Source organism: Perna viridis, chromosome 2 (assembly GCF_037379345.1).
Source record: "Perna viridis isolate PV_CMFRI_1.1 ecotype Kerala chromosome 2, ASM3737934v1, whole genome shotgun sequence".
NCBI lineage: Eukaryota > Metazoa > Mollusca > Bivalvia > Mytilida > Mytilidae > Perna > Perna viridis.
This window is the reverse complement of record NC_142446.1, coordinates 2,411,974-2,472,921: the sequence shown is the minus strand read 5'-3', so window position 1 is coordinate 2,472,921 and position 60,948 is coordinate 2,411,974. Positions and strand designations below refer to the sequence as shown.

General features: G+C 33.1%; 1 protein-coding gene and 2 pseudogenes across 2 annotated transcripts; 1 reads left to right on the top strand and 2 right to left on the bottom strand.

The window, feature by feature from the left end:
* Window positions 1-300: 300 nt before the first annotated feature.
* Window positions 301-52,365, top strand: LOC148623288 (dynein regulatory complex subunit 7-like). 2 transcript variants are annotated; one of them, XM_088565037.1, is made up of 19 exons: window positions 301-530; window positions 4,873-5,044; window positions 5,196-5,321; window positions 5,881-6,075; window positions 9,394-9,552; window positions 10,758-10,976; window positions 11,204-11,317; window positions 13,395-13,454; window positions 17,664-17,757; window positions 19,106-19,234; window positions 21,798-21,926; window positions 23,984-24,216; window positions 25,604-25,819; window positions 29,807-29,917; window positions 31,051-31,161; window positions 36,003-36,197; window positions 47,781-47,920; window positions 50,684-50,767; window positions 52,106-52,365. In XM_088565037.1, exons 1-18 carry the CDS (start codon window positions 343-345, stop codon window positions 50,763-50,765), a joined length of 2,673 nt encoding a protein of 890 aa, XP_088421163.1. In that variant the 5' UTR covers window positions 301-342; the 3' UTR covers window positions 50,766-50,767; window positions 52,106-52,365. The 2 variants fall into 2 exon arrangements, with proteins under 2 accessions (XP_088421163.1, XP_088421165.1); XM_088565039.1 differs by lacking the exon at window positions 13,395-13,454 and having other exon boundaries at window positions 302-530.
* On the bottom strand, window positions 39,430-40,718 carry LOC148623290 (uncharacterized; annotated as a pseudogene).
* On the bottom strand, window positions 41,098-43,290 carry LOC148623289 (uncharacterized; annotated as a pseudogene).
* Window positions 52,366-60,948: the final 8,583 nt, after the last annotated feature.

The window sequence follows — 60,948 nt, the reverse complement described above, 5'->3', positions numbered from 1 at the left end:
TCACTCTCGAGGAGTGATCGTAGGGAACGTAATATAACGACTGGATTATTCGGCTTATAAATAATATTGTTTGTATCGGTAATGACCGCAAAGTTCCGATTTATAACGGAAGTTTACAAGTTCCTACGCTGTCTTATTACATTTTAAAATTCTTAATGTATATTGATTTGTAGTTTCAATCCATTATAAATGTTTTTACCTTTTTCTGCATGTTTTACGGAAAAAAAGATATTACTATTGCTCTAATCACAGCTTTATGTCGGGATTATGTGTTTCCATGCACAGTTGCTATGTGCGCGAACTATGTTTGGATAAGTTGTGATTAGGTCATAATTGAAAATCATGGCTTCAGAAACACCAACTGACATTCCTGTCAACGCGGATGAAATAAACGAGAATGATCCTGATAAGGACGTTGACGAACAAGGGGAAGATGAAGAAGGAAAAACTGTCGAAGATTTAACAGAAGACGCAGAAGCATTAAAGAAAGAGTTGGATAAAATAATAGTGCACCCTCCAACTATTCAGGAGTATGTTTACTTCACATGACTTTACATGAACCAACAAATTCGGAGTCTCTCTTTTATAGTTTGAGACAGGTTAAACCTGAAATACTTCCAAAGAAACACGAGTAGTCTTAGTGCTTGGTGTGATGTACTCCTAAATTGACCAGTAATACATATAAGACTAAGACTAAGAGGTTGGAATTCTGTTCTTCCATAGTCCAACCTCTTACATCCAAGTGCCGTAATGCTAACCGCATGTTCCAAGGTACTTGAAGTCAACATGATTAAACTAACAAAATTACCATTTAGAATTAATATGATGAAGGGAAAACCTTGAACACTTCCGAAGGAACATGAATTCAAACACTTAAGGCCTGTCATAATTTTAGTGTGCCCTCTTATTAATATGGAGTAGGCATTGCCTAAATCAGCAAGCACCAAGAGCTTTACCATTCCTATACTGTTGGTGCAAGATTCGTCAAACTAAAAAAACATTACAAAAAGGATGGGGGGTCAAAAGACAATTTTTGTTTCGCAAGTGCAATATTTCTATTTAAATTTCAACATCAAGCAAAATCAATATTTTTATTTGAAAATCTGTCTTGTTAAATAATGGGGAAATTTTTTTTCAATGAACGAGCAAGGAGCTAAGTGCTTGGAATGAATGACCGTGAAATAAATGTTTTTTTTCTCCAAAATTCCAACCCCATACCCCTTTTCTGTTCGCCTTTTAAATGGTCAATAGCTATGTAGCACTTCGCCATACTTTACAATTTTTATTTAAGGCATCTCTAGTAAAATCCTTTTCAGTTTTAGCTGGTCAGATCAACTTGTACAGTTCTCCACGGAAAGTGGGAATATTTTACACATATTATGTGACGTAAACAAAATTCATACACATGTCAGCTGCAAACAAGAAAATGATTGCCTTTCCTATCTTAAAAAAGCTCTGCATCGATTTGGATAATACAATCTGATTTATATTTTTTTTCCATGGGGGGTTATGTTCTTGACAACAGCAACAGTGGTACAGCGGAGATACATGTATGTACATCCATGTGTTTCTCGAAGTTTTTAAAAACGTCACATTCACTGCTTTAAATAAGTAAAAAAAAGAAAAAGACTTGAAAACTATCAGAAAAGATTAATTCATTTTTACTGAAACGTTATCTTGACCTATATTTTTTTATTTATTTGATTGAAGGAAATGATTAATTTCTTCTGCAAGGACATTCACTTTTTGTTACTTCCGGGATATGACTTTTTTTTGTTAGTATATTGGGGAACCTGAAGGGAAATTTAGAAAGTACATGTAATAACCGTGGTGCTCGCTATTAATTTTCAAAATGGTAAAACTTGTTATGATCTATGGTTTTATTGCCTTTAAGCATTCTGCTATTTTCATGTTCTGAAATATGTATTGGCTGAAATGTCCAGCTTTGGTATGGAATTTGTTGTCATGGTCTGAAATATTTTTGGGTCAAATTGTCTGGTATTGATAAGCTTTTTACATCATTTTTGTAATCATTTGGGTGCCATGTTTTGACCATTCCTATGTTGGAAGAGGCTGATTCTATTTTAATTTAATCATCAAGCTAGCTAATGTTTCCTTGACTCAGGTGTGGTTCTCAGTTGCATTTACTAAGTATACAAGAGTGAAGCTGCCATGATGCAATTTTTAAGCTCCCCATTTTACATGCACAAACCAGATATTGACGGTTTTCTGGCCATAAGTATACTGAACCCAGTTGATCATCTTGATGATACAACCATTAACCTCCCTTCGGTTCCAGAGCGCTTTATACAGTTTCATACATTTTCTTTTCATTCACACGTGAGAAGATGGTCAAGTTAAGGAAAAAAATGTATAGACATACATATTCATACTTTTGGATGCTATTGATGAAAAGAATATATTTTCCCTTTGTTTTGGTACTGATCGAAGTCTCTTTCAATTGAATGATCAATGACGTCTCAAGGTAAAATGACATCAAAAGATAATTAGGAGACAAATCTGGAGTCATTTGGAATTGTGACATATAATAGAAATTACTGGTACATGTATATGTCCCTGTTTGGAACAAAATGAAAAATGGGAATTCTTTTATACCCTACCTGATGAGAAAGCCCAGCATTCCTGGGAATTCTTTGGAAAATCAGTTTAAATGAACTTTATATTTGGTTCTTAGCATTTTTAATTGGTACATCTCATTCTGGTAAATTTTAAGTTGTGAAAGGAAACTTTTAAATTAACCATTACAGTTACAATTTAGTTTCATTAAAAATGTTTTGCATTCTGTAAAATTAGTGATCTGATAATTCAAAATAGTTTGTAGTTTTGAAAACTGTCTCATTCTAAAATATTTTTATTGGATTTAACCCAAAAAAAAAAGGATTTTTATTGCTTGACTACTAGTAGGTTAAACTACCTATATATGCAAATGAAAGATCAAAAATATTAGAGAGCATTAGTTCAGCATTTAATAGCATATACATGTATATAAATAAGTTTTCAGTGACTTCTAACATTTCAGATGCTAGAGGTGAGGATGGCACAGAGTCAGAAAATAATTCTGTAGACATTATCTTGCATTGCTGGAGTATGTGTGATTGAATCTTGCTCTGACATTTTTACATTTTACTGACTATACAGTAGATCATTGACATGCTGGAAACTCCTTTTCCTTTTTTTCAGGCTCACAGTACTTGTATATCAGATCCTTAATTTTCATTTGGCCATTTTTGGACTTGACTTCTCTATCATTTACATGTAGCTCCATCTGAGAGCATTTAATAGCATATCAAGTTACATGTAATTTGTAAGGCACCAGTCACAAGACATTCACATACCGTTTTCTTGATAATGATTAAACCAGGGAGCGTATTTTTGTAATAATCTCCCTGAATTTTCTAATGTAATGTAAAATAAGTATGCATAAATTGTATTTTGTAACAAGTTATTCCTGTAACCCTTTTTTCACACAGTAATTTAAATGATATTAGTTATGTTATACATTTTTGTTCACTCTCTGTAAATAATATATAGTTTAAGAAAAATGAATTAAGGCTTCTAGAGGCAGTCATGGCACCAAACGAATATCATATATAGAGTCATACACACATTAGCAGTGACCAATTATAATGGTGCATGTATTAAATGCTAGGAAAAAGCTGTAATGTCATTTGTTAGTAACATTCCCTGCTATAATGTTGTTAGTAACGTTCCCTGCTATAATGTTATTAGTTACATTCCCTGCTATAATGATGTTAGTAACGTTCCCTGCTATAATGTTATTAGTAACATTCCCTGCTATAATGTTGTTCGTAACATTCCCTGCTATCATCTTGCATTACATCTACAGTACTATACTTTGAAGATTCCAACATTTGTTTAGGAGCTAAGCAAAAATGTGTTTAAAACCATATCCAGTATTGCTTAGTAGTGTCATTGTCAAACCTGGGCCAGGTTTTTTCACCTACATGTAGACTTTGCCAATCTTAGCTATCTTTGTCACTCCATTAAATTAGTCATTTTTCCATCTACATTACACAATAACTATTAACTTTATACAGCTTTCATAATATGTTTTGATGGAAAGAACCTCCCTTACCCAGTTCAGTTTTGTGCTTCTTTTTTTTTGTTTTTAAGTTATGAGATTTAGATCTCCAGAACTAAGGGTGAAACAGTGGTGTCATTTGCCTCAGCCCAGCTACATGTACCAATATATTTTTGATGTTAATTACCAATATAGTTTTCATTGTTTTGACTTGAAACTTTCTGGGAAAGTTCAGCATGATAATTACGTATAACTTTTTTTAATTCTTACAATAGAAATCAACCAGTAAAACTTTTGAAATGAATCTTTCACTTGCCACAGGTGACCGAAATGGGAGGTCTAATGCAATATTTTGGGATGGAAATAAAGAAAGTTTGTCTCTAGTTAAGTCAAATAGAAAAATAGAAAAAAAACCAGTCATTTAAATATTGCAAATTTTGGTATGTTGTACACATGTTTAAGTAGTAACTTCTCACTAACAACATTAGAACTAAATACTTAAGAAGTTCAAGAACCAAAAAATATCAGTTGACAAAACGAAGATTTAACATGCGCAAACATAATTTTTATAATCTTAACTGTCATTTTACCAGTTATTGAAATCATTTGCATTAGAATGAATAAAACTGCATTGTGTACATGGTATATAAAGATTTGGCTTTTCGGTTGCTTATGTCATTTTTTGGTTCGGCTGACATGTTACCAGTAATCAATAAATTCCATGATTTTTTAACACAATACAGTTTTCTCCTAATTCTAGAGGCTTACTTGTAAATTCACCTGTGAAATATTATTTTGTTTATTTTTAGATTAACTGCACAAGAGTTTGATCCTGCTGAATTCCCTGCTTCCTATAAAGACAATCTTCCTAAGGAGAACTTAGTGCTACAGTATGCAGAAAACTTCCGACTTCAGTATGTCCACCTGTACAGGGATAGAAAACCCCTCCTTCTTAATCCTATCAATGAATGTGGAACTGAGGTGTGTATCGTTTGAATCACATTTGTATAGTGTAAATCATGAAAAACTTGAAATTTAAATTGTCTGTTTGGTTGAATAGGAATGGAACTGAAAAATAGTGTTTCTATCCATGAAATTAACCTTGTTGTTTTGTTTTGGTTTTTTTTTTCAGAAATTTGTGTGCACTACAATCAGACCAACACAACTTGAATTTAAGGAGTTTTACAGTTGGGAAGGATGTTCAGAGTTTGTAGCTGATTATTTGAACTTTGAGACTCTTGAACCACCTTATGAATTGGTATAAGCCTTAAGTTTTCCTATTGTTTTATAATAAACTCCAGTTTTTTTTCTTTATAATATGAACATAAAATTTCGCCTTTACTGTTAAAACATTTCTACATGCTCTTTTTCAAGAACACTTTGAAAATGATATAAAAAATTGTGTAACATTTTCTTCTACTGCCTGTTTTTTTTAATTGCGTTGTTAATGTAAGAAATCACTGGCAATAGATTGCAATCCATGTTCTTTGTTATTAATTTCGAAATTGAGGGTACCATTTGTTTTGAGAACCAACAGGATCTATTTTTTATTCAGCCCTGATTGTTTTCAAAGTAGATTGAGCTGCAGATTTACATGTATTGATGTATTTGAATACAGTGTGAAAATAAAGACTTGAGCCACATGTTTTAATTTTTCCAACAATAAAAGAATTGAAGGTCTGTTTATTATATGTACTACAAAAAATATTAAAATTACCAGCTATTGTTTCCTTACATCCTTGATGTTACTCTCTTTTTTTTTCTTTCACTGAACTATTATTACTACAATGTTCCAAAATATAATTTATGTATTTCAGCCAAAGAGGTTGATATCCCCACCATCTGTATTGAAACGTCAGAAAGGAAACTGCTTTGAGTACAGTACATTGTTATGTTCCTTATTGGTTGGTGCAGGATTTGATGCCTATGTTGTCAGTGGATATGCAACACATGAAACATGTTTGGCCGATGAATCAAGAGAAATCTGTCCATTGATGAAGAAAAAAGAAGAAGTGAGTATTGACTTAATTGGAGTGACACCTTAAATATTACAAAATGTACAAAAAATATCTGAATCCAGTCAAAACATTTGACCATTTTATACTACACTCTTTTACAACCAAAACTACAAATTCCCCCCAAAAGTTGTGTATTATCCACACCAAGGGTATGGAAATTTTGACAGCCCATGCTGATCATTTTATCAAACCTCAGCAGATGTTTGTGTCAGTATTTTACATGCTCAGATCAAAATAAACTTAGAAAAAACCTTTCTATATAGTTATTTTAAGATAAATATTGGATTTTGTGTTATTTCATCACATACTATGTCTTTACAAAATATCAGAACGAGTGAACGAGTTCAGTTTTGACCACATGTGGACATTCTAACATGTAAACAAAACATATCTCTCTGACTTTTTCATCACATCAGCTAACAGCAGAAAACTTCCAAGTGATGAAAAAATGTTGATTATTTATAAAAGAAAATAATCGCAAATACATTTTGTATATTGATTTATGTGGCCTGCTGACTTCTGTGTTAAAAAGATTCAATCTATAAATTAATAATTACAAACTATGACTGATTCGCAGTTTCAGTACCATGTGCTTTCATTACCTCAGAAAGATCGCCGGGAAAATGATGGACTTTTTCTTAGTAAATCAATAAATGTATGAAAATTCTCCGTGTCACTTTAATTAATTAGTAAAATTGACACACAACTGTCAATTAATTTCCAATAAACAATCAGGAGATAGGAAGACTTGATGTTTATACACTAATAAAACCATGCAGACTGTAATTTATAAGGGTTGAAAATTTTTTATGTCAGATATTGGAAAATGGTCGTCGGTTATTTGCAAAATTTGTTGGTCAATGACTGGCATTTTTTACCTTTTATGGACCCTTGATCTATACCTTTTAGCCAAAGGTCAGTTAGATAGGGAGGGACGGATTACACACCAAGAATACCAACTCTTTCAAAGAAGAATTAAAACTTTTTATGACATGTTAAATCAGTGTCATGTCTGATAGGATCAAAAATTCAGATCAAGTTACATGATTTTAATTTTCTAGTTCAGTGGTCTGTATGTATATTTTATTTAAATGTAAAAGATTTGTTATTAAAAGAAATTCTTGCATATTTTCTTTGGTATTAGGAACTTGCACTTTTAGCTCACCTGGCCTCATATGAGCTATTGTCATCACTTGACGTCAACATCATTCATCATTGTTAGTAATTTTTCAAAACTCCTCTTTTCTGACACTAATAGACCAATTATTACCAAACTTGGTATGAATGTACCTTAGGGTATTCTGATCAGTCAAAAAAAACATGGCCATTGTTGCTAAAAATAGAACAAAATGGTCAGAAGTTTTTCTCATATATCTCCATAACCGTTAGGTTTAGTCCAATTCTTTCATTGCTAAAATGATCTTTATTATAAGGCCTACAAAAGTCTGCATTTGGATTAAAGTTGTCGGATTACTCTTTGTTAGTATTAATGCCCTTTAAAAGGTGAAAATTGATGGGTTTTTTTCAGCTTTCAACCAATGTCTTGAAAACTATGATAGATAGAAAGAAACATTCAGTTGCTGAAATGACCCTCATGATAAGGCCTACAAAAGTCTGCAAGGGATCTAAGTTGTTTGACAACTTCTTGTTGGAGTTATTGCCTTCAAAAGGTGAAAAATGATGTCAGTAGCAGTTTTCAGCCATTATGTTGAAAACTATAATAGATAGAAAGAAACTTAGATGAAATGATCCTTATGATAAGTCCTACCAAAATCTTATTTGAGTCTTATTTGAGTCAAAATTGTCAGACAACTCCTTTTTACAGTTATTGCCCTTGAAAGGCAAAAATTTAACCAGGTGAGTGATTCAGGCACCTGGGGCCTCTTGTTCTAAATCCACAAAAAAAATTGCTGTAGTATAATGGCATACTTCTGTTGTCATTGTCCATATCATTGTCGTCTGTAGACACTTTGTTTTTGGTGGATAACTATTATATTGGGTGACCTTTATAATGTTTTATAACATGGCTATAAACCACAAATAGAAGTTTGGTAATGATTTGGGGGCTATGGCCCCAACTGTTTTACAAATAGTGGCCAAGCATTTCAAGAATTAACTATTTAACTCCAGTTAAAGCATATGGATATTTATGATATTGTTCTACAACATTCTCTGCCACAATTGTCAAACTAGGATTGATCTATAAGATGGAATATTTTAGGAGAAAGTAACTTCATTGTTCAATCAGCCAAAGGAGTTAGCAAACTTTGGTTTCCATGTGAGCAATTCAGGCTCCTGGGAGCCTCTAGTTCCTTCATCACAGGTGTCACAATGAGGATTGCAGGTTACTGTAAAGGTACTCATCAGAAATAATCACAAATATAGAACATCTAACTGCAAAATGGATTTTTAATTATTTGAATTGCTAAACATCTTGATGTCCACAAATAAATGTACATGTATGTTCACTAGCCAGAATCTAGGCAAATTAAGACATTGACAGAATACTGAAATATGGACTACAGACATTTTTTCACTGAAGCCACATGCATTCTATTTAATGTGTTGTTCAGTATAAACAGTTTTAGGGCTCTATTTTTTTTTTAAATCGGTGCAATTAAAGAGTCAAAATTTGATATGTAGAACATATCCATGAATTGATATTTTGTATATTAAATTATTTTACGGAACAGGTGAAATCTGAGCTGTTCCTGAAGATATAAAAATTTGTAACTCAATTCTAAAGTCTGGGGCTGCTTTGTCTTATGAATTTCATGTTTTGTATTCATGTAATGAAATGTCATGTTAAGGAGAAAATTCATGCACCTGAAATCCCTTTTCCTTGTAGAAATGTTTTTGAGGCTATAGTTTGTCCAACCCATATTTTTTTGATTTGACCATTTTTGCATTTCTCTACTGTTTTGGTGCTTATTAGGTGAATATCCAGTTTTATTTGTTGACAATATTTTGCACTTTCACTCTGTCAGAAACCTATGCTGTGTTATTTAAACATTTAATCACTATGTATCAAAATTTAATAATGTGTCCCATAAACTTGTCCCAAATCATCACAGATCTAAGGGCTATGGTAGTATCAAGCTGTGCTTTTTGGAGCGTTTTAATTTATTTTATTTTCAACAACTAAAACTTGACACCTCTGAGGATTGATTTAAAATTATTATTCAGCTTGAGCATAATGAGTTATTTTTTGTATCTAATCTCATTCACTCATCAACTTACTGTCTACCAGAATGATTACTTAAACTTGTTCATGTTATATGATTTGATATTGTAAATATCTTACACTTAAAGAAAAAAGAAGAAGAAAAGAAAAAAGAAATAAAGAAATACACAGTGAAGCCACCTCGTGACTTGAGGAGTAAATTTGAACTAAAACAAGCAGCTAAGGAAAGGGCAGAGAAAGAAGCTGAAGAAGAAAAAAGAAGAAAAGAAGAAGAAGATAGAATTGCTGTAAATATTTGTAGATTACATTTCAGTTATGTGTTCAATAGTTTGATAAATTGGCAAAATAGGAACAACTCAAACTTGCATGAATATCAAGATCGATAGTCCCAAAAATCAGCTAAATCTGTCAATATAAATGAAAAAAAAATTGGGTTATGATATTATGTTAAATGAATTATTATACCCTTTTTGCAATAATAATATCAACAAACCCCATTCAGTTTTGCTTGTTCTATGACAAGCTATGCCATGATGTAGTGCTCGTTCTAAACTTTTTATGACAAGCTACATTTGTATGCCATGATGTAGTGCTTGTTCTAAACTGTTTATGACAGGCTATGCCATGATGTAGTACTTGTTCTAAACTGTTTATTACAGGCTATACCATGATGTAGTACTTGTTCTAATCTCATAATGACAAGCTATGGTATTATGTAGGTTTGTGCTTGTTCTAGACTGTTTATGACAAGCTACATTTGTATGCCATGATGTAGTGCTTGTTCTAGACTGTTTATGACAAGCTATTTCATGATTTAGTCTAATCTCATAATGACATGCTGCTGTGGCATCATGTAGGTTTGTGCTTGTTCTAAATTGTTTATGACTTGTCCAACGATGACAGCAGTGAAAGAAATCAGCAGTAGACCTATAGACAGAGTGTACGTAAAAATCAAGCAGGTCTACGATGATATTGGCTCAATTTTCTTTAAAATGTACAGTAAAATGAACATAAAAATTATGTTGGGTCTATGTTGACCAAAAATTAAGTTTCTAACAATGAATTGACATGATCTGGAAGTTAACATTCCTGTGATGTTCAGGTTGGAGTGTTTTTGTACATTGTATTACTAGTATGTTTAATTTCTGTTAAAACAATATTTGCTGTCTATTTATTTGAATAAAGTAACCTTTCTGTATGGTAGTATCAGTAACTGAAAATACAGATTCAGTTTAAAAAAAATGTTTACTAATTTTACTCATCTGCCATGTGATTTGTTTTTATGAATAAAAAAGAAAACTCCTTTCATTCCAATGTTTTCATTTTTATTCTAACTACTACTTTTTGCAGATTTGTGTTATCAACTTACCTAAGTTAGGCATATTACTGGGCTGTATTTTATCAAAATAGTTTTTAAATTTGATTTCTCTAGTATAAATGTTTTTTTTTTACATTATGTCTTGTGTTTTTACTATTTATACATATTTTTTAGGAATTGGAAAAGCCACCACCAGATCCATTGTTTGGACTTAGGATTCATTCTTGGGTACTAGTGTTGTCAGGGAAAAGAGAAATACCAGAGAGTTTCTTTGTAGAGCCCTTCACTGGTCTCTCACATCCTGTTGACAGTCCTAATTACCTTGGTATAGAGTCAGTGTGGAATCACGTCAACTACTGGGTCAATATGCAAGACTGTTCTGAAGGTGTAAAGGTAAGTAAATGATGTGACTGCTACGAAAACTTAGTGGTCAGTCACCATATTCTTAAATCATTGAGGTGAGTCTGTTAATGTGTAAAAACATATATTGAAAGAAGGTATCAATCAGATAGTTAGTGATGTCAAGCATTCATGACCAGTTAATTAAAGCAATATAAGCTATTATCTCAATCATGTGCTTATAGAATTTAAAATAAATTCTATATTTGTTCTATTTTTAGGGGTTATCATATGATCTTGGAGATTGTACAAAGTGGGAGTATATGTTTCCGTCAATAGATAAACCTCTGAAAATTCCTGGAGAAGATGGGTTTGAAGAATTTGAAGATGAAGAGGTAAGGAAAAAGCCTGTTATCAACCATTGCTGTCTAACAGCATTTAATCTGTCTTTCTGTCTGTCTGTTCATAAAAGAAACTGGTGTGTTTAGTTTCATAGGGACTGTATTATTTCACTTTTTTTTTTTATAATTAAATGAAGTAAACCATCTAGCCTTCATCATGGAGTATACCTTACACTTCATATTTATTGGTTTATATAAAATGTTTAAAAAGCTGTACAAAGCCAACTAATTTTTGACAAAAGGAAAAACTAGAACATAAAATAACCAGGAATAAAACAGCCTCTGATCACCTGACAGAGGAATAAAACAGCCTCTGACCACTTGACAGAGGAATAAAACAGCCTCTGACCACCTGACTGAGGAATAAAACAGCCTCTGACCACATGACAGAGGATCTTGTATGTTGTCTTCTATATTTGATTTTGTTTGATCTTTGATTTTATACTAAAACTATGCTGTTCTTTATAGTAGTGAAATGCTGTTGTTTCATTATTTTTGAGGTACCAATATTTGTAGTTTTTGTGGATATTCAGGAAATTAAGAATCATAAGAACAATTATCTGCGTGGATGAACATAAGGTGATTTGTATGTTCAATATCAGTATAGGGTGGAATAAACCTTATCAAGTAAATGGCATCTTCTCTTGCCTTTATTGTTTAATTAATTGCAAAAAGTTATATACCTGAATTGTACCAGAAGTAGATTGCTAAAACATGATGGCAAACAGTTATATACCTGAGTTGTACCAGAAGTCAATTGCTAAAGTGATGTTTGCCACTCTCAGGTTTCAACACTCTGCTATGAAGTAGATATTGGACCTAAGTTTTTCATTTACAATTTTTTTTATTAATAGGATAATTTTTTTGTATACAACAGATTTTGTTAAGGAACAGACAAACTCTGATGCTATTTTTTTTGTAAGACTTCTATTGTATGCTCATAAATACAAACTCAGTCACTCACAAATACACATTTACACACTGGTTTCTGAAAGTATACAATACACATATACATGACAGATTCTGAAGTAACAATAAACAATATCCATATACTTGACAGATTCTGAAATAACAAACAATACACATATACTTGACAGATTCTGAAATAACAAACAATACACATATACTTGACAGATTCTTAAGTTATAATACACATATACATGATATAATTTCTGAAATAGCAATAAACAATACAGATATACAAGAACAGTACACTTATACATGATATAATTTCTGAAATAGCAATAAACAATACAGATATACAAGAACAGTACACTTATACATGATATAATTTCTGAAATAACAAAAAATAAAAAACAATACACATATACTTGATAGATTCTGAAATAACAATACACATATACATGGTAGATTCTGAAAAAAACAATAAACAATATACAATGTACCTATACTTGATAGATTCTGAAATAACAATATACAATTCAAATATATACCATATACTTTCTGAAAAAAAAATAACAATACACATATTTGCAATAGTTCCTGCTTTTACAATAAGAAATACACTTATACATGATATAATTACTGAAATAACAATAAACAATACACATATACACTATAGTTTCTGAAATAACAATATACCTATACGTGATAGATTGTGAAATAAGAAATATCAATACACATATATACAATAAAGTTTCTGAAGTAACAAACACAGACACACACACATATATATAACGTCTCAGAATGTAATGACTTCTAACATCGTTGGGAATTTTTCAGACCCTTTTATGCTTACTTAATCTTCCCTGTATCAATTTGATCTGATGGAGCAGTGTAGCAAATAGAATCGTCACATTCTGAGATGTTGTATAGTATTGATTTGTTGTGACATGTATCGTTAATTTGATCGTCTATTCTACATAATTACACCTAGATGAACTGTCCTGTTCTACCATACATCGTGTACTAAGTTATAACCCTAGATTAATCCTACGAGGAGGAATGACCCAGCCAGTGAAAGCTATATTTTTACATAGCCTAGCTGGCCAAGTGGTCTAAGGCACTTTAGACATTGTTGCATTAATTTTTTTGTGACTTGTAATTTCAGAGGGCTAGAACTGCAATGAGTTCAATTACTAGGCAAAGCACTCAGTTGACCTTACACAAGGTTATAGTTTGGCTATATTTGGATCCTCTGCTTCATATATCCATCACGATATATCCTGATAACTTGTTAAAAAGCAGCTTGGCTCATATGACTTGTTCATTGTGATAAATTACTGCAGTTATTATACCATGATTCTGGAATATTTATCTTTCTGTTACAGATTTCCAGATATTCATTACCCATTAAATCATTACTATGAATATCAAACTCATATTCTGTTCCACTTACTTGGTCTTGTTAACTCATATATGGTCTTGTTAACTCATATATGTTCCCATGTTTTCTGTATTTTTCATTGAGGTTGGACAAACTAAGGATAATCATAGAAATCATGCGTTTACATCGTGAACTCCTGTAAGTTGTGTTCGCCGTGGCCGTTTACATTGTGAACTCCTGTCATCTATTCAGCTTGTTTTGGTTAACAGATTTAAGGTTCTAGTGTTTTTAAGCCATTGAATTTATTTACATGCCTTTTAAAGATGGTTGGAACCAATAAAATGCATCAAAGAAGGCCTTTTTTGTAGATAGCTTAACTTACCTTTAGGGTAAAGGAAAAAAGTCCTGGCAATGCATATCCATAAAATCTAGTAACGAAAATCTTTTCATATCTTTTGAATATGATATAGTGTGATTGATGGCCATGTCATTACAATATTGTAGGAGGTATATTACTATTTTCTTTCTTTCAATACTTCCCATTTTATGTGCTGATCTTTTGATTGATTGATTATTGGGGTTCAATCTTTTGAGGGATGAATTAGGTTTAAGACAGTCCATCTGTCCATACTTCATATGGTAACTCCAAAATACTTGAAGGTATTTGGTTCAATGTTTGTCAAAATGGAAGGAAGCTTTCCTTTTTCTCGTCCAAAGGAGTGGGGTATACTCCCGTTACACTCTTTTTCTTCACAGTTTTCTCTGCAACTATTTGTCACAGCTACTTGAAATCTTGACATAAAATTTATATAGGTGTTTCATAAATTGGGATTTTATTTCCAGCTTGAATGACAACATCTTCCTGTTCTGTTTATATTTTGGCCTTATAGTAAAAGTCAATCAGTTGAAGGTATCACTAGTGGGCATTGGCTCACATTATTTCTGTTCATTCTAGAGTTAATAGACTTTAAACATTAAAAAGGGGAATCTCTTCCCAAGTGATTTTGTGCAGCTGTTTATTAATTCCAGTTATTTAATAAAGAGCATAGTCCAGCTTCACTGTAATAAATAACTTTTTTATAAGATAGGAGATTAAATAACAATTATAAAAATTTGAAATAAATATAAAATTAAATACTGTAAATCAGTCTTTTGTAACCTCTGAAGTAAGTTTTTGGAAGAGATTTACCTTTAAAATTAATATGAGCCAGGTTACTTCCAAGTTTCTTCTGTGAATACAGATGCTTGTTTAACTCATGTATTAGTACTAAAATTGTTGTAATCAACAGCAAACAGATTTCAGGAAAGTAAAAAGTCACATATTAACAGTCCAGTAGATTATCAAAATGAGACAAAAGATTTTCAGACTTTTACCAACGGATATGTGGCAAACAGTTACAGCAGATTTTAAAATTCCTCTCACCGGTGGAAGCAACCAGTATATAAAGCAGATTAAATTCCTTTTTGAAAAGGAGGCAACCAATATATAGAAGATGTAATTCCCTTCAATAAAGGAGGCAGTCAGTATACAGCAGTTTTAATTTCTCTCACCAAAGGAGGCAACTAGTATATAGCAGATTTTAATTCCTTTTCGAAAAGGAGGCAACCAATATATAGCAGATTAAATTCCCTTCCTCAATGGAGGCAACCAGTATATAGTAGATGTAATTCCTTTTTGAAAAGGATGCAACCAGTATATACCAGATTTAATTTCCTTCTCAAAAGGATGCAACCAGTATATACCAGATTTAGTGTTCCTTTTGGGAAAGGAGGCAACCAGTATATATTACCGGTACAATCAATTCCTTTCACTGAGAGATGCAATCAGTATACAAATAAATTTACTGAAGCAACAAGATTACAACAGATTTAATTCTGTTTATGAAATAAGGCAAGAGTATATTCTTATTATCAAAGGAGTCAACTAGCACTCGTGTATAAGGTTGTTTTGGGGCCAACTGCAGCCTGCCATGTGGTGTGAGGGTTTCCTCTTCATTCATTGAAGACCTGTAGGTGGCCTTAAGCTGACATTTTTCATTCAGGTGGGGTTGATGTCTCTTTGAAATATTCACCATATCCATTAATATCCATTAGTATACAATAAGTTGAGTCTTCCCTTTTACTAAAGGAGTCAACTAGTATATAGCAGATTTATTGAGGCAACCAGTATGCAACTGATTGAGTTCTTGTTAACAGAGAAAGCAACCAGCATACAGCTGATTTAGTTAAGGCAGACAGTATTCAACAGATTTGATTAAGGCAACCAGTATACAACAGATTTAGTTAAGGCAATCAGACTATACAATAAATTAAGTACTTAGTATCTCTTATGCTAAAGGAGACAACATGTTAAAAAATATTTGGTGGTATATTACGAAGATGATTAGAATTATGAGATACTTTTTTTCACAAAAATGTTTCCATTAAGCATTAAGTCAACTCTGATGTAAGTCCAAATTTAAGTCAATAAAAAAGATCATTTAACATTTCATTGACTAAAAGGACACTTTTATGGTGAAGGGAAAGAGAAGATAATCATTAACAACTGTTGATATTCCAACCACTTAGTTTAACTTGTCATTATAAGTTTATTTTCATTTTTATTTTGAATTCACAATGGAAGTTTCTTGAAGGTAAATACTTTATCAAGAAAAAAAGTCTAAATCTTTATTCAGCCTGATTATACACTCACACTTAATATATGAGAAAAATGCTGTCATCCTGGTTTGCATACATTTAATTACTCTACTAATTAAATAGTTAAATATTCAAAAAAGACAATAGGGTCACATACCTTGATGATCTGTAGTTTGTTTTAAATATGTATAATAAAATGCATAAAATTAATTTTTCTCATCTGCAAAAATACTACAAATATATGTATGCATACGGGTAAAAAAATCCATTTTTTGCATTTTTTATGTTTGAGGTTGTCATTGATGAGCATTTTAAAGGTTGATAATATTTTTTTATGAGTACCATTGTCTTCATTTCTTCTGTTATAGCCATATGAAACATAAGAAAATAAATAAATAAAACTTATCTGTGATAAATCTATTTAAGAAGTAAAAAAATCAACATCACAAAGCAAAGGATAAATGACAGTTTATATGTTTATTTAAACTTGTAATTAAATGTATGCAAACCAGGATTAAACCAGAAAAAGATGATGCTTAAAAGGGAGGTGTCACATGCAGTGAGCTTGTGGCACTGTTTCTTTTTTTTTTTTATCTCAAATTAAAGGAGTTGATTACTCTCTGGTCTCATTAAGGTCTCATTTACCACTTTGATCAATGTTAACACATATGGATCTGAGATTCAGTGTGTTTATATTAATACATGGAAATATTGCCATTTGACACAGAAGTGATAAGACCACTCATTGATAATAAAATTCTATTAATGTCATCAATATTTAAGAAAAATAATGAGTTGGATTTGTCTATGCCTGTCATGGTATATTTAATATGGAAGATCATAACATGTTTATCCTAATGTGCTTCTTTAAACAGATAAACATATTTACTGCTATTTGTTATATTCTGTCCTGATCCACTCCTTTTACTAAACTCTTAATAGCTTTCAGGGATTTCAGTAAAATGTTTTTCTTTTTAAAGAAAACGCTCATTTATTTCATACTTATTTCTGAATTTGTTTCCAAAATACATGTATGGACTTATATAGGGGGATAGATGTATGATGTGCTGTAGCATAACTGTTTATTAATTGTTGTGTTGTAATCATTAACTTGATTAAAATTAACAGATGATATATAGACATGCTATTAAATTTTGGATGTGAATATAAGGATTTATGCTGTAATTGATTCAGAATTATTCTTAGTATGTGTGCATGGAATTTTTTATGCATATCCTGATACACAAAGATTTTTTTTCTATATCTTAATGTCTTAAACCCACAAATTTTTCCTTTGTTTATGAATAAAAAAGAAAACTTATGTCCTGACTATAATAATTCAGGAGTATTCTGTAATCATACACTCAAAAACAGAAATTACTTCATAATACATTTATTTGCTGATTCTTATTTTAGGAAGAAGATGAAGATGAAGAAAATACTGGCAATAAATTAGAGCACCTTGATATGCCTCCATCCTGGGTTGATGTGATAAAGCTTACACTTAAAGGTTGGACTTGTAAATAAATACAATCTATAACTCATTACATCCAGCACTCAGTTCAATCAGCTATAGTAAACATTACAGGCAAAATGAAACCAGAAATAAAGGGAAATTAAACATGGCAGTTTCTTTAGCTTTGTAAAAGCCTTTGATGAAGTAGACCATGATTTTTTTCACAAAAAAGTTAGTAATTTATGGCTGTAATGGAAAAGCTTTGATATTTTTCCAGTCAAATTTACCAAACAGATTGTTCAGATATTTTCCAAAATCAATAATGGTGTTCCTCAAGGATCCATTCTTAGGACATTATTATTCATTGTTTATCTGAATGACCTTCCATTATACTGTAAACCAACTTGTTTTTGTGTGATATTTATTTTCTCAAACTTCACACTAAGAAAAAAAGGGAAAAAATAAAGAACCACAAATAATTCTGTTCATTACGGATTACTTGTTAAAATTAAATCCAATGGAAACATGAACATAAGTTTGTTTACAATACCTTAAAACTGTGACAAAACTATTCATTGGTCTGAGATGTACAATCTAAAATTCAGGAAGGCTTGAATGTAATACAAAAATTTGTGTGGTAGATATAAAATATTGATGTATTTTAGTGAAACTAATTGTATGGTGATTAAAAGTAGTGACCCTAAATTATTGATAAAATTGGAGTACTAAAGAACTCCGAATGTGAAAAATGATTAGGAGCCTAGATTGATCAGACATTAAGCTGGTCAAAACAAGTAAATAATATGTGCTCAAAAAAAGAAACCAGAATTATTTTTCACAAGTGCCTTTTGAGTTTCAAATGTTTAAAAGGATTAGTTCCAACAGAACTAAATCCTTTTGTAGATAATGTTGATTCAGAACTATTCAGACATGTATTTGTTTACTTTGGCCCTTCTCTTTGGACAGAACTATTCAGACATTTGTTTACTTTGGCCCTTCTCTTTGGACAGAACAATTCAGTCATTTTTGTTTATTTTTGCCCTTCTTTTTGGACAGAACTATTCAGACATGCATTTGTTACTTTGATCCTTCTCTTAGGATTACATGCCCAAAATTAATTAAAATGTGCAACAGACATAGGTCTTTTTAAGCAGGAATAAAAAATCTTTCTAATAGAAAACCAGCCTTAAGAATAACATATCTGCTGTATGTGCTACATTCTTATTGCGTGCACTTTTGTGTTATGTACTTAAAGTCATTTTTGCGTTATAAAACATGGCTTTATTTTTGGCTTTTGTGAGGGCCAAGCTTAGCTGTAGATTAACTGTATTACCCTTTGAAGTATTGTTATTATTATTGTTAATACTCACATTTAATGTAGCTATTTATTTGATAATTATAGATTTCCAGATGAGGTGCCCACATGGAAAGAAAGTGAAGATATACAAGCGAGCTAAACTTGAAAAGTTTGCTCATTATTTAATGAAAGATGGACTTATATCCAAGCTATCTGTGTATGATAACAGAGAATGTAAGTAGACAGATTTATTTTTCTGAAGTATTGATCCCTGCTACAAAATTTACACATAATTAAGCTTGTATATTGATATAATCCAACTTAACAGTCAAGTAATGGTGGACAGAAGCAGCCTTTATTGGACCAATTTATTTTTCAGTCTCAATAGGTGCAAGATTTAAAAAAAGAGTTACGGTTCTTTCATCAATTAAGCTCCAGAACACGGTTGGACTTGACAATATTGTTGGTTTTGATCATCAGACTGACAGACTTTGTGAAGACTTTTTAAGTGTTTTATTTGTAGCAAGCAGGGATTAGAACTCACAGTTCTTATTTTAACCAAATTGATCTGTTGGTGTTCTTTGATATGTTGTTTGTAACCAGAATATTGTTTTTAGCTCACATTGCCAAAGGCCAGGTAAGCTATTGCCATCACTTGGTGTCCGTCGTCGTTAACAATTATACAAAACTCTTCTCCTCTGAAACTACTTGACTGATTAGAACCAAACTTGGTATAAATGTTCCTTGGGGTATCCTGCATAGAACGAATGTCAGGATTTTTGATTCGTCTAAAAACATGGGCGCCTTTACTAAAAATAGAACATAGGGGTCAGACAGTAGTATTTCACATATATCTCCAAAACCGTAAAATTAAGCCAAATTCTGACAAAGTAAAAGTGTTCAGCATAATGAGATCTATTTGTGGTTAAATTTTCATTTTGATATGTTAAGCCATGTTTGAGTTATTGCCCTTTTTCGATGTTTTTTGCTATTTGAATGTTATTTCTTTCAAAAATCTTCTCCTCAGAAACTTGGTATGAATGTTTTTTGGGGTATTGTGCATAGAACTGCTGTTAGGATTCTTGATCTGTTAAAAAACATGGCCGCAGTTACTAAAAATAGAACATAGGGGTCAGACATTAGTTTTTTGCATTTATCTCCAAAACTGTTAGGTTTAGCTGAATTCTGACTGGGATAAAATTATTCAGCATGAAGAAATCTATCTGTGGTCCAATTTTGGTTTTGATCCATTAAACCATGTTGGAGTTATTGCCCTTTTTCAACCATTTTTGCTGTTTTTAATGTTATTATTTTAAAAAATCTTCTCCTCAGAAACTACTTTACAGAATTCAATGAAAGTTGATATTTTTTGTTTTAAAGGGCATCCTTAACAAAATGAATGTTTTGATTTTTGATCTGTTATAAAGCATGGCCGCTGTTACTAAAAATTAACATTGGGGTCAGACAGCAGATTTTTGCATATATCTCCAAAACGGTTAGGTTTAACCATAATCTGACCCAGCGAAAATTATTCAGCATGAATAGATCCATCTGTGGTCAAATTTTGGTGAAAATTTGTTGACCCATGTTGGAGTTATTGCCCTTTTTGGATGTTTTTTTCTGTTTATGATGTTATTACTTTAAAAAATCTTCTCATCAGAAACTGCTCTACAGAATTCAATGAAAGTTGACATTTTTGTTTTATAGGGTATCTTAACGAAATGACAGATTTTTTATCACTGTAAACAAATGGCTGCCATTTCTAAAAATAGAACAATGGGGTCAGCAGATTTTTGCATATATCTCCAAATCTGTTAGGTTTAGCCAATAGCTTTTAGTTGCTGAAATGATTCTTATTATAAGGCTTACAAATGTGTCCAATGAATCAAATAGAGTCAAAATTGTTTGACAACTCCTTTTTAGAGTTATTGCCAGGTGAGTGATTGAGGCTCTTGTTATCAATTAAGGGTGAAGATCAGAATTGATCTAAAAGTTGCTTGAGCCTATAGATTTGTAAAGCATGTAAGCACCTGCAACTATCTCTTACTCCGCCACAGGAAAATCATTCTTTTGACATTTTGTGAAAGTACTATTGTTGGTGGGGTACTAATTTTCGTGGTTTTCATGGGTAGGTTAACCATGAAATTTGGTTCCCAAGGAATAGCAGATTCCCGCTGATGTGTATACTGAAAACTTCAAAACCACAAATTCAAGAATCCACAAACTTGTGTTTCTTCCCTGATCCACGAAAATTGGTATCCATGAATTAAATTACTTTCACAGTACCCTGTTAAGGATCAATTGCAAACATTTAGGTCCCTTTACAGTTATTTCTAAGATATCAAGTTTATAATTAATTCTATGTTATTTATGCTGATAAACAGAACCAATAACATCTTTTACTCCAAACGAAATATGCTGATTAATTTGGTTTTGAATTAACAACAATCCAATTAAAAATAGTTGACCACTAACGAGTCGTTTACTTTTGATATTCAAGTTGTCTACAGATGCATGATAAGCAATTTGGTTATAAGCTAGGGAGGAGACCCCTTGTCTAAAATTAACATGGTTCTTTTTTTGATATTTTTAACTTACCTTTATTGTCATTTATCCTGGCTTCTCCCCATCAAGTCCTGCATTAATGCCACTTCACCAGCCTACTCTCATTGAGGCCTTGCGCTAATGCCACTCCATCAGCCTACTCTCATTGAGGTCCTGTACTATTGTCACTCAAAAAATTTCAGGCAGCAGTTTAAAAAAAGGTGCCAATAAATTATTTTTTTTTATTTTTTAGTAACAGATCTAGTCATGGTAAAGGAATATTTTGCCCATCGAGTTGATAAACTCACACAGAGAGTCAATAATCACAGATCAGGATGGGTAATGGAATTTTTTGATCCAGGAAGACCTAAATGTGTAAAAGGTATTACTTAAAATGTTTTATTTTTTCAGTTTATTGTAAAATAGATATTTTAATTCCTTATAGACTTTTATGCTTAACTAATTGACTCTTGAAAATACTTAATTTTTAACTGCTTGGAAGGGTTCGAATATATAAGTATTATATATATATATTATATAAATATAAATATGAAAATATTAAAACCTTGATAATTGACATCAATGTGACACCAAACACTGAACAGCCAGACAGGCAACATTTACCCCAATGTTAAATTGTAAAGTTCAGTTTTTGGAAGACTTTCTTCATCTTCTACCTTTTACAGCTGAAATAAAATGTAGTAAAAGAATATTTACTGTTTAGTCTTTATTTTGTTACAACACTGGCCTTTTATGATTTTTATTCGTATTTCCCACACGTCCATTTTGTGTATTGATTTCTTTTTTCTTTTTATGCATTTCCTTTTTCTTATCTATGCCTTGTTAACTCACCTTGACCAACTGTTTGGTTGAGCTAATGCTATCATTTAGCATCCATTGTCCATAAATTTTTTACATTTTGCTCAACTACATGAAAACTTCCTGACAGATCTTAAAACCAACCTTTGCAGGAAAATGTATGGAAGAGTAATCAAGGGAACCAATATTTAAGCAGAAATCTAAAGAATATAATCCAATGATAAAGGCCAGACAGAGAAAACAGACTTACACAACAAAGAACATGGAATAACATAAACATGTACAAAGAGGGTTCACATCCTCTGCTTTTCTAGAAACACCCCTGAGTTACTCATAAAATGTCATGACCCGGGTAGACTATAGGAGGAAAGGAAAACTATGACACGTTCATGACAATTTAAGAAAAATGAGGTTTTTGACAGAGTTATTTGCCCTTGAAATGTTCATTTTCAGTGCATTTCAATGAAATTGTAACTCAATGCACCAACATGATATGGATGAGTAATCAAGGGAACCAAGATTCTAGTGGAAATCAAAAGAATGTAATCCAGGGACAAAGACCAGACATGGATTACAGACACACACACAACAAAGAACATAAAGTAACTAAAATAATACATACAACGAAACAAAAGTAAATGAGCAACTCAGACTCCACTAAATACTGGGAGCATGGACCAGGTGCATCGGTAGGTACCTAAGTGTAGGTAAAAAACTTCTACTAACTATCTACATATGGTTTTGTTTGATCAAATAAGATAGCTGTCAGAGGCTATATAACTTCTGATTTATCAATTTTAAAAGATCAAAACCTGAAACCACAGATGCCAATGTTTGAACTTGATAGGGTTGTTAATCTTATTGACCTTTACAAACCATCCACTTTTTGTATGGCTGAAGGGTTTTAGCCAGTGGCAGTAGAAAACCAAATTGGACAACACATTCTGGCTATATCTATAGTAATAGTGCACCAATGGTACCTAGCAGAAATAGGGAAGACTTCTACAAGTGATTTATTTTTTGTTCCTTTTGATTTATCAATATGGCCACCAGTGACTATCAAAGCTTTTAATTTGCCAATTTGCAGATCAAGTCTTCAGAAACCACTGGTACCAAAATATTAGACTTAATACCATTGTTCACTGTATTGCCCTTTAAAAATTATTCACTCTTTGTATGGCGCAGGTGCTCTACAAATGACTGCAACCTTTCAAAGTTGCCATGGAAACATTTAGTGAAATGCATTTTGGCATATATCCTTCCTTATGTTTTGGAAATCTTGGCAGGAATAATGTTAGTAGGTACCTCTTTATATGATTAACATTTTGTTCCCCTTGATCAAATGATATGTCTACATGATTTCAAATTATCCAGATGAGCAATTCAGACTCTTTAGAGCCTCTAGTTTTTTATGTTGTCACATGACTAATTGGTGATTAAACTAGGTAATGAGCTATTTGTTTAATGTAGGAATTATAAAAATGAATTTACAAATTATTTGACTCTTGCAACATTTTGTGAAATCCACCATAAACTCCTGCACAGATTTAAGAAGGTGATTGTTTTTAGGAATGAGCTGCTGTGTAATATGAGCTGAAGTTTTTCTTTTCTTTTCGTCAGAACACCAATACAAATCAAGTGCCCCAGGGCCAGAAAATGAAAGGACCATGATATTTTACAATGAGGCTCGAGTAGATGGTTTGATCAAAAGAGTTGAAACTCCAATAGAAATGACAGAAGAATATTCCGAGAGAGATGATTTCTTGTACTACAAGCATGTAGACTTTGGTAAACGACCCAAGAAATTTGGTCCTCAAGATGGTCCTTCATCCAAAAATGAAAGGCCTATTATAGTAAGTTTCACTAAACTTTTTGTATATTTAAGTTTTTTACCAACAGCGGTAAGAAATAATTTGTGGAGGAGGTAGATTTGTACTCATTTTAACATGGGTACAGCATTTATATTCGATTATTTAACACCAAGCGACAGCGAGGTATTAAATGAGAATATAAATGCCAAACCCATGTTAAAATGAGTACAAATCTACTCCCTCCACAAATGATTTCTTTTCTAATATGACAAATACAGTAATTTTTGTAACAAAAATTTCCTTAGGCATAGCCAAAATAACGTCTGTTTGGTTTAATCTCCCTCGTATGGAAGTTGGATTAAAATTGGATATTTATGTCATCGTATGTGTTAAGTGTGTGTATTTATATAATTGATTTCAATTAGATAACCTCTCAGCCGTTAAATCAACGTGTAAACGTTTTTAAATGAGTGTTTTGTCTTGAAGCTACAGCAAAAGAAAAGAGACAGTGTGCAGGTGTTAAAGGTGGGGGTTGTAGCGACATATACTATTTGACGATATGGAGACGTCATATTAGAATTAATGTTTAAGCATATGTGTCCCCTATGTGAAGCAACAAAGGGACATGGTAATGATAGGCATCTGTCCATCTGTAAGGTTTTGTGGTTGCAACTCCTCTGAAACTATTTGACAGATTTTTGTTTATACTTGGTGTGGGTATTGTTATGAAGTGCAGAACTGCATACTAAACTGCCATTTTGATTCTGCATATTTTGTTTTATGGGACTAAGACAATTTGCAGCATTGTTCAACAATTGAAGACCTTGTGGACAACAGTCCAACAAGTTATTACCCTTTAATTCACTTATTGTTAGTCAAAATTCAGTATTCATTTATTATTCAGTACATCACAATTCAGGGCATTATTCAGTACTTCACAATTCAGGGCTCTCCTTGTATTAATGGTCACCATGTATAAGATTGTTGCAATATTGCAATGACCATCTGTGAAGTAATTCTTTTGTCATTTACAGAGTCACACAGTCTACAACCGAAAAAAATATGTATTACTTTATTGCTTTTACTGAACTGTCATAATTAAATAAGGGATATTGTACCTTGTAAGAATATATGTGCTCAAGTGAACCAGTGGCTTTGAAAATCTGCTCAAGTGAACTAGTGGTTTTGTATATGTTCTCAAGTGAAGTAATGGTTTTGTTAATGTGCTCAAGTTAACATGTGGTTTTCTTTATATATGTGCTCAAGTGAACTAATGGTTTTGTATATGTGCTTAAGTGAACTACTGAACTGGTGGTTTTCTTTATAGATGTGCTCAAGTGAACTCTTGGTTGTGTATATTTGCTCAAGTGAACTAGTAGTTTTGTCACACTAGGTCATACTCCTCATGAATCATTTTTTTTGTTTGTAGAAAATGATACAAAAATATAACAGAAATGCATCTAAACCTGCTGGAGAGGATGTAGCTGAATTGGTTTATATTGTGTCAGAGGATAAAATACAAATTACATATCATACAGAAGATCCAAGAATTGCTTCCTCTACCCGGGAGTACATCAAACCACCTAACTGGGCAGAAAAAGGTGCCACTCTTACATTCAGTCCAGATATGCATCAGTCCTTCCAGGTATTTAAGTCTACAATTATAAACAGGCTTTAGGTTGATTATATTTATTGCTGAAATATAAATTGCAGTTTAGCTTTCAGGATGATTTAAGTCCTTCACAATAACAGTGGCATATAAGATCTCACTAGAATTCAGTGAAAATCTGATAAACGCTTACCCTTTATTCCAGTAGAAATGCATGGAATTCCACTATTATTCTTCAATAAATTCCTTTCTGGTATAGTAGAGCACAGTGTGTAGCTCTCTGAGCTATATTCTAATTGTTCAAGTTTGAAGAATTACCTAGGTAAATTAAGTATGTTGTTGTAAATAAATACCGGTTCTGCAGTGTCTGATTACAGACATAAAGCTCCCCAATCCCATAGTGCAAACTTAAGCTATCAATGACTGTCTACATACTGATGAATTTAGCTATCTATGGCAATCTATATACCACAGACTTAAACTATCCATTGCAATCTACATAATGCAGACTTGAGCTATCCATGGCAATCTATCAGGGGTTGCACTGGGCTTTGCCAATGTCGCAAAATGCGATTTGCGACAAAAATAACCAGTTGGCGATTTTCTTGGCGCATAGGTTTTGTATATTAAAATTGACAGGAAGTTTATCAGCAGTGGATATTCTCTCTAATTAAACAATTGTGTTGACACCTGGTCAGAGTTAATTGACCATGACCATTTTAAGACTGAAGGCAATTAAAGGTAATCAGACCAGGCGACCGTGACTGACAATATCTTCATGGGAGGTGTCAATCAAATGTAAATATATTATTGAGCCAATCAAAACTCTTATCATCTGGTCAAAGGTAAACACAATTATGGCCATGTGCACATGGCTACATACAAGCTTCACAGCCCTGTGATATATTTAGAAACAGACTTAACTAATAACAGAATAGATTAAATCCAATTAACAATGATTATCCCATCAGGAAGTGTCTAAACACTTTGAAATGATAGAATTGATAAAAGAAAATGGATGACATTTGTTTACACTTTTGCCATGTGACTTTTTTGGTGGGAAAATTGGTAAACAAATAGAATGGGGATTTCCAAAATCTAATTAAGGAAATACTACTCAGATATCAAAATAATTAAACAGGGACACAAACATGTAGTTAGCTAGAAATTTTATCGCTTGAAAAAAAGAATCAAGTTTGTTAAAAATAAAAAAAAACAAATTATATTGTAACATAAATTAGACCATAAAGGACAAAGGTGAACATGTTATAAAATCAGGGACTATATGAGAATAGTTATATAAAGTCCTTAATAGAAATAAAATACCTGTTTCTGGAGTAATACTTTATTATTTTATGCATATGAAAGTGACAGACTAGAGCTAAAAACCTGCTTTATACATGCATCAAGAGTGAATTTTGGTACGTGCATGTATGTCATGAATATTGAGAAGTTATTTTGATGAATTGACAAAGATAATTCATCAGTAGACTTAATACTATCATATATTGGCACCCTTTGGCTCTAATTTCTGAAAATTGGCGACAAAAAATGGCGGCTGGCGATTTTTCTGGCGACAGAATTTTGGAAGCCAGAGCAGCCCCTGTCTATATACTGCAGACTTGAGCTATCCATGGCAGTCTACATACTGCAGACTTAAACTATCCATGACAATCTATATATTCCAGACTTCAGCTATCCATGACAATCTATATATTTCAGATTTTAGTCTTCCATTACCGTCTACATATTGCAGACTTCAGCTATCCATGACAACCTATATATTCCAGACTTCAGCTGTCCATGACAATCTATATATTCCAGATTTTAGTCTTCCATTAACGTCTGTATATTCCAGACTTCAGCTATCCATGACAATCTACACTATTTACTGAGTGTTTGACTTATTATGTTGAATATGTTATTTGACATATTTTGTTGAAGGAATTTTTTACTTGGTATTTGGCATATGTAGATACATTAAGCTATATTTGTCAGGCAACACTTATGTTATAGTAAATCTTGTAAAGGGAGATAATTCAATTATGTCATGATTTAGTTGGCTTATTGATTGTATTTATCATTGCTGTAATATAGTTAATGAGGAAAAAAGTTTTCTCTGCATCTCACATAAAAAATTTCTACTGGATACTGAATTGTTGCTTATAGAATTTTTAACATCTAATGCTGTAATTCTACTGGTTGATAAAATTTTACCACCTTGTATTGATCAGTGCTATCAGTTAAATATTGTGCACTTTTATTAAATAGTACTGGTAGATATAGTAAATACTAGTAATCTTAATTAGCTAGTTAACTATTTCTATTCTCATATTGACATTTTCGAAATACAGTCGTACAGTCTTAACAGTGATGTACATGTACAAGTATGTTTGATCAGTGACTTCCGGGCCCAATGGCCAGGTATATGAATAAAAAAGAATAATTGTACATATAGATTTATGTTTGCACAGGTCACTGTAATAAAACATTTACTAACTTAACTAATTCATAGACTTTGGTTTACTTCATGAACAAATATTCATTTTTTCTCATAAACAGTTGTTCTTCATACAAATATTTGTAGGCCTTTAAATTTCTTCACTGCTAACATCTTTTGGATAAAGCATGAACTATAAAAAATGAATCTCAAAACTAGAAATGCATGGTATACAGTGGTTTACAGAAAAAGGACCAAAAAGGGCCAGAAACAAGCATTTTCAAGCTGTGCAGAGTTCCATATGCTGTAGTCGTATCATGCTGTGCTGCAGGAATCTCTTTATTTGTTGATAAATAGGATATTTTAAATCACAAGCTGTCAGGTGACTATGTGTGGTTATTTAGACAGTGGTCAGTAAATTTTGTTGGAGGGTGAGGCATTACATGAATCCCTCCAACAGATCTACTGACTGTCTCAATAATCATAGGGGATTCTTGGAGCTTATAACATTTTTGTACGCTTTTGCTTTTCTATATTTTGGGGTAATAAATTAATATTTGTATTAAACTATAAGTCTTCAGAGTTTTTTGGAAGTCATTCAGTGGTTACTAGGTAAAATCTATTTCTGTCTTGGTGTCTAGGTTTAATGATTAAAATGTACATACTGGACAGTGGCATTATTGAACTATCTTTGTCACAACATTCAGGTCAAATTGTTTAAAAGTGCACACTAAGTGCTCATTGTCTTCATTGATAGAGCTATAGTCTCATTGTCAACGTCAAATTATTGAATAATAGACTAATTCTAATTCTAAAACTACAGTTATCATTCATTGGTGGATGATTTTCTCTTAATGGTCATTTGCATATTGTTCATTCAAATATTTTTATCAATGGCAGATTGATTTTCTATTTAACATCCTTATTTGCATATTGATGCTTCGGTTGTTTGCCCAATTGGTTTAATCCAATCATGAGTGATCAACACAACACAAAATTGTACAATTAAATTTAGCAAGTAGATTACCAAGAGATTAATAGCAGTTCCTACAACAATTGCCAAACTATCAAAACAAAAGTGTTTTGATTTCAAAGGCTACCAGCTTTGAACGTTGAAGAAAAAACAATCAGTTTGACAAGGCAGTAAAGTTGCATTTATTAACTTCAACTCATGGACAAACTATTGTTTGTGGGGTACCTATTTTCATGGATTTTTTGTGGATTTATCAAACCATGAGTTTAAATTCCAACCTGTTCTAATCATTAGAAGCTATATTCCAATCCACATATTCTGAACTCTTTAAACTAGAGAAATTTAGAAAATCTCAAAAATTGATATCCACAATAACAAGTGCCTTTACTGTAAATCTGATAATTCAGGGGCTTTTTTTTGTTTGTTGTTGTTAATCACACAAGATAATTAATATTATTACAATACTGAAATAATTTGGTTGGAAAAAAATATCCCAGCTTTAAATTATGTTGTTATTCATTATAAAGGTGTGATGGATTTGAAAATTAAAAACATGTAACCTATTACCTATTATGTAGACTGGAATTATAGAGACTATATCTTGTTATAGGTAGACCTTGCAGCTAAACAGAATAAACAAGTTGAGCTGTATCAGATGTTACTTGACATGTTAAAGGCTGAAGATTTATGTCGTGCCAGAGTTCGTGAATCTGAAGATGAGGTAAGATTACCATTATTTCCATATTATACTCTGTAAAAGAATTGTTGGTAAGAATGTTGCCATACCTTTTTTGGAATTTTTGTATGTTCAGAAATTATTACGGAAATACATGCATTTATTATTGGGAATTCTTTAGTATATAGTCTTTATACTGTGTTCATTGTAATTACAACTCTAAATTAGTTGTCTCCTGTCCATCTGTAATCTTTTGAAATCAGCTGGACAAAGGAGAAAGTTCAGTAAGGACCCCTTTTGGCCTCCTAATTTGGGCATTTTTGAAATTAGATTAAAGCAGATTTCTATGTAGTAGTAGTATAGTAAAATGGATGCAAACACTGAATATAAGATGTTTTTGAGATTTATGACATTCCAGAAGTAACAGTATGCATTTATGTAACTTTTACAAAAACCTTTCACTTTTAACAAGTCTGCAATTTTAAGATGGTTTTTGTGTGGAACAGAAGTGGCCATCTGTTGACTCAAAATATTTTTACACAAAGTTGTAACTGACAATTATACACAAAATATATGAAGCATGAGAGTCAACATGCATGTGGCCTTGTTAAAAGAGTGAAAAACTGCACAAAATTTGTGTTTTTTTTTCACAGATTTTCCCAATCTCAGCCAAGTTTGAAGGGCATGTATATACAAATTATTACCATAAACCAATCAAATCAAGAATAAAACAAATTAAAGAGTTTGAGAAACAACATAAGATTTTCTTCATGTAGACTTTTTTTAGGCCAAATTTTGCCCTTACAGAACCAACTTCTTTTGTTTAAAAACTTTGTACGATTGTTGGATACAATATGTTTTTGATCATATTGCACCTCTGCTTTGTTTTGGGAGAAATGTGAGTGTTTTTGTACAACTTTTCAGAAACTGCTAGATGAATTTCATTAAAATCTTATGTGATTCTCAGATACAATGTGTAGTTGATCGTTTCAAACTGCCATTTTTTTTTTACAGATATTACAGGAATTATGCGAGTTTTGCTCTTCATTTTTTTTTTGCAGCTGCGGGAGACATATGGCTAAGTGTAGCAATCTTGTTTATTACTGTTTTCGGTCACTTACTTTATCAGTTATGTTTATTGTTTATACATGAAGTACCAGTATGGTGTATTTGTTCAGGTAAAAGAGATTTTGAATGAGAGAACAAAAGAAGAAACAACTTTGGAGTTAGATATCTCTGTTTATGACACAGAAAGGAATGAAAAGGCTAAGAAACACAGAAGAGAACTGGTAAGTTTCCTTTAACCTGTAGTTATATTTCTTGAAGTGACTGGCATTTTTCTTCATGTAATATTTTATTACTGCAGTCAACTTTCTTGAGTATTTGAAGTGAAGGCTGTCCATTGTTATCTTTCTTCACAGTGAAGACTGTCCATCATTGTCTTTCTCCACAAGGAAGGCTTTCCATTCTAGTTTTTTCTGTAGTGAAGGCTAACCATCATCATCTTTCATCATACTAAAGTCTGTCCATCATAGCCTTTTTCCACACTGAAGGCTGTCTATCATATGGAAATGTATAGTGAAGAATGATTGATAACAATGATGAAATGAAGTTTCTGTGACTTTTTTCAATTCAAACAGGACTAGCTCTGTCATTTTTAACTCACCTGGCCCAAAGGGCCTTGTGAGCTATTCCCATTACTTGGCTTCCATCGTGGTTGTCACTGTCATCAAGTTTTCAAATTTCTTCTCTTCTGATACTACTTGACCAACTAGAACTAAACTTGGTATGAACATTTATTAGGGTGTTCTCCATAAAACTAATATAGGGATTTCTGATCTGTCAAAAAACATGGCTGCTGTTACTAAAAATAGAACATAGGGGTCAGAAATTTTTCGAATATATCTGCATTTTTTGTGTTAATCTGTTAAACCATGTTGGAGCTATTGCCATCACTTGGCATCTGTTGTTGTTGTCATCGTTAACAATTTTTCAGAACTCTTCTCATATCAGAAACTACTGCACCAATTTGAACCAAACTTGGTGTGAATTTTCCTAGGGCATTCTGCATCCAACTGGTGTTGGATTTTTTTACATGTTGAAAAACGTGGCCCCCCATAACTTAAAATAGAACATAGGGGTTGGTCAGAAGGTTTCCCAGTATATCTCCAAAGCCGTTAGGTTCAACACAATTCTGACTGGGTAAAAGTGTCAGAACGATGAGATTTATACCTGGTCATATTTTTGTGTCAATTCATCAGGCCATGTTATTTTAAATATCATTTCTTTCAAAAATCTTCTCTGAAACTACTTGACCAATTTGAACCAAACTTGGTACAAATGTTCCCTAGGGTATTTTGCATAGAACTGATTTGTGGATTTTTGATCTGTGGAAAAACATGGCCACTTTTACTAGAAATAGAATATAGGGGTCAGGCAGAAGTTTTTCCCATATATCTCCAAAATTGTTAGGTTTAAACAAATTCTGTCATGTGTGAAATGTTCAGAATTATATGATCTATCTGTGTTCAAATTTTTGTGTAAATTCATTAAGCCATGTTGGAGTTGTTGCCTTTTTTCAATGTTTTTTTTGGGGCTATTTTTATCATTATTACTTTTAATTCTTCATAGAGATTCCTCATACTTTGTAAAAAAAAACAACAATTCCAAATCATCTTCCAAATATATAGAGGAAGTTTCCAAAATGCTGGCATTTTTTATCAACAACATATTTGTCCAGTGTGGTGGATGTGGTTTTTAACAAACGGTTGTTATTCCAATGGGAACAAATTGTGCTCCTCTACTTGCTGGCCTATTTCTTCTTGCTTACGAGGCTGACTTTATAGCTGATCTTTAATCTCAGTTTCCACTATACAGATGACATATTATCATTAAACAATCCTATTTTCAGGGATTTTATACATTGCATCTACCCCAAAGAACTTGAGATAAAAGATACTATAGACACTGTGAAGTCAGCTTCATATCTTGAAGTACACTTTGAGATCGATGGTAAAGGAAAACTATTGACCAAACTATACAATAAAGGCGATGACTTTTCATTCCGTATTCCGTATTGTCACCTTCCCTTTCATCTGTGGCAAAATCTCTTCAGTTTAGCTATTCAGGCTCTTTAGAGCTTCTAGTTTTAAAATGTTTTGGATCATTTAGCTTTTGTTCAACACTGCTCTTAGTCAAGGATTGCAACTTACCACTCTTATGAAATGTGCTTGTTGGAAATCAGCAACAACTTTTCAAAAATTGTACAATAGAACAATTATTTATGAACAAAGTACTTTGGCAACAACTATTTGCCTTTAAATAATTATATAATCACATGTTAAAATTGCACAAATGTATATGCATTCATTCAAATAACAAAAAAAAATTGATTTGATTGTTAAGGTATAAAATGTTCATGCATGGAATCCTATGGAAGGGCATTTGCAATATTTTGCAAACTTCTAAAAATCTGGTTGATAAAATTTCTGATAACTTTATATAAAGAACACTTAACTGACATTCTTTCATATTTCAAAACAAAAATTTGGGGTCAACTAACTCCTTTTCTAGCAATATAAAAAAACCTAAAATTCCCTACACATTTCAACAGAGGTCTCACTAACCACTTCTAACGTTTCCATTACTTTACATGTTAAAAAAGTAATTTTCAAAGTCTCACTGTGAATTCCCAGGACAAATGACATCTTAAAGTTGCATACCATTGTGAAGCTTGGAAAAAAAGGCTTCCAAAATCATTATGCTAATAGTACGATGATAGTAGAAATTCTTCACAAAATTGACTTGAATAAATAATACTGAAAATCCACATTTTTACCTGTTCTGCTAATTGACAGCATGGAGGCAAATTACTCACACATGTAAACAATATTCATACACTTTTGTAGTTAATTACATATATGATTTTAAAGTACACATTCTCAGCTTCATTTTGACTACTTTTAATCATAATACACACAAATAATGCACTTACAATGCATATGTCTGGGTTAAGTGTGTGTTTGGTACTACATAGGGGGGTGGCCATTTGACCCGGAAGTGGTTAGTGAGACCTTAAAAACATTTTATGAGTTTTTATGTTTTTCCTTTTTTACATTTTATGAAAGCTTGTGGTACTGTGAGTCTAATAAGAACCAAAACTATCAAAATCAGACATAGGACTACAAAGAAATGGTCATTTTTATATCATGCCCCTCAGTGATATTTTCCCTAAATTACTAAAAAATTACGCCCTGTGCAGGTCCGGGTGTTAAAAGAATAGGCCAGCAGCAGCGCTAAGCTTGTCGTATGAGGCGACTAAATAGTGCTCAGAAACTTAGCCGAGGGCTAGGCGCTTTGCCCACAGAGCAACTGGGATGTGTTCCCCAGGTGGTGGAATGGGGTACCCCTGGCATGTTACATGCTGGGGTTGTCAGACTATAATACGGAAAACCTGACCGCAAACCATAGTGGTGCACCGTGTTGGGAAAGATGCCACGTTCCTCGCACTTTAAAGAACCCTGCTGTGGTATTCGATAGGAGTAGGAACCTTTGCGCTCCGCCACAGGAGGCTAAATTGCCCGACCTTACCCATCCCCCCTTTTTCCAGTGGCAGTCAAAATTTGTCGAACCTATTATCCTTGTGACCCATGCTTTTTTTTTTCATTTCATGTTCATTTTATCATCCATTTCATGTTCATTTTCTGAATATAGCTGAAATATTGCTGCTTGGACATTAAACCCCAACAAACAAACAAACAAACTAAAAAATTACAATTTTAACTAACTTGTCACACCAAAGAGATACCTATGATAATTCAAGAAGTTGTAATAGCAAATATCATTTATCATTATGAAAAAAGAACAGATTTCAACAATTTATATCATACCTATTGTATTACTGTGTGATTCTAAGTCTGTGCTGTGTGACTATTTGAGTACTTTGAATATCCCAAGCAGTTACGTTGTGTATTTCATGGATGACGTCAAGTTATGAGTCACTGTTACTGATAAAAATCTTGTTGCTATGTTGTTTTTTAAAATACCTTGCACAATGCACCTCTTAAAATATAGCCAGATTACCAATATCACTATACTGATTTTATGGGAAAATGAAAATAATGACCAGGAAAGGCAATTTTCCTCAAATTATGCATTTCTCTGAAGTATGCCATAATTTAATTTATGGTCTCACTAACCACTTCTAACGTTTCCATTACTTTACATGTTAAAAAAGTAATTTTCAAAGTCTCACTGTGAATTCCCAGGACAAATGACATCTTAAAGTTGCATACCGTTGCGAAGATTGGAAAAAAAGGCTTCCAAAATCATTATGCTAATGGTACGATGATAGTAGAAATTCTTCACAAAATTTACTTGAATAAATAATACTGAAAATCCACATTTTTACCTGTTCTGCTAATTGACAGCATGGAGGCAAATTACTCACACATGTGAACAGTATTCATACACTTTTGTAGTTAATTACATATATGATTTTAAAGTACACATTCTCAGCTTCATTTTGACTACTTTTAATCATAATACACACAAATAATGCACTTACAATGCATATGTCTAGGTTCAGTGTGTTTTTGGTTCTACATATGGGGGTGGCCATTTGACCCGGAAGTGGTTAGTGAGACCAGAACATTTTCCCACCAATTATCTACCCTTTGAAAAAAATTCCAACCAATTATCACCCCTTGAAACAGGCTTTTTTAAAAGCAATGTTTTTAATTTTATCATTCTGATTTTTTGTAAGAAATCATTTAAAATGATTTTTAATAATTTTATTTTTTATGTCATTTCAAACACTATTGGTTAATACAAAATATTTGTCTGTATGATTTTGCAAGTTTGATTATTACAAAAACAATACCAATAAGAATAAAAATAATTAGATTTTTTTTCACTTCTGCAAAAAGAAAAGTCGAAATCACATTTTTTATATAATTAAGAAATTTGTTTTTGCTTCGTAGTAAATGACACAGAAAATTCACTCAGTTTTTGTTAGTAAATAAACCATAGCTTGATAGATTATCACTGCATTGATCTATATAATAGAGAAGGAATTTATTATTTTATCAATTAACATAAGAGCTAATTATTTAATTATTGATCATTTCAGGAAAGACAGCAGCTAGAAGAAAAGATGAGAAAACAGGATATGGAAATAGATTATCTAGCTCCATTTATTGCCAGAATCGTGCAGGGAGACAAAATCACACGAGAGGAGGCTTACATGCTTAAAACAGAGGCATTGAAAGATCTGAAAGAGAGACTGATTAACAAAGCTAACTTAATACAAGCTCGATATGAAAAGGTTAGATTCTATCACAGCTAATAATCTTAATAAGGGGAAAAGGCCAGTAGTATAGGAATAAGAACTGATCAATATGTCACGTACAGACCTAGCTCAATTAACAATGCTTCCTTTCAATATTGTATACTAAAACAATTTTCAAAAAACATGGTAAATTTGATGAGGAATTATGCAGACTTTTCAGCTGGGTTCAAATCAAATCAGCATGATAACAGATTTCTATGTCAGTTCTGATTTTTGATCTAATAATTGACAGAAACATGTGGGATGGTAATCTAGAATGAATTGATGACCCTTCTATTGTTTTCAGAGCTGTATTATGTTAATTGTAAGTGTAAGCATACAGAGCAATCACAGTAAATAAACTCATTTGTCGCAAATAATATGGCTGAAAAGCATAACTAATTTAGATTTCAATTATTCAACTATTTTAACCCTGAAATATTTTTGAACACTACTTGTATGGTTTGTAAGACTTAGGCTTGTGGTAATCTAATTACAAAAACAAATATTTTTTGGAGCTCACAAGGTGTACTATTGCCATCACTTGGCGTTTGTTGTCATGGTCAATTACAATTTTCAAAAATCTTCTTTTCTGATACTACTAAAATTATAACCAAAGTTGGTATGAATGTTCCTTCGGATATCTTGCATAGAACTGATGTGGAGATTTTTCGTAGGCAAACATGGCTGCCATTATCAAAAATGGAACATGGGTTGAACAGCAGTGTTTGACATATATCTCCTAACTATGACTTGGTTAAAAGTTTTTAGCACGCTGATATCTATCTGTGGTCAATTTTTTGTAAAAATCTGTTAGGTCTCACTAATCACTTCTAACGTTTCCATTACTTTACATGTTAAAAAAGTAATTTAAAAAATTCAATGTGAATTCACAGGACAAATGACATCTTAAAAGTTGCATATAATTGTGCAGCTTTGAAAATAAGGCTCTTTTCAACATGAACTCATGAATGGTTATGGTGTATCCATCTCCACCATGAAAACTGATTTGTTCATTGTGTCATAGTTTTCCTTTCCTCTTTCATCTACCCAGGACTTGACCTTTTATGAGAAACTTGGCAGGTGTATCTAGAAAAGCAGAGGATGCTTGTTCTACCGGTGCACCTGGTCCATGCTTCCTGTTTTTAGTTGAGTCCGAGTTGCTCATTTGCTTTTGTTACTTTGTATGTTTACTAAATGTTCTATGATGTGTTTGTCTATTTTCCATGTTTGGTGTTTTGATTTACACTAGACCCTTGGTTCCCTTGTTTACTCTTTCAAAATCATTATGCTAATACTACGATGATTGTAGAAATTCTTCAATATTTCTTTAATAAATAATACTGAAAATCCACATTTTTATCTTTTCTGCTAACTGACAGCATGTAGGCAAGTTACTCACACATGTAAACAATATTCATACACTTTTGTTGTAAATTGCAAATATGATTTTAAAGTACACATTCTCAGCTTTATTTTTACTACTTCTGATCAGAATATTCACAATTAATGCACTTACAATGCATAGATCTAGGTTCAGTTTGTTTTTGGTACCATCATAGGGGTAGCCATTTGACCTGGAAGTGGTTAGTGAGACCTAAACCCATATTAGAGTAATTGCCTGTTCTGGACATTTTTTTCATCTTATTTCTTATGTTATTACAAAAACCTCTTCAGAAACTACTGGACATAATTCAGTAAGTCAGTATGATTGTTCCTGCTCAGGTTTTTTATCCACTAAAAAAATATGGCTGCTTTTACAAAAAGTAGGATCTAGCTTTTCTATCTAGATGAGCAGTTCAGACTCTTAAGAGCCTCTAGTTTAATATTGATGAAGTTAAATAAAAAATATTTTGTTCAGTAAAGAAAGCCTATTATACTTGGTGAAAACTTACAGGCTAGTATTTGTTTTGAACAATGCTAAAAAGAATTGTCAGATTTTGTTTTTGCATTTGTAGTAAATTATCAATTTGGATGATACTGATTTAGAGTATAAAATCCCCTAGAGAAAAGATTTTATATTTCAGTTGCAAATGCTCTATTGCATACTAGTAGTGGTTAAATGTTGGTTCTATTACTGGTAATATTTGTGATTTGACGAGAAATATTCAGCTGATTAAAAAAAGAAAAATCAATATACACTGTAACATTGGAAGCAAATGGAGAAGTATGTTTAGATCCAATTTACTTGGTAACTTTCCATGTTGTAATAAGAACTGGTATTTTACCTCTGAAGGATGATAATGAAGTTGATATGTCAGTATAATATAAACATCAATTGACTCTTTGAGAAAACTTTTTGCTATATATACTGTTGCATCATTTCTTTAAACAAGAAGTGTATTGAAGACATATTTAAATATCCCTTACCATCTATTTGAAAACCTTTGAAAAATTTAATTGCTTATTTTCCAAAAATAAATAGGTATAGGGAGCATATAATACCAGCTATTTTAGTTCATTAAAAATGAAGAATGCCAGTGTAATTCCATCCCTTGCCCATATTGTGCTATGTTCTACTTTAGAAAGAGAATATGTTATAAATTCTAAAGGTTCTTAGCAAAAGCCTGTTATTAAGTGATTATATGCATGATGGGACTATAATTTGTGAGGGTTAAGGTTATATATAACCTGTCAGGTCATAGGATTACTTTGTAGCTGATTTGATCCTAAAGAACAACATCATGTAGCCAGATCCTTTGATCTCAGTTTCCGCCACATAGATGAAGTTTTACCTTTAGATAATCCTAGTTTGGGAATTTTATACATTGCATCTACCCTAAAGAACCCCATATTTTGAAGGAGACAGAGCTGTTTCTTTGTAGGTGTCATTTTGGTTATATCATGTTCTTTGTTGTTTGTGTCTGTCTTGTCTTCATCCTTGGATTATATTTTTCCTGTTTTCTGCTCGAATCTTTTATCCCTTGATTACTCTTTAAGGTTATGTGTATGATAGGATGTTTCAATTAATCGAAATATTTGAAGATTGATTGTAGTTTTATTAAAATGGTGATATGGATTTCACATGAGAGAACAGCCAGGTGTTTCTGTCCAAAGGTCATACTTCAGAGCTTGAGGATCTAGTTGAGTATTGGGTGGGTGAAAAACCACAACAAAATATTTTCAAGTGGTGGGCATGTGAAATCTATATCACCAGTTTAATAAAATTACAATCAATCTTCAAATATTTCGATTAATTGAAACATTTTATTAAACTGGTGATATATACGATTTCCCATGAGATTTTAGAGCACAACTAGATCATCAATCCACTATGTGAACTGTAAAACCCTTCTATAGGCATTTATGCTTGTTAACAATCAAATCAGAGATGGTAAATTTTTATTGAACACATATACATATGTACAAGCAAAAAATGTGTAACCAGCTTACAGTGTAATGACAGTACAACATTTCAAGTATTTGAAGACAAAATAGTCTGTGCCAAAGTACATTGTTCATTATCACTAACAATTGTTCTATTATATAATTTTTGAAATTGTTGACGATTTCCAACCAGCACTTTTCATAATAGTGTTGAGTTGTAGTCCTCGGCTTAAAGCAGCAGATGTTGATGCTGAACGACAACTGTGTGGACCAAAACAGTCAACATTTATACAAGAACTTTTCGTTACATTTTTAACCCATCTGGCAATAGTACTGTTCGTAGTAGCTTTATATGGTTTAACAGTGGAGATGAACGGTTTTTGTGCTCCATTCCTTACACATTTTGTCCAATTTATAAGTTCATACAATACACAATTTTTCTTTCACAGCATAACTATCAAAAATTAGAGATTGTATATGTAATCCTGGTTTAGTTTGTTTAAGCAAATCATTTACATAACATATCAGTTTGTTTACTTCAATTTGAACATTATCAACTTTTAACTTGTATACTGTTTGACACCTTTGTCCACTCAATTACAGAAACAGCATTGCTAGTTTTTGAGATAGCTCCATTAAAGTTAAATGTTTGTTATCTGGTAATGTCTCAAAATATGTCAAGACTTCTTAACATCCCAAATTTTAGTGTATCTTGGTAAACTAGGTTTTTTTTTAGTAAAAATACCTTTCATAAACTTTTAACCAAAATTTTATTACCAATATTTCTATCACTAACTAAAGTACACAATGCTGATATAGCTTACTTTGCAGTGTTTATGTCACTATAACCAATATCTTGTTCAAACAAAGAATTTAAAAATTCCAGCACTACTTTGGTAGGGGGTCAAACATATTGACTTCCCTTTCACTTGAAAATGATTTCCACTTTTTGAGATAACAGTTGTATTGGTTTTTCATGCTAGATCTCCATGACTTTAATATGATATTGGTAACCTTGACTGAAAGTCCTTTACTTTTGAGATGTTCCCAGTTGAAGATTTATCAGTGGATGTTGTTTGGATAGATTTCTTGGTAGTATTAAACTGTTCTTTGGGAGAAGATATGGTTGTTGATAAGTCTGCTGCAGTCAAATTGGAAACCATACTTGTGTTGTCCAAATTTGAGCTACAATAAGAGTCTTGTCCACTTTTTCTGTTATTAATTTCTGCAGAACTTTTCCCAGAAGACTGAAAGGTGGTAATATATAATAAACATTAGAACTTGTCCATGAAATTGTAAAGGCATCAATAGCCATTGCGTTTGAGTCTGGCAAATAAATCCACAGTAATTTCACCAAATGCTTTTTCAATGTTTTTAAAAATATGTGGTTTAATCATCCACATGTGCCATGCTTAAATAGATGTTCCTAGAAACACACCAATGCCAAATTTGTTATAAAGTTATTTAAAGCAGGTATCTGCTCACCAAAATTGTTCATATACGACAATGCAACTGTATTATCTACATATAACCTAATGTTTGTATTATGAAGCATATTTCCTAATGATTGTTAAGTAAATAAAGCTGCTTTTAATTCTAAAATATTGATATGCTCTGATGCCTCAACAATTGACCAAAACCCATGATCAGTTGATTGATAAGTCTCATTAAAGCCACCCCATCCAGTTTTACTAGCACCACTATAAAAAACAACTGAAGATGGACTTAAAGTAATACACTTATAACTGGACTTCACATTGTTAACCACCAAGTTAGTAAATCCTTACTCCTCATATCCAATTCAATATAAGAATCAAAATTCCCATGATTACATTTTAAAGATTTATCTTTAAAAATCTGTAGATCCTTGAAATACAGAGGAGCATATCGTACTCCTGGTTCACTAGCTACCATTTTCCCTATCACACGAGCTAAATCACAAATTGTGACTTTAGTATGACTAAGCACCTCTTTACATTGCTCAATTAAGTTATCTTTTCTCTCTATGGTTAATCTGATTGTCATATCTAGTGTATTTATAATAAACTCAAGAAAAACAATTTCCATTCCACGCAATTTTCCATAAACCGGTTTTAATAATTTAGTGAAAACCCTCGGACTGAAAGACAATCCTTGTGGAAGTACTTTAAATTGATAATGATTGTCTTTCCATTTGAATCTTAAATATTTACTATCATTTTCTTGTATAAGAACACTATAATAAGCATCTTTTAAATCGACTGATGCCATATACTGATTTGGTTTGATGTTATTGATAGAACCATCCCTTTTTGGTCAAATAAAAATGTTTGAGTAATATCCACTAATGTCAATTAATGAAAATTCTTCAATGATTCCTTTGCTCAGGAATTTATCAATTTCTGTTTGAATTAGTGCATTTTCATTGTGGTTGAAGTCATTTGTTTTAGAAATTGTTCTCTGAATAGGTATATGGTCTGATTCAATAGTATACCCAGTTAAAACATTATATATCCAGGGATCTATAGACAACAACTCCCAATTATGTATAAACTGTGAAATTTGTCCACCAATAAAGTTATCTGGAGTGTTGTATAGTTGGAAACTACATGTACTTACACTAAGTTTCTCTTTTGTTTCTTGAAGTGGCCTTTCTTTTTTCCTGTTGGCCATTTCTTGTTTTTTCCTGAAGGCTCGTCTATTGCCCAGTAGTGTTTCTTTTTCCCTAAAAAAGGACCCTGACTCTCAGACATAGATAACTTATCAGACCTCTTATTGTCTGTCCAACTGGTACACCTTTTCATCTAAGTTGTCTCCAAACAAAAATTCTGGTACTGGCGTATCAACCTCACACAATCTTCTGTACTTAGCTGGAACAATTGGTCTAATCATTTGTTTCCTTTTCCTATTAGCAGTACATATACCATGGGTGAGGATTTTAAAAAGGTCTTTAAAGATTGCTTTAGTTTCAGTAAAGTCCCTTTTAGTCTTCATAATATTAAGTGCTTGTAATACCATAACTAATGCCATGGAACATGTTTTAGTTACTTTCTGGACTGCTACATCCCCTTCTCTTTTAGGTTTCAAAGCCTTCCAAAGTTCTCTATTTACTCGAGGAACCTGGAATATTTTCAAAAAGGAATATTTCAGACTTTTGTATTTAAACACGATTCAAATTTCACTGCATCATTTTACTCAACAGAAAAGTCTGTTGTTACAATTACACTTTTATAATATATATATATATATATATATATATATATTTAAATATTTATGTCAAACTTAGAGACCTAAATATAATTTGAAATAACCAGTTCCATGTACAATATTTACATGTACATGCCATAGAAAAATTCACAGTACAAACATTTACATATAGACAGTATCATACATTGTACAAGTTAGTACCTGAATCTTTTGACAGTTTTCTGGTATCAAGTATTTCTCAACCAGTTTTTGATAATCTGCCTCTTTCATTGGCTTTTCTATAGCTGTGTCAGCTAACTTAGCCATGGTGCCATCTATTTCTGGCCCAAACTTCTTTTCTTCTTCATATTCTTTTTCTAACTCTAAGAAGAAGGCTGTATTTTCGTCATCCTCTTCTAACATAGAGCCAATTGTGATGTCGATTTCTTCACCCGAATCTAAATCATCGTCTGACAAGTCCATTGCCTCTGTCATTTTTGTCTTTATCAGACTCTTTTACTACTTCAGTATTTGTCTGGGCTGCCATTGGTCGATCTTTGCCAAATCTATCTTGGAGCTGTAAGATATTTACAGCCATGTTAGCCAGGGGCTGCTCTGGCTTCCAAAATTCTGTCGCCAGAAAAATCGCCAGCTGCCATTTTTTGTCGCCAGTTTACAGAAATTAGAGCCAAATGGTGCCAAAAAAAAATTATACTTAAAAAAAAAAGACAGTATAGTCCACTGATGAATTATCTTTGTCAATTCATCAAAATAACCTCTCCATTCATGACATACATGTACCCAAGATTCGCTCTTGATGCATGTATAAAGCAGGTTTTTTGCTCTAGTCTGTCGCTTTCATATGCATAAAATAAAAAAGTACTACTCCAGAAACAGGTATTTTACTTCTATGAAAGACTTTATATTACTATTCTCATATAGTCAATGATTTTAAAACATGTTCACCTTCATCCTTTATGGGCTAATTTATCTAATACAATATAATTTATTTTTTTATTTTTAACAAACTTGATTCTTTTTCTCAAGTGATAAAATTTCTATCAAACTACATTTTGTACCATTGACCATTAACTGTGTCCCTGTTTAATTATCTTGATATCTGAATAGCATTTCGTTAATTAGATTTTGGGAATCCCCATTCTATTTGTTTTCCAATTTTCCCGCCAAAAAAGTCGCATTGCAAAATTGTAAACAAATGTCATCCATTTTCTTTTATCAATTCTTTCATTTTGAAGTATTTAGACATTTCCTGGTGGGATAATCATTGTTAATTGGATTTAATTTATTCTGTTATTAGGTAAGTCTGTTCCTGAATGTATTACATGGTTAAACAGGGCTGTTAAACTTGTGTGTGGCCACGTGCACATGGCCTTAATTGTGTTAACCTTTGACCAGATGATGAGAGTTTTGATTGGCCCAATAATATATTTACATTTGATTGACACCTCCCATGAGGATATTGTCAGTCACGGTCGCCTGGTCTAATTACCTTTAATTGCTTTCAGTCGTAAATTGGTCATAGTCAATTAACTATGACCAGGTGTCAACACAAATTTAGGGAGAATATCCGTTGCGGATAGACTTCCTGTCAATTTTAATAAACAAAACCTAGGCACCAAGAAAATCGCCAACTGGCTATTTTTGTCGCCAGATAAAATAAAAAATTGCAAATTGCGACATTGGCGAAGCTCAGCGCGACCCCTGACTTAGCCATCATCTCCGTTTGGGACTTTTCCATTTCGGAAAGTTTTTCTAAAATATCCCTCACGGTCTTAAGTGTTCTCAGAAATACTTTCATTTTCACTTTGTCGATTTCCGATCTCGTTATCGATCGAATGACTTCCTGTAGTCATGCGCAATGATTCGTTATGTAAATTCTGTCTATGATACTCATAATCGCTAATGTTATTGTTATCGGGGTTCGTATCCGTTTCCGATACTTTCCCAGTTTTCAGTTGATACAGTTCTTTGGTACGGCGTTTTACCATTTCAGAAAAATAGCCCCTTTCGGGCATTACATTGCTACTGTTTTTGTCTGCCATTTATTGGCCCCTTTGTTCTATGGCTATTTTTTTCCACCAAAATCTAACGAATCCTTTTCCATCACTTGCAAAACACAGTAAATCAATAAATAGTTACCTCTCAAATATCATAATTCGTCTGAATATAGCTGAAATATTGCTGATCGGACGTTAAACCCCAACAAACAAAAATCAAATATCATAACAAACACAAATAGAATCTTAAAACAAATAAATTAACACAAATTCTGATCAAGCTCATTAAATGCACGTACAAACACGGACACCACGTGACCTTTGGACAGCGACACCTGGTTGTTCTCTCATGGGAAGTCGTATATATCACCAGTTTAACAGTTGTCAGGTCGTATGTGAAGGTTACATGTATCATAAAATTATAGCCTGTCAGGTCATATGTGAAGGTTACATGTATGATTAAATTATAACCCGTCAGGTCGTATGTGAAGGTTACATGTATTATTAAATTATAGCCGGTCAGGTCGTATTTGAAGGTTACATGTATGATAAAATTATAGCATGTCAGGTCGTATATGAAGGTTACATGTATGATAAAATTGTAGTCTGTCGGGTCATATTTGAAGATTATATGTATGATTAAATTATAGCATGTCAGGTCATGGGGAAAGTTACATGTTTGATAAAATTATTGCATGTCAGGTCCTCAGTGAAGATTACATGTATGATTAAATTATTGCCTATTAGGTCATGGGGGAAAGTTACATGTATGATTAAAATTATAGCCTGTTAGGTCCTCAGTGAAGATTACATGTATGATTAAATTATTGCCTATTAGGTCATGGGAGAAAGTTACATGTATGATTAAATTATAGCCTGTCAGGTCATAGGTGAAGGTTTCATTTTATGTCATATTAAGTTTCTGTTTTGGTTACTTTGTTGGTTACCATCAGATGGTTCTATATTGGATACCATGGGGTGGTTCTATATTTAGTACCATTGGGTGGTTCTGTATTGGGTGACATTAGCTGTTTCTGTGTTTGGTATCATTCTGTTGTTCGATATCGGATGCCAAGGGGTGGTTTTGTGCTTGGTACCAGTGGATGGTTCTATGTTGAATGCCATTTGATGGTTTTGTGTTGGATGTAATTTGATGATTCTGTATTGGATGTTGTTGGGTGATTCTGTGTTGGATGCCATTAGATGGTTCTGTTGGGTGCCATTGGATGGTTCTGTATTGGATGCCATAAGCTTGTTCACAGAAGGGTATCATTTGGGTAGTTCTGCGTTGGATGCCATCTGGGTGGTTCTGCCTTTAATGTCATTTGCTTGGTTTTATGTAGGATGCCATGGTTCTGTATTTGGTATCATTGAATGGTACTAGTGGTTGATTCCAGGTTTTGTACCCGTGGATGGTTTTTAATGTTTGGTGATGCCAGTTGGTGGTTCTGTTTTGGATGCCATTTGGTGGTTCTGTGTTGGATGCCTTTGGGTGGATCAGTTGGATGTCATTTGGTGATTCTGTGTTGGATGCCATAGGGTGATTCTGCGTTGGATGCCTTTTGGTAGCATTGTATTGGGTGCCCTTGGGTTTTTCTATATTTGGTACCAGTGGGTGATTCTGTGTTAGATAACGTTGGGTGGTTCTGTGTTGGGTGCCTTTTGGTAGTTCTGTATTGGGTGCCCTTGGGTTTTCTGTTTTTGTTACCAGTCGTTGGTTCTGTGTTTGGTAATAGTGGGTGGCTTTGTGTGAGATAACATAGGGTGGTTCTATGTTTGGTAATATTGGATGCCCTTGGGTTGTTTTGTGTTGCACCAGTGGTTGGTTCTGTAAGAGTAATCAAGGGAACCAAGATTCTAGCGGAAATCAAAAGAACGTAATCTAGGGACAAAGACTAGACATGGAAACTGACAAACACAACACAGAAAGTAACTAAAATCATACATGCAAAGTAACAAAAGCAAATGAGCAACTCGGACTCCCCTAAAAACTGGGAGCATGGACCAGGTGCACCGGTAGGTTAAGCGTCCTCTGCTTTTCTAGAAACACCCGCCGAATTGCTCATAAAAAGTTAAGTCAGGGGTAGACGAAAAAGGAAAGAAAAACTATGACACATTGAACACGTTGGTTCTGTGTTTGATGCCTTGAGGTGATTCTGTATTGGATGCCAAATGGTACTTCTGTATTGGCTGCCCATGGGTTTTCTGTGTTTGGTACTAGTGGATGATTCTGTGTTAGATAACATTGGGTGGTTGTGTGTTTGGTAACATTTGGTAGTTCTGTATTGGGTGCCCTTGGTTTTCTGTTTTTGGTGCCAGTTGTTGGTTCTGTGTTTGGATTACATTCTTTTGATTACCGCTATAACCTTGGTTGCCTTGATTACTCTTTGGTACTATAGGGTGATTCTGTGTTTGGTAACATTGGGTGGTTCTGTATTGGGTGCCCTTGGTTTGTTTCGTGTTGGTACCAGTGGTTGGTTCTTTGTTAGATAACATGGGGAGGTTCTGTGTTTGGATGTCTTTGGATGGCCGTGTGTTGGATATAATTGGCTGGTTCTGTGTTTGAATGTCATTGAATGCCCATGTGTTGGATATAATTGGCTTGTTCTGTGTTTGAATGTCATTGGATGGCTATGTTGCATATAATTGGCTGGTTCTGTGTCAGATATATTTGGATGGTTCTGTATTTGATATCATCGGATGTCTGTGTTGAGTTCCTTTAGCTTATTTTGTGATGTGTATCATTGAATGATTCTTTATTAGATGCAATTGGGAGGTCCTTCGTTAGATATCCTTGTGTTGGAGTTTAGGATCTGGAAATAATGAAGAATAAGATTTTGACTCATAGTTCCATGAAGTTTTTTATGACCTTTTAATTTGTTCCGCTGTATTGTTATACCACGGTCCCTTTCTGAAACTATTAAGTTGTTGGTATTCAAATAGTAATTGCATTTTTTTTAAATAGATGGCATATTTGGCCATTCTGACTATTTTTTTCTGAGATTAATGTTGGATGGTTAAATGTCACATTATGTTTTGTCAGATTTATGATGTAATATTTTTTTTGTAGGAAACACAGATGTTAACCGACAAACAAGCTTGGTACCATCAGAACCAATTGTCATGTAATAAGGAGGATGAAGAAAAATATATGACATTCTGCCAGGAAACACTCTTTAAGATTCACATGCTAGAACTCAGACTTGCAAGGTATGTGATTTCTCATTAACATAAGTCTGTTAAGCTCTCATCGCAAAAGTATTTTAACATAGGTTCCATTGGTCTACATGCATTTTTTCACAAACTTATATAGATGTAGCTTGGGCCATGATGTTTACCTAGATATAAGGGACCACTACATGAATATACATGGAACACTCCGCTTAAAATATTAAGGTACCAAGTGTGGTTTATATTGTAGCTAATCTCTGAACCCAGAGATATTGCTAAATGTCCTCCGTAATTCCAAAATAATCCTTGAAACTGGCATTTGGCTCGCTTAAAAAAATTATCAATTATATTGATTATTTTATCCATCGTTTTGTAAAGCCTTCTTAAGATTTTAGTCTAAAATACACTTGACTCTGTTGGTAATTAAAGGCAGTGATTGAAAGGTTTAGAGATCAAAGGGATATAATCATACTGAAAACTGAGTTCTACATTGATTTGTTTAGACTGACAACAATTTTTTTTTATAACATATCTCATTATTTTGACTGAAAAATTATTTCAAAAGAGGGACGAATCAAAGCTGATTATACATCTCAGTTAATAAGCTATTGAATGCTGCTACTCCTTATTGTTCCATATCTCATATGAGTAACTCATCAAAATATTCAACTTGGATGTATACCAACTTGATGATTTCAGAAAAAGATACAGTAACTTGAGGGAAGTCTTTATGAAACCTGCTTAGAATAAGGTTTTAGCAAGATGTACTCATTTTGTAAGCCATTTCACAATAACTACAGTTAAGTGTTATAGTCATGCATTTTGCCTTGTGATTTGTTTATTTCACATTTTTAGCTCACCTGGCCAAAGGCAACGTGAGCTATAGCCATCATTTGGCATCCGTTGTTGTCGTTGTCCGTCGTCGTTAACAATTATACAAAACTCTTCTCCTCTGAATCGACTTGACTAATTACAACTTAATTTGGTATGAATGTTTCTTGGGGTATCCTGCATAGGACTGATGTGTTGATTTTTTATCCATAAAAACATGGCCGTCGTTACTAAAAATAAAACATAGGGGTAAGACGTACTTTTTCACATATATCACCAAAACTGTTAGGTTTAGCTAAATTCTGACATCAAGTTGAAGCGCTCAGCATGATGAGATCTATCTCTAGTCAAATTATAGTTTTAAGCCAGTCAGTTATGTTGGAGATATTGCCCTTTTTTAACGATTTTTGCTATTTTTAATGTTATTTCTTTCAAAAATCCTCTCCTCTGACATTATTTGTTCTAGGGAACCAAACTTGGTATGAATGTTTCTTGGTGTATCCTGCATAGAACTGTAGTGGGAATTTTTGATCCGTCAAAAACATGACCGCCATTACTAAAAATAGAACATAGGGGTCAGACAGTAGTTTTTCGCATATATCTCCAAAACCATTAGGTTTAGGCAAATTCTTTCAATAGCTGATATTATTAGGACTACAAAAGTCTTCAGGGATAAATGTTGTCAGATGACTCCTTGTAAGAGTTATTGCCCTTCAAAGGGGAAAATAACTTTTTTTCTTGAAAACTATAAAAGATTAAAATAAACTTTTAATTGTTGAAATGATCCTTATTATAAGTCCTACCAAATACTTCTTGAGTCAAAATTGTTGAACACATTCCTGTTAAATTTAAGGCAAAATTCAACCAAGTAAGCAATTCAGGCTCCTGAGAGAGAGAGTAATCAAGGGAACCAAGGTTATAGCGGTAATCAAAAGAATGTAATCCAGGGACAAAGACCAGACATGGAAAACAGACATACACAACAAAGAACATAAAGTAACTAAAATCATACATACAAAGTAACAAAAGTAAATGAGCAACTCGGACTCCACTAAAAACTGGGAGCATGGACCAGGTGCACCGGTAGGTTAAGCGTCCTCTGCTTTTCTAGAAACACCCGCCGAGTTGCTCATAAAAAGTCAAGTCCGGGATAGACAAACGAGGGAAGGAAAACTATGACCCGTTGAATAAATCAGTTTTCGTGGTGCTGATGGATACATCATAACGATCCACGAGTTCATGATAACGGCCATAAAACTTCTGTAGTGATGACTTCAATCTTGTAGCAACATAACTCTGTTCCAGAAGCCTATTTGTTAGAGTTCTAGCGCGATACAAAAAAGTCTGCGTAGTTTCGGCAAGCTCTGGCATAACGTATGAGTTGTGATATGAACACTCAATACGCAGGAGCCGAAGGGATGTTGCCGCAGATGAAAAGAAAGTTGACAATTCTGAATGAAAAGTCATCACGTTTGTCGTAAAGTTTGGTCAATAGTTTTCCTTTACCACCGATTTCAAAGTGTAGGTCAAGATATGAGGCTGACTTCACAGTGTCTGTAGTATCCTTTATCTCAAGTTCTTTTGGGTAGATGCGATGTATCAAATCCCCGAAATTAGGATTGTTGAAAGATAATACGTCATCTTTATAGCGGAAACTGAGATTGAAGGATCTAGCCAAACGATATTCTTTCTTTCTGATCAGATCAGCTACAAAGTCATCCTCATAAGAGTGAAGGAATAGCCTCTTGTTATTTAGCACTAACGCTTGATAGCATTTGACATTTCAAACGGGAAAATATGTTGGAAAAAAGTGAATATTTTATCATGCTTATTAGTGCTTGCCCACTTGTCCACGTAAAAGTGATGCAAGTCAAAATATCAAAACATAAAATTGGTTTAGAATTACTTGGGTCTATGATGGAACCTTGGCAAAATGTCATTCAACTAATGATCTTCATTTTGTGGTTATAGACATAAAGAAACAGCTCCTCACAAGTATATGGCATTGGACAGGAGACTTAGAGACGATCAAAGGCTAGCAGAATACTTCTAAAGGTATGTTACACAAGACAGAAGTATATCATTATAATATCGAAGCAACACGGTAATTTATCACTTGAAGGGAACAGATAAGTTGAAGAATGTTTTGCTAAAGTCTTTGTTTGCATCTTTCAATATTGTTTTATATATATAGCCCAATTTAAGAGGGTTAGGACTTAGGAGTAAGCAATTTGAACCTTCCTTCAGTATGAAAGGTAAGTCTAAATTAATACTTTTTAGCGCACGAAACATGGTAAAACTTCTATTTTTTACTCTTTTAATGTCATTTATTGGTAAAATGGAAGGAATTCTCTCTATTTACTGTCAATACAACTATGGAGTAAATGTCATTATTGAGCATATCAGTATCCTTATTGTAAATACATCGTTGATAACAAATGTTTTGTTTCATGTTGTGTCCAGTTGTATATATATATATGCGTAATACTATTATATTTTTTGTTATCTTTGAAAAATTGTTTCTTTAAAGGTTTTTTTAAAGTTTATTCAATAGAAATTGTTTTACATCAAATAATACAAAAGAAGACAGTAACGTGTAATAGCTTTTGGATGAATCTCTCATTGTCAGTTCTTTCATAAAACATAATAAGGCTTAAAAATAGTTATTTTTCCGGTCACCCTTCTGAACCTCCTTCTGACCTCCCTACCCTAAAAGGTTTTTTTATTTAAAAAAATAGTTAAAAAGCCTGCTGCCTGCTGACTGTCTACAGAAAAAAGAAAGTAGTTAATCCAAAGATATTTTTCTATCATAGATGAACAACAAAGAGTCAGAAATACTAATTGTTTATATTTAGATTGTAAATACACGTGAGTGTGCTTTTCGCCATGGACTCAGTCTATTACGTCTTTGCAGATTTGGTTTTTTGTTTTTGTTTTTGTTTTTTGTTTTGTATTTTGAGTTATTTGTCACACTTATTTCATTTCAAAATTAAAAAAAAAATCCAGCCTACCGACCCTTCAGAATTTAAGAAGGGTGTCATAAAATTACTATTTAATTGTTCGATGAAAAAAAAACAAAAGAAAAAAAGGAAATATCACATAAGCAATTTTTTACTTAAGACAATTATTTTGTTTTTGTTTATTTGGTTTTTTTTTGGTTTTGTTCTGTTTTGTTTTGTTTTTTTTTTTTTTGTTCACTTACCATTGTTTGTGGAGGAGGTTATGAAAATATGTGTATATACCTCAGTAACCATATACTAGTATCATATTGCAAAAATAGAAAGTAACAGCTTTAGTCTAAAACAGACTTCATTGTGCTGAATCAAAAGGAGTTTTGATTTAATCTTGGTGGCTGATTGGTATATTTATATTTTAGATTCTTTTTTTTTCTAGGTATGAAGGATAATGAGAGAGACATGTTAATTTGACGTCACATATCTAACAATATTATTTCTATTCCTGGTATTGTGGTATTGACTAGAGAATTAGCTAATACAAGTCTTGTGGAAAATTAATTTAAACTGGACCTAAAGGTATTGATGTATATATGGCACCATAGTTTAATTAAATTGGGTATGTTGAACTGCTATTTTCTTCTGTGATATATTGTTATAAATATTTATTGTAAATAAACTCATGTTCGTTTTTTTCGATTTTGCTGTTGGTTATTTTTTTTTACTTTCCCAAAACAATGTTGTACTACATGGTGTCGGCATCCTGTACATATGGTTTGTGCGCCGATTCACTACAATACACAATGATACTTAAGTAACGTTACCACAGGAGGAAGGTGGTATTGATTTATAAGATAGTATAGAGTATATGAGCTCAGCCTTTTAGGAATTTAGTAAAAACAACACTTTTTCTATATGTTTTAGGTTATCAAAAGAGGAATGTGGAGCGGCGTACTGTCTTCATAAACCTTTTTAATAAAGAAAATTATGATTTAATGAACAGATAATAATTGATGGTCAACTCTTGATCAAGATTATATAAAATTTCCCAAGTCTTGAAAACCGTAATCGCCGGTCAGGTTCGTGAATGACACTTTAGCAAAGAAAAGTGTGCTGACGGCAAAGTAATGGTACATACAAAGTCGAAATAACTACACGCATATACCGAGATAATGAATCACTATACCTCTATATTCCACAAACAACTTCAAAACAGCTCTATATAACTCTCCTTTTTCCTTTCAAACTCTGTTCCTATCTTCAACTAACAAAAATGTCATAGACTATTAACTTGCGGGAAATGTTTAGTTTGGGATCACACAACACTGCCCTCCTTTTTGAAACTTCATTCCGTTTTTTTCAAAATAGAAATAGTAAATATTCACCACCTAGGACATTATGAATAACTGTTTGTACTTCCTCTTAATAGGCTTATTAGTAAAAAAATTGTTTTGTTTTGTTTTTTTTTTTTTAATAAGAATTGTTAGACTTTCCGTAACATAAGTGTCATTAATATTAGTGTTAATACAGCTCCTTTCAAACGACCGATTGTCCAATAATTTATGTCCATTTAAAGTATTTAAACACGATTTTTTTTTTTACAGAAATTCGATCCGGTAAAACGTCAGTATTCGGATATGTTCGCCTTATGTGACCTTAGCCTTTGCACCTTGAACAACTAATTGGTTTCACTGAATTTTCTATATAGTAGAAACATTTTCTAATTAAAATTTATTAAAATGAACTGTCCTGCCAGTCATCATTTGTATTGTGTTCTGCTACTGAAGTTTCCGTACGTAAAGTTCTTGCAAGTTTATTTCTTAGTGAGTTCACCAATGTTAACAGGTTGTTTGGTCATAACATTGTACTTTTCGATTAGAATGTCTTGAGGAAGCACATTATGTTGTGTGGCAGGACGGCCTACCTGCGTTGTAGTAGGTAGTGAGATTTAAATAGCCAGTTAATTGACTTGACTGAAGGATTAATTCTTAAGCCGAATCGGTTTGTCGCTGGCTTGTCACCGAGCGGTCTAGGGTTCGATCCTCGGTAGCGGAGTATAATTTTGTGAGTCAAATCATGCTCTCCCATTACATTTGGCGCCCAACTAAAAAAAAACCAAGGGGTTTGGTTAGCTATTGAGCTAGTGTTAGAGTCGTTCGTGGTACGAAGACTCTTAAGGTGGGGGAAATGTGGCAGTACGGTCTACCTGCGTTGTAGTAGGTAGTGAGATTTAAATAGCCAGTTAATTGACTTGGCTAAAGGATTTATTCTTTAGCCGAATCGGTTTGTCGCTGGCTTGTCACCGAGCGGTCTAGAGTTCGATCCTCGGTGGCGGAGTATAATTTTTTGAGTCAAATCATGCTCTACCGTTCAGTCGTAACCTTTTTAGATAAGTCACTGGTAATGCCAGGAAACGATTCCGTAACCATTATTTCAACTCGAAGAATTAAATGTAGTTAAGCATTTATACATAGATGTAATATACAGTCATTGCGAAATTAGTCGGACCGTTGGACATGACCGGCACTTTTATCCGCCGGTCCGGTAAAATTTGTGTGATTTCTGGACCAGATGTCCGGTACGTTCTTTTTTATTAGACATGCCTCAACCGGAACTTCCAGTTTATAGATGGCATCCGAATCGAGGCAAATTTAAATCGGTCCGGCAGATAATTGTTCGGTCCAGCAGATTTTGTTAGGTTGCCGGACCAAATGTCCGACAGGTTGAAAAATGATTTCGCCACGTCTGGTAATATTTGTAATGGTAAACAGATGTAACTTAAATGAAGAAAGGTATCCGAACGTTTCAGTCCCCCTGCCGTATGAGGTTCTCTCCACAGCATCAGCTGGCTGATTTCCAAAATACCTCATTTCGCATGAACTTTAGGAACTAAAACTTCGATAAAATGACTCGAAAAGAGTGCTTTTAAATTTTTTTCAGTATTTTCATTGCAATTTCTATTCTAATCTAATCGTGTATTACTACCTCAGAATCGCTACTAGCTGTTCAATATACGGGCGTATATCACTAGATAAATTATTAGCTGCATATTCTGAACTTGTGTCTCGTAATGAAAGTAAATAATTTTTATTCTGCATACATTGAAAACTGGATTAAAAATCTGTCTTTTTTCCCTCCCTTGAATAGAAGATTTAATACGTTTGAAAGCAGTAAAATCCACACTTGTACTATAACGAGAGATGTTCTTGTTCAGTATAAACAGAGAATGTGATGTCCCTGGTATAAAGGCTAGAAACCATTAATTCCACTTCCCATAGGTTTCTATGCTAATTTCACTATATTCAATGGCTTCTCTGGACTTAACCTAACTTTAACCTGCAGAGGACTACATCAGCATGATTCTACATATGTCAGCTCACAATCCTCAGCCAGCACTCCACAGTATTGTAGCTCTGCCTAATTTTGGTCTTGTAATCTGATGCTTTGTAACATTTATCACTTTAAAAAATTGTCAAGCATCTGTAAATCTATATATCTAGAAATAGCTCAAGCTAAGGCCTTCAGGATGCAGTAAAAATTTTCTGAAAAAAAAATTACCCACAACATATAGGGTTACCATAGAAACCATGCAAAAGTATGCGAAAATTTGCAAAAAAGTTCATAAAATCAGGTTTAAAAATATCAAATTTCCCGCAAAATATCTGAAATTTTTATTTCAATCCCTGAAACTGTTCAAACTTTTCCCTTCAAAAACCCCTTCCTCATATGGGCATCGCCGGTTAGATTTTGAGCTATTTCACTTTGTAATCCACTTATTAAATTTAGCATGGTAAAAAATTGACTTACTTTCACTTTCACAATGAAGTCAAATTGTCATTGAAAAAAAGCCCCTTCAACATTGAAAATATATAAAACATTGCAAAATACTTTTAAAAGTCCCCTTTTTTCAGAAAATAATTTATCAACAATAGATTCTTTATTTTTAATCACTATAGCAACCACCAGTTTTCATTTGTCATTTTTCATCCCTAGCCAAAAGTGCGAAACTATAGTAAACTGTGGAGTGCTGGCTCAGATTGGCATGTGGGGTTAGCAGACTTGCAGTGCAGTCCTGGTCACCGGAAGTGAAGGGTCTATGGATAGCATGGGGAATCCCAGTGTTTTCACAAGATAGGGGTATATTTAGAAATCATTATGGAGATTAGGCTTCACATCAAAAGAAGCATAATGCACCTATATAATGTACAGAAATGTTTTTCCTTTCAGAAACTGTTTAAAATTTTTAAAATAAAATGAGAACTTTTTTCACAGCACTAAGAGGAACAGGGGGTAATTTGTGCGTAGGACTATTTTTTTTTTGCATATGTCCCAAATGCTCATTGGTTGAATTGGTGGTCTGTAACCTAAAGTACTTTTTATTTGTCTTGTTTCAAGGTAACGCGTCTACAAATTATCAGAAGCATACATTAGCAGTGATCATCGAAGAAGTCGATCTAAAATGGCAATTTTTAACTTTTTTGTGTGCTTTTTTTTCTTTATCATTTTTAAAAATCTTTTCCTCTTCAAACACCTGACCACTTGGAACCAAACATGATTTGAACGTTCTATTGGGGTATCCTACCCAGAACTGATGTTCGAAATTAGGTTCCATTATATAGATAGGTCACTGCAGATAACTTTGTGACAATTTGTAGAAATTAAGCTATATTGAGACACTTAAAGAAGCAAATCCAAAATCCAACATTTCTTTCTTGTAAAAATACTTTTCAAAACCTTACATTATGTAGAGCCATGAAAAAAGATAGATATTATTTTCTATTTTGTTAAGAAAGTCTGTAGCCATGGAAAGATAATAAAAATATACATCAGTTTCCTAACAAATTTTGGGTGCCTTCCCAAAATTAATTGTCATAAAACAGGTTTTCTAAAATAGCAGGCACTTAAAAACTGCCAGAAAAAGTAAGTTGGCATGATATTATTGTAAAAAAAACAAATGAAAAATGTACCTTTTTCTGCTCATTTGTTCATGATTTTAATTCTTAAAGTTCGTGCGAAATTTTGCATTTTTGAGAAACAGCCAATTGGTGCAGGGAAGATAACCCAATCCGGTGAGGACATGAATCTTTCCGGATAGCTTAAGGGTGCAATATACAGTTACATTAAGGCGCACTGTTTCGCACACCAAGTTACCCTGGTCAAATTTTGTAAAGCTTAAAATTAAAAGTTGTATTTTGGTGGATACATTGTTAAATGTAGTTAAGCATTTATACATAGACAGATGTAATATATGTAATGGTAACTTAAAGGAAGAATGGTATCCGGAACGTTTCAGTCCCCTGCCGTATCAGGTTCTCTCCTCAGCATAAGGTGGCTGATTTTCAAAATACCTTATTTCGCACAAACTTTTGGAACTATAATTGTGAGAGAATGAATCAAAAAGGGTCATATTATTTTTACTCTTTTCCCACCTACTCCATGCATGCTTTCATCCTGTGGTAGTGTCTAAGTGCCTGATATTTTATAAAACATAGTAATTGGCTGTTAGCTTTGGAAAGGCACCCCTGATTGTACTAAAACACAGTAATATTTTTTTCAGTATGTTACCATGGCTACTGGATTTTATTACAATAATCAATAAATTACTTATAAATGACTTGAACCTCCACACACCAAGGATTTAAAAAATATGCACTTTTTATGACAAAACACTAGAAATTTCTGTGCGGACTGCCTCAAAACAGCTTTATTTCAACAAAATGAGTCCAAATCTTCAGAAATGACCTAACTGTATTGTACTACCTAAAGCATGCATTTTACACCTCATTACATTCACAAGTATAGCATCTAATCATGTACGAATGCTCTATTACCCACAATCAATATTTCCACCAGATTTCACCTTTTATTTTAAAGTTTTACAAAATTAGCGGGTCAGTTTTGAGTACGAAACAGTGCACCTAAATCCCATTTGTATAGTTCAACCTTATGAACCGTCGCCAAGAACGGTCGCTGTTACTTAGATAAGCCACAGGGGTCAAACATTATACCAGTTAAAAACCCTTAGGTATAGACGAATTCTGATGAAAGTGGTGAAAGTGTCCTGCAAGATAAAATCTATTCATATAACTCCGTTGACCCCTGGTGGAGATATTGGCCTGTTATGGCGTTGTTAAAGTTGTTGATTTTTGTGTTATTATATCTAAACATGTTTTCTCTAATTTACTCGACCAATTGAAACCAAATTTAGTATGGTTAATGTTCCTTTGTATCCTGCTCAGGACAGTTGTATGTTTTTTATTTGTCGACAAACATAGCCGCTGTTGCTAAACATAGACCAAATGAATCGAACAGTAGTTGATTGCTAGCCTTTCAAAAACTGATAGGTGAAGACAATTTCTGACTTGAGTGATACTTCCAACAACTTATCAAATGGGGAGCTGTCCACAGACCTATATTCCAATTCAACAGAACCCACCATTACCTTATGCCCAAGAGCTGTCATCTTTCCCACTTGGCTAAGAATATACTATTTGTAAAGAATTTGTCATCAAAACAATTTAAGAAGGAGGGAGGATACATACAATACCATCAAAGACGGTTTCAAAAACATTCCAAGTACTAGCCTGTTACAGTACAAGGTAAAGAAATTAACTTCCTGTGTCCTTACATACCGTCATTGCTTTGAAAACGGTCACAGTGCCATCCGCAAGCATATGACTTCTGTCGAGACCAGATAGCTAAACAGTTTCGTAATATGTTAGACCGAGTTGAAATATCTGAGGGGAGCTTCAGTCGCTCCTGTGGTAAAAGTATAAATATTCTGCAATATTCACCAGAACGTTACAAATATTTTGTAATGTGCATGTAATATTATACATATTCTGCCTTTAATAGAGGGTGTTACGTATTATCACACGAAGTAAATATATGACAAGAGACGAATTCAAGGGTGATATATTTACAGAGTGTGATACGATGCGTAACACCCTCGACTACAGGCAGTATGTGTTATATAATATTGAATGCAAGAGTGTGATATATCGTGACGTCGAAGATGATATATATCGTGTGATATATCGCTACCTTCGGGGTGATATATCGATCCACCAATCACTGTTCAGTGGGGGCGGGGCAAGTAAGGATGTGCAAGGAATAGACTAAAATAACCCATTACCCAATCAGAATTCAAGATTTTTGTATGAAGTATAATATATCAATATTTGCCTCGCTGTCCCGTATGTAACCTACAATATGTTGCACTGGTTCATACCATTTACTATACTGCGACGTTGCGCACTTTGTTGGTGTCACTCACATTCGATTGAACCGGGGTTGGTTACGAAAACCGAAATATTGCCATTAGAATGTGGAGTTATCAAAGGCAATATAGATATTAAAATGTTCGAAAATGGTATTTGTTTTAGGATTACAATCATAAATCGTTGAATGATGTCGTTACTTGTGGAGTACAGTACACTTACATACAAATATGTAGTTCTTAGTAGAGATTCCTCATGCCAATAGGAACAAATTGTGCTCCTCTACTTGCTGGCCTATTTCTTGACTCTTATGATGCTGACTTTATGGCAGATATGATCCAAAACAAGAAACATCGTTTAGCTAGATCCTTTAACCTCAGTTTCCGCCATATGGATGACGCATTATCGATCCTAGTTTCGGGGATTTTATACATCGTAAGTACCCCCAAAGAACTTGTGGTAAAGGATACTACAGACACTGTGAAGTCAGCCTCATATCTTGACCTACGCTTAGAGATCGATGACCAAACTATACGACAACATGTTGTCGACTTTTCTTTCATCTGTGATAACTACGTAGACGTTTTGTATCGCGCTAGACTTCTTACAATTAGGCTTCCTGAACAGAGTTATGTTGCCACACGATTGAAGTCATCACTACTGAAGTTTTATTGTTAACATGAACTCGTGGATCCTTACGGTGTATCCATATGCACCATGAAAACTTATTTGTCAACTTGTCATAGATTTCCGTTCCTCTTTCGTCTACCCAGGAATTGTCTTTTTATGAGCAACTCGTCGGGTGTTCCTAGAAAAGCAGAGGACTCGTACCCATCCGGTGCACCTGGTCCATGCTCTCAGTTTTTTAGTGGACGCCCGAATTGCTCATTTACTTTGGTTACTTTGTATGTATTATTTTAGTTATTTTATGTTTTTTGTTGTGAGTGTCTGTTATCCGTGTCATTCATTTTTATTTCCGCTAAAATCTTGGTTTCCTCGACTACCCTCCTGCACCTATAAGTCATCAAGAAACATCATATGCAACTACACATTATTACAAACCATGACTTCTATATGTACTGTATTTACGAATCACTTGAGATTCTTCTTTTGATATTATATTCCGTTCTCGTTGAATATAATTGAAATCGACGTCCCAGCACCTAGAAATCAACTGAGAACCATGGTATCGACATTCTCTGCATCTTCAAATCGATCAATATATATACGCAATATCGACATTTCCCGCCTTCAAAGAGGATCATTGGTATCGATTTTTTCTGGCATCTACAAATCAACTGGTCGACTGGAAAACTCTGTATCGATCATCATTACCGGCTATTAAATGTACGAATCGGGGGTATTTGTTATATTTACATACAACTTTTTAGGAAGTTAGCTGACAAGTTTAATGTAAATATTACGCTTGAAAACGACAGTCTTTATACTAAAACTCATGACAAAAGAGATAATTTTATTTTCATATGGTTAATTTTTCCGTTCCTAGTTGGTTACATTCCTGAAGCACCCATAAGAGGTATTAACACTTCACAACTGGTCTGCTTTGCTCGTATTTGTATTAATGAGTTTGATGAACGGCTTCCTTACAGAAATGGTATCTATAGCAAACTTCTAAAAAACATTTACAACGTTTTTGCGCCGACACAAAAAACTGAGTTGTTGCCTCTTTGACATATTCACCATATCCATTCTCTTTATACTTGATACAAAAATATATGAGCACATGTAGGTCTTTAATTAAAAATTGCTCGCCCGGTTTTAAGGCAATACAGTCTGTGAGCAAATTTGGATGACCTCTGAAGGTATTTACTGTGTTAGAATTAGTTAAATATATGATTGTGCAATTGTTATGCTTCACAATCAATGACTGTTCTTTTTTCTTTTATTTGAGTAAGTCTTACACGGAACATATTTTTATTTTACGTGTATCAAAATAAAAGAATATTTGAACGACACACACACATTCTACTTCCATACACAACATCTAACTCCTACACCGTCCTGTAAAAATCGGTTCTAATAAATAAAAGACTATCGTAAA

Bases quoted from the DNA above. Each gene is read 5' to 3' on its own strand.
- LOC148623288 (XM_088565037.1), top strand. From the start codon at position 343: ATGGCTTCAGAAACACCAACTGACATTCCTGTCAACGCGGATGAAATA. The intron at 5,045-5,195 runs GTGTGTATCGTT...TTTTTTTTTCAG, and splicing joins TCAATGAATGTGGAACTGAG to AAATTTGTGTGCACTACAAT. The intron at 17,758-19,105 runs GTTGGACTTGTA...TGATAATTATAG, and splicing joins GATAAAGCTTACACTTAAAG to ATTTCCAGATGAGGTGCCCA.